This window comes from Ostrea edulis, chromosome 4 (assembly GCF_947568905.1).
Source record: "Ostrea edulis chromosome 4, xbOstEdul1.1, whole genome shotgun sequence".
Taxonomy (NCBI): Eukaryota; Metazoa; Mollusca; class Bivalvia; order Ostreida; family Ostreidae; genus Ostrea; species Ostrea edulis.
In genome coordinates, this window is record NC_079167.1 from 54,067,918 (window position 1) to 54,140,006 (window position 72,089).

Here is a 72,089-nt window from a genome sequence, read left to right on the forward strand (position 1 = left end):
AGGTTAGAATACAGATTGCTAAAAGAAAAAGAGAGAGAGAGAGAAAAAAAAAAAAGAATACCGATTGCTGAACTGTAGGTCACAGGTTCGAGTCCAGCATGGGTTTTTAATTTTTTTTTTCAGATTACCTACTAAAACTGTATTTTTTTGACAAAATAAAGTAAATTTGAAAATTTTTCAACTTCAAAATATTGTTGTTCACATCCTCCACTTTTCATCTACACCAAATTTCCCTGGTGTAGCATACACCTTAACAACAATCCTTTCTATGTTTTAGCAACCATAAAATAAATATAACTCCATCGAAAATCAACGAACTGGAACAGAACTCAGCCTCGATCTGTAACTCATCAATATACATCTGCATACACAAACTCAGTTCAATATCTAAAGGCGTTTAGAAAAAAAGTCCGTGAAACTGGTTGTAACAGTAATTTTTCTACGTTAAAAACATTCCTGCAGCATTGAATATTAATGATATACTTTCATCAACCAGTTACGGAGAACAATTGCGGACATATTTTGGTGCAAGAAAGAAGAAACAAGAGCGGAAGCATAAGAAATGAGCAAAAACAACAAGTCTCCAAACTTCATTTGGGAGGATGATTTCAACAAAAACCATTTTCTTTATATTGATTTAGACCCACGGCGAGTTTTGGCATGTACTTTTTCCAACGTTTGAGTTTTTCTAGTCAGGGTCTCAAAACAAATACTTGTGAAATGTAATAACATTATTTTTTGACTGTATTAAACCATAATTTGCTATCGAACTTAAGGGGGGACCCACCAATATAATTTGGGTGACCGTTTATTAAGGCGTTCACCTCACAATAAATCTTATGTATTCGCGATATACATATATATAATCAATCTTGGTATAATTGTTTAGGAAATTCATTCTACTTTACTCTTGTAAGCGAAATTTTGTATTTCAATTCTGTCTCAAAGTTACATGGACGAAATGGGAGTAACCCCATGTTCCTGGAATTCAAGCGTTACGCGATATCGGAGCGATCCAGGTTTGATGACGTACCGGAAGTTTAACGTGGAGTTCCCGACTAAACAGACACGCTCGTACGGTGTGGTTCTTGCGGCAGTTGTTAAACATCGTGATGGCGCGCAAGACTTTCCCATGAAAAGCTTTAGGTGTTGGGTCTCCAAGTTTTAGAAAAATGTAATCCGAGAATAACCTGAAAGTCGAGTAGTCTGAAAGCAACATAAGGTGATATAAAGTTGAATCAACACTCAGAACGACATTAAAGGCGGACAGAATACTGAATATTGGAAGAATCCAACAGGATGTATATATACCTTTCCGATGGTTGTCTGAATATCAAGATAAACTTCAGATAGGGATTGAAATATTTCATCAGATGAGGAGTTAATACTTTCGGATCCTGAAGACCAAAATTTTGGGGAATCTGTGGCCAACCTGAGAAGTCCCAAAAGTCCATGGGCGTTCCATCACCTGTAAATGTTCATAAGGGTTGTATAATAAGTATGGCACGCTGATTTCACATAAATGAGAGAAACACTTTTACATCTGGTACACGACATTGTAAGTTTTTTTTTAGTGTAAACTAGTTGACGAGGCGTACACTATACTTTTCATATGTAAAATTTCATTTAATGTTGGAAACCGATTAAAGAATAAAAAAAAACCCAGGTCTATCAAATCGTTAAAACATATTTTTTTGCTGGTAATAAGAACATTGATCCTCCAGAATTAGCGCGAGTCCGGTGTTATTCTTGTCGTTAAGAAATGAATTTCAATTTGATAATACACGAGAGTATGAACTGTGACGCTTGACGTTTTGATAATACAGGAGAGTATGAACTGTGACGCTTGACATTTTGATAATACACGAGAGTATGAACTGTGACGCTTGACATTTTGATACTACACGAGAGTATGAACTGTGACGCTTGACATTTTGATACTACATGAGAGTATGAACTGTGACACTTGACATTTTGATAATACACGAGAGTATGAACTGTGACGCTTGATATTTTGATAATACACGAGAGTATGAACTGTGACGCTTGACATTTTGATACTACATGAGAGTATGAACTGTGACGCTTGACATTTTGATAATACACGAGAGTATGAACTGTGACGCTTGATATTTTGATAATACACGAGAGTATGAACTGTGACGCTTGACATTTTGATACTACATGAGAGTATGAACTGTGACGCTTGACATTTTGATAATACACGAGAGTATGAACTGTGACGCTTGATATTTTAATAATACACGAGAGTATGAACTGTGACACTTGACATTTTGATACTACATGAGAGTATGAACTGTGACGCTTGATATTTTGATAATACACGAGAGTATGAACTGTGACACTTGACATTTTGATACTACATGAGAGTATGAACTGTGACGTTTCACGTAGGTATGCTTCGTGTCTTGTTTGTTTTATTATAAACATATTTTATTGATCAAATCAAAAGGATTGGGAACAGTTCTAACAACTTACAAGTCCCTCTCCTAAAAGTATTACAATATGTCATGCGAGATAATAATCAATAGGTAAAATGTACAATAATCAAATGAATCTACTAGTTACATCTATAACTTCGTGAACAGCTCGAAAAATATCTATATTAGTTTGCAAAGGCAGATAGGAAGACCAGTGACAATTCTAGCTGCAGATAATTGTACTTTTTTCAAGTTTGTCAGTATCGTGAACAGAACAGCCATCCCAAACAATTGAAGCATATCCAAGAGTATGTCTAATGAATGCCATGTACAATTTTGACAAATGTTTCCTACCAATTTTCAAAAGTCCATTTTTAAAAATAAGCTTTGTCTACTATGAAATCAATATGCACAGACCAAATGAGGTTGTGTGGCAACAATAAGACTAATTGACGATGGACTGGAACACACTCTAGCCTATCACCTTGACAAACTAGTTTTGGTAGAACAGGGTTGTCTTTCTTTGAAAAGTAAACAACTTTAGTCTTGGATGGATTGAATTTGAGTAACCACTTATTTGACCATGTTTCTAATATATGTAAATCATGATTAAGCTTATATTCAATATCTAGCATATCATATGAAGATTGCTGGAGTGAGTTGTCATTAGCAAATAATCTACACATTGATAGCATATTTACAATAACATCAGAAATCAAAAATAGTAATTAAAGGTCCTAAAACAGAACCTTGGGGTACACTAGCAAATATATCAAGTTTTGACGATAAAAGGTCCTTATATATTACTTTTTGTGATTTGTGACATAAATAGCTTCTAAACCATTGTAAAAGATTGCCAGATATATTATGTTTTTAATTTAAAAATGAGACCATTATGCTTCATGCAAAGTATGCCGGCGTAAAGTGTTGCAGTTCATACCCTCACCTCATATATTTCAAAACTTATGTTTACATTATACTTTTATTTATTTCTGTCTTCCCAGCCGTTGAAATAGACGTACTACATTCATCAAGTTGTTCTGTATGCACATGCGCGTTGTTTACAACTGCAGCGCGTTCATGAGGAAATACCTAGCATTGTAATGTGTAGATATCGTAAAAACATTGAAAATGTAAATATCTAAAATCAAATGTATTTATAATGTTAAAAGGCACAGTGAATTAGACCGTCCCGCGCTGTTTATAACTATAAGTTACGTGTTGAAAATAATGCGCATTTGGTGCATATCTTCTAATAATGTCAACTACAAAGTGTAAAAAACGTAGTTTCTATCAGTTTTGTTCGACATATGAAAAACCTGTTATACTGCTGTAGTCACGTTGGGAGTGTTCTAGCTTGTTGGAGAGGCCATCGAAATATTGTAAGTACCGGAGAAACGTTTCCTTTTGGTGTGTCTCTACTTTAAGTTTGTGACCTTTCAAAAAGTAAAAGAAAATTAATGTATACCATCAGTGCTTTCTAATCGATAAAAAATCGGTATATAATACAGATCATTGCTTACCATACCGTCGCCATGACCACCACATGGTTTCTTTGTTCAGTGTCCCATTGTTGGGGAAGATCTGTGGGTGGCGGACAATACGACTGTATAAATCCGTCGACCCACACTTGTCTACCCCCAACACGTGAAAAAACGGAAGGCAGCGGAGTTTCCTAATGGTGCCGTTCCTAGTTTGATGACAAGCGTCGTAGAAACAAGGGTTCTTGAAAGTTTGTTCGAAGTTTGGTGGCGTCTGGAACGAAGTGTTCACATTAGTAAGCACATTCTCGGATAAATCTGTGGAGTCCATAGTGACGAATCGGCGCTCCCCATTCTCTTACGTCTCCAGAAATTTAAATTGTGCTGTCTAATAGCCTATCATCTACAGACTTTCAACTGACAGATGAAAGAAAATTCCGAGGGAAAAAGAAATTTCCAAGGAAGCTAACAAAATCCTATGGGAAATAATAAAATCCTATCGGAATTTTACGTATTCCTATTAGAAATAATTTACAAATGCGATATTTTTCCATAGGATAGAATTTCCCTTGGATATTAACAAATTTCCCACAAAATTTTACATTATTCTAGAAGATTTAAAAAAAAATCCCAGGGAAGATTTTTTGAAGGCATATTTTATAATTCCTCAAGGGCTTCGTTAGAATCAAAAGGTGTCATCCTCATTCCTCACGTATTAGACGTATCAAGCTAGAGCTACCTACAAAATATTTCTGCAGCTGTTTTCTTCCATGCTACCTTTAATTCCTGGAAAGAAAAGTCATGGTTGGTGCCAATTTGCCACTTGGGACCTGGCAGAACATGTTCAGTATTTTAAAAGTTAACATTAAAACGGGTAAAAAAAAATTACTTTCTTCGATCCTTGAAGTCTTAAAATGACTTTTTGGATGCAGGTATGTATGTTTGAAATAAACTCAAAGATATTCAATATCTATGAGATAGAGAGTTGAGATTTTTAATGTTTTACGTAAATATATAGTTGAAGTTTGACTCTAGGGTCATAAACCGATATGACCTCACATTTGCTCTATAAAAGAAACAATGAAAAAGTGCAGACAGAGATGAAATGTTTTAGTTCTATGATACCAGAGCCGAGATACGTTGTTCTGTAACCCTGGAGCCTAATTACGCTGTTTTTGTCAGCCAGGAGCCTAATGTTACACTGTTTCCTAGTCATGCTGTTTTACAGAGCTTTTCAAAATATAGCTTCAAAATTTAGACTATCAAACTATTGTGAACATCTACCTACAAGAGCGAACAAATCTTCCACTAAGCTACTGTTTGTGTTCTGATGAGACTGGAACACTAATGAGCACCACTCTGGTCTCGTCTCGCGCGGTTTGGGTATCCCCGCCCGTGAAAAAACACCCGAGTAGTCGAACTGCGTCATCTGGAAACCAGTCAAGAGTGCCGTCCAAATAGCCAACACGAGCAGAAGGGTCAGGAAGGTGAAAATACGCTGGTACTGTATCGAGTTCATCCTGTATACCGCGCAGTACATGTATACAGCAGGCACTGAAATTACAATGAACAAGTACAATGGAACAAGTACAAGCTATTTTCACTCTCTCTCTCTCTCTCTCTCTCTCTCTCTCTCTCTCTCTCTTAGATTTAGGGGGAAATATATACTTTGATGAAACGTTGCAAGGAGAGTTTTGTAAAATTTACAAATCAATTAATTTCAAGCAAGGAACATGAATGTAAATATTCACCGAATGTACTTATTCACAAGTATGGATTTACAGGAATCTATCGAACATTATGATTATGTGTTGCAGTTAGTAAATTTTTGTAATTGGTATAATAAGCAATGTGTCATAACTGTCATTAAAGGGAAACACTTTGCGCTTTGTTAATTTTTTTTACAGTCATTTTCTTTACCAGTGCGAACCCTGAGCCACCCGAGTGACCTATTGCAATATGTCTGGAGAAAAAAAATACTGTAAAAATCTTCTCAAGAACAGCTTGGAGAAGGAACAGTCGCTACCTATGCTTAACGTTTTAGGTATGACTAGGCGCCGGAAAGTATATTCTTTTAGCGTAGACTCATGATTGTAGATTTTACTTAGGAATATATAGGATTTTTTCGAAACATCAAACCATTGTCGTAAAGCCAGGATGGGTATACATTAGGGGTTTAAAGTATTAGTCTGTATATGAATGAATAATTAATCGTCAGGTCAGGCTTTGTCTGCTACTGGTATCCTGTAACCCAGTTCTACCTGCCCCAGGGTCGAGCTGTCGGTGAATAAATTGGCAATCCCAACAATACTCTTAAGGGTATTGTGGAGGGTGGCTAGATACCCTGATAGAATAAAACCAAGATCTGTCAAAGGGCGCCGGCGCAGGAGAACCAATGACAGCCATCTTACACCCCGCTGCCTTGTGGTCACCTATTTATAGGAAAGGCTTCAGGAGTAGACCTCGAAGAAAAATCCGGAGCCGGAATCCTTAAGGTGGTTTGCTGCTGAACTTCAGCACACATCCAGCAACTCCTGCGACGCTGCTGCTGCCAAACTGTATTGGCCTCTGTCTTTCCTATGGATCACAGTAACAGCGTGGGGAGGGGGCGGGGCGAGGGGGGGGGCTTCTATACGGGCAACAACCTATCCTCTATGTCACAATTCCCAGGATTACATCCGTGCATGCCATCACCTACACACTCACACCTGCACCTGGAGAGAACACTCTAGCTCCGCCACTGATCTGGTGTCGACAGAACACAGGAAGAAACAGTAACCGGTGAAAAGCCATCACTCAAACAACCAGCCGTCATCAAAAATGATCTCAAAGGGCTAAATGCAAGGTGAAGATAACGAACAGTGATCAATCTCATAATTCCTACAAGCAATACAAAATAGATAGTTGGCCAAACACGGACCCCTGGACACACCAGAGGTGGGATCAGGTGCCTAGGAGGAGTAAGCATCCCCTGTTGACCGGTCACACCCACCGTGAGCCCCATATCCTGATCAGGTAAACGGAGTTATCCGCAGTCAAAATCAGTGTGCCAAGAACGGCTTAACAATCGGTATGAAACACGTCAGACAGCATTTGACCCAATGCGAGGTTGTATTGACGAACTAGATCGTTATAACGACCATAGAATTTGCGAAATGCTGACTTCAATCGAGACTGTTGAAATCCCTGTACCATCAACTTGTTTGTCAGTAGCTTACCTCGATTTAAAAACTGACTATACCCAGAACAAGCTCTTGCATATCGAATCAGTTGAGATATATAAACACCATATGCAGGTGATAATGGAATATTGCTACATAAATGTGGGAAGTTGACGATGGAGAAGCTGAAATCATCCCGTTTGTCATACAGTCGATATTGCCACTCTGCAGGAAACACGGCTCGCCGATGCAAGCACATTGTAGGATGACTACACATTGCTCTGGCAAGGGAAGGGCTCTGATGAGCCCAGAGAACATGGTGTTGGCTTTGCAGTAAAGAACAGCTTGCTGAATATGGTTAAACCAGGCAGCAACCGCTCCGAGCGACTCCTGATTCTTTGCATCCATCATCAGCAACACCGCCAGCACCGAACAACTTGTTCTCCTGGGTGACGTCAATGCTAGAGTGGGACAGACAAAGATTCATGGCCCTCTTGCCTTGGTCCATTTGGAGTGGGAAAATTAAACAATAACGGAAGCGACTGCTCAAGCTATGCGCCTTCCACAACCTGTGCATTGCCAACTCCTTCATCAAGACCAAACCCTCAACACAAGGTCTCCTGGATACATCCATGCTCAAAGCAATGACATCAACTGGATCTGATCCTGGTCAGGCGCGCCGCCATCAAGAATGTTCTCTACACACGCTCTTACCACAGCGCAGACTGCGACACAGACCACTCCCTTGTATGCTGCAAGATCAGGTGCAACCAAAGGTTTTACCATGGAAAGAAACCAGGGGTCCCTCGCATCGACGTCAGCAAGATGAATCAGCCATATCTCGTGGAACAGTTTGCAGAGACCTTTGGGAAAGAATACGATGTATCACAGCCCAGAGACACTACCACACAGAAATGGAAAACTCTGTGAATCACCATTCTACCTTTGGGAAGAAAACGACTGGTTTTAGGCCAAATCGGCCGAGATGACCCCAGTTATTGAAGCCAAGCGCGCCGCACTCCCAGAGTACAAGCGGTCACCCACTGAAAGAAACATGCAGCGTCCCAAGGCTGACAGGAGTAAGGTCCAGCTCAGCGCCAGGTGCTGCACCAATGAGTACTGGACAGAGATCAGCGAGACGACACAGCCAGCTGCTGAAATGGGCAACATCAAAGGGATGTATGATGGCATAAGAAAGGCTCTAGAAGCAACGCAGAGCAAGACAACCCCCTCAAATCCACTCCTGGGGAAGTCGTTACTGACCAAGGCCGGCAGATGGAGAGATGGGTGGAACACTACTCCTACCTCTACTCCAGAGAGAATACAGTGACTCCCGCAGCCCTCGACGCTATTAAATGCATGCCAGTAATGGGAGAGCTCGATTCAGAGCCAACCAAAGGATGCGTTGAGCAAGGTCATTAACAGTTTGGCTCCAGGCAAGGCACCAGGCAATGACAGTATCCCCCAGACCTCATCAAGTGCTGCAAGACTACTCTACCGTACCCTTTGCACGAAGTCATCAGTCAGTGCTGGAGAGAGGGAGATGTGCCGCAAGACATGAGAGATGCCAAGATCGTCACTCTGTACAAGAACAAGGGTGAGAGAAGCGACTGCAACAACTACAGAGGCATATCCCATTTCAGCATATTTGGCCAAGTATATGCTCGGGTCCTCCTGCAGAAGCTGCATGAGCGTGTCTACCTAAAATCAAACTGTGGTTTCCGAGTTAAAAGGTCCACGATAGACATGGTCTTCTCCTTTCGTCAACTCCAAGAGAAGTGCAGAGAGCAGCAGATGCCCCTGTATATTGCATTCATCGACCTCACCAAAGCCTTCGATCTTGTCAGCAGAGATGGCCTCTTTAAGGCCCTCCGAAAGATCGGTTGCCCCATAACTGTACAGCTTAATCGAGTCTTACCATACCAACATGAAGGGGACTGTACAGTTAAACGGCAACCTTTCCTAATCCTTTGATATACGAAGTGAGGTCAAACAAGGCTGCTGCTCGCCCCAACCCTCTTTGGGATTTTCTTCGCACTCCTCCTGAGACACGCCTTTGGCACAGCCCAAGAGGGTATTTACCTGCGAACTAGATAAGATGGCAGGCTCTTCAATCTTGCGCGTCTAAAGGCGAGAACAAAGGTCGACACGTCCCTTATCAGAGAAATGCAGTTTGCTGATGCCACCGCAGTTGCGACTCCCACCCAACGGGATCTGCAGCTGCTGATGGATCACTTCTCCCAGGCCTGCAAAGACTTTGGGCTTACGATTAGTTTGAAGAAGACAAACATTATTGGTCAAGACACACCGACACCACCAGTTATCACTATTGACAACTATGAGCTCAAAGTCGTCCACCAGTTCACCTACCTTGGGTCCACCTTTACCGATAACTCTTCCTTGACGCTGAGATCAACAAAAGGATCGGGATATGCAGTCACAACATTCGCCCGCCTGACATCAAGAGTGTGGACCAATACCAAGTTAACTATGAAAACGAAGATGGCTGTGTACAACGCCTGCGTCCTCAGCACTCTACTGTGTGGTAGCGAGATATGGACCATGTATGACCAGCAGGAAAAAAAGGTTCAACACCTTCCACATCAGAACCGGTTGCGTTAGCTCAGTGGTAGGGCGTTCGCTTCATAACCAGGAGGTCGTGAGTTCGAGCCCCGCTCATGCCATGCCCGCGTCAAACATAAGACGTTAATGTAGGTAGTGATCGCTCCTTCGCCAAACGCTCGGCATTTAGAAGGGTGTGATGGGTCTCTCGTATATTACTTTAAAAACAGAGGCAGGCTTTGGTACGATAAAGAACCCTCACTGCTACGGCCCTGAGCGCCAAGCATAGGTTTAAATTTGTGGTACTTCACCTACAGCTGGTGACGTCTCAAAATGAGTTAAAATTATCGACGAGATGTAAAAACAACAAATCAATCAATAATCCACTTCAGAAGCCTCCGCCGCACACTCAGTATCTCCTTGCAAGACAAGGTGACCAACACTGAAGTCCTGTCTCGCGCTGCCCCTCCCACCATGTATACTCCGCTGAGACGACTTCGGCTGTGCTGACTAGGCCATGTTCGCCGTATGGAGGATGGCCGTATCCCAAAAGACGTCCTCTACGGTAAGTTTGTCGCAGGACAGAGAAGCATCGTCCGCCCGCATCTAAGGTACAGGGACGTGTGCAAGAGATATGAAGGCGCTCGACATCAACACTAAGTACTGAGAGGACCTTGCAAATAACCACACCAGCTGGACAAGCATCCTTAACAAACAGCTGCAGGCTGGTGAAGAGAAGCTGACAGCAGTGGCAGAAGACAAGCGAGTCCGCAGGAAGGAAACGATATTCAACAGATCAGAATCAACATACAGATAAGACCAATGCGACAGAAACTATCACTCTCACATCAGTCTCTACAGCCACAAGAGGCACTGCTTAAGTTTAGCAGACACCCCAAACAGATAGTGGACGGAGGGTCACTATCCATGGTCAGCCATGACCGAGGGAGGTCTGCTGTTACTATATATGAATATTTATGTATGAGTATCTATTTATGGATGTCTGAGTATCTGTGTATGAGTGTCTGATTTGATTTGAACATACCTTATTGTCCGGATATTTCCCGGGTGTATAAGAAAAAGAATGAGCACAAGTTCTTAAAACACAGAGGCTGTCTCCAAACGATGCGTGTCTATGTATGGGTGTGTATGTATCTGTGTATGAGTGTCTGTGTATGTGTATATTGATTGTATATCATTTAACGTCCCTCTCGAGAATCTCTCGTATGGAGACGTCACCATTGCCGGTGAAGGGCTGCAAAATTTAGGCCTATGCTCGGCGCTTACGGCCTTTGGACAGGGAGGGATCTTTATAACTCCATACATGTTGCGACACGGGCCTCGTTTTTTGTGGTCTCATCCGAAAGACCGTTCCATTTAGTCGCCTCTTACGACAAGCAAGGGATACTGTGGACCTTTTTAACCCGGATCCCCACGGGACGTGTATGTATGTGCATAGATCTATGTATGTTTATATATGTGAGTGTTTGAGCATCTTTGTATGAATGTGTATGTATATGTGTCTATGTGTCTGTGTATGAGTAACATGAAAAATCTATATCGAATTATTTTGGGAATTTTTAGAAATATAGACAACTTTTCAAACCTAGAGAGGAATACCGTATTATAAGAATTATTTTCATGAAATGCATTACATGAGTTATAATAGAACGACTTTGTGGTTGTCACACGCGTCCCTATTAATCTGTTTGTGTACGTCTGTGATATTATACGCCACCTTATCATCAATATTCTGTCTGCGAGGATAACTGATATTTACCGTGCCCAAAAGGAGATTTGAAAATAAATATATTTTAATCAGCTGTAGGATAATTTATTTACTATCAAATTATCCCTGAAGGGCGTACTGACCAGAGTCTTTGTTTCTTCAGTGTCTGGACATAGTATGTATTTTATATGTCTTAAACAGGGTCTATTCGGAAAAGCATTATGTGGTTGATAAACTAAACCTCAGCTCTTCCCTACCCATCCGATTAATTTTCGATTTAAAAAAAGCCTAACGATTTAGATTTATATGTGCCGGAACTACTTCTTGCTTGTTAAAAATAATAATAATAAAAAAGACTACCAGATTCTCACCTTCAGAGTAATGTCCTGCGGAGGTGACGCCTCACCAAATCGTTCTGTGTTGATAACAAGCTGTCATGTTCTCTCGCTGCACTTCTGTACTATCAGAACTTTTGATAAGCATAGTTGCAATTACATAACGGCTTGAACTTTTGTAAAAGAGCACTGACGTCATTCCTTTAGGGTGTAGCAAACATCCTGAATGTATACGGTACATCTTTTCATATTATATGCAATTGGTATCATGTGTTATGTAGATGTTATGTATGATAAAACCATTCATATATATATATATATACTATATAAAACTCTGAATACTTTCTTGAAATATTTCGACCGAGATAAACACGATTGAAGAAGACCGGTAACACGTTTTTTTTTTACTTCGATAAAAGAGGATATATATATATATATATATATATATATATATATATATATATATATATATATATATATAATGTAAATTTTGCTAAAATAACAAAATTAGAATATGGACGATGAATTGGTAAAGTATAAAACAGCAGCAAAGTTTAATTGACAATGAAATAAATAAGAGAATAAAGAATAAAGAAATAAATAAGATTTTGAAAAATGATTAAAAACAAAATAAAATGATATATTCGATCCGTATTTAAACGAAATGGACGGAATTTCTTTGAATATATATGCTAAAAAATGTTATATCTTTGAACATTTTGAACTTCATAACAGTTGATGTTATTGAATTATAGCTGTAATGTGTGAAATTCCTAAATTATACAGGTAAAGTACAGAACTTTAATTATACAGGTAAAGTACAGAACTTTCGGTGTGGTGTATTTTTCCGGATCTGAATTCACGTTGGATGATCAAATATCGTGCAAGTCTGGAAGATTGAACATAGTTTACTTAATTAAGGTGCGAATAATGATTCAAAGTATTTTCAAGTAATATACATATAATTTTATCTCTCCTTTTAATCCGTCTTTCTCTTCATCAAAATATTTTTTTAAAATGTGGCCGGGGATATGGGGTTGTGAAGCAGTGCGGGAGTATCAAACGGTACAACAATTCTTATGCAGTAAAGTGCCAAACTTGTCCAGACAATCAAAACCCCATCCGATCATAATAGATTTTCTCAAAGTAACACTAAAAGCATTTAGCATTTTTGTTATAATGGAAATCAGGGGTCATTTTGTAAGTTTCAATGGAAGAACACATTGACAATACATATAATGCTGGTCACTATTTTAAAAATATTTCCATTTGCACCCTCAGCCAGGAAAACAGCTATTGATAATATTTTCTTTGGTGTGTTACTATATTAACGTGGGCGAGAAAGAAAAAGGAAAACACGTTGTAGTGGACACTGTCCGTGTAATTCGCCCAGGGATTTACAATTCGTTTCAGCGATTTCTCTTTCAACTGTGGAAACTAACAACTGGAAAAAACCTACCGAGAAAATGGATGTTTTTTAATGATCAGGACGTAAGAATTTCGCTGTCAGTCTAAGTGCTGGAGTGAAGAAACTTAGTCGCATCAAATTAGGTTAGTACAAATTATAGTCATTAGGAAGCAAAACCAGGGGGAGGGGGTAACGAAAAGTAAGGGGTAGGGCAGAGACGCAATTTCACATTGCATTACACATTGTAACTTTATTTTCTTTTACTTAACAAGTATAATTCTTTTTGGGAAATGAATATGCGACACTACCTTGATTTTTATGTCATCTGAATAACTTATTTAACCTGTTACTGCCAGTACATGTATCTGTGATCGGCCGTCGTCGTCCGTCCTGCGTTATTAAGGAGGTACTCTACATCGTCATAATGGCTGACTTCCTTTTAAAACATGAATGAAAATATAAATATCAGCAATATTTGTTTATTCATTTCAAATATCATTGCCTAGCTGAACAGCTCAGAAGGTTAACATGTCGACTGCTGAATTATAGATCGCGGGATCGAGTCCTGCAAGGGTTGTAAATTTTTTCCAGATTGCTTTCTATTGAAACTGCATTTTTTACTAAATAAAGTAAATTTTAAAGTTGTACATATCCTTCACTTTTCATCCATATCAAAGTTCTCTTTTGTAGCATTCCTCCTTAACTTTTGAACAATTTTTACTTCCATATGAAACAAACCGTGGAACAAATTTGCCTTGGGAAATATTTTTGCTTTTTGGTCTGAATTTCTGGTCCCTGTTTTTAAGGGTCCTAGGGGTAGGACCAAACCCTCTAGGAATTGTACATTTAAACAAATCTTAGAACTCCTAGACAGCTGACATATAAACTGGGTGCCTAGTTATATTTAGTATGGATTTTGTTAAAAATTAAAAGAATGAAAATCGTGGCTCTTGCCGTATTGTGAAAAAATCTTCAATTAAAAATAATTTTTTTTTTTTTTTTTTTTTACTTCTAACCATATCGGAAACAAACTAGATGCACAATTCTACTCAGCGTGAGGCATCTATTAAAATCGTGAAATTCATGGGCTTCTGAGTTAGGGATTTAGACTAAAGAGTGGGGCTTTATGGAGCATACAGTAAAAAAAAACATGAAGGGTATAAAAATTCTCCTCTATTCCTGTCCATCTTACTAACAACCTAAATATGTTAAATTGTAAAATTCGTGATACAGGTGTTAGAGGTTCTGGCTCCAGGACGGTGCCCCCCCCCCCCCCCCCCCCCCCCTGTTACAGGATTTTAAACGTTTCTACTTTATACTACATATATATTGTATATATATTCACTATCCACTGTTGGCTCATGTATTCGTTACTAGCAATGCATGTTCACATTTTGTCATTTTACGTATGTTAAAATGGCGAAATTTTGATTTAAACAACAAAACAATGAATACATTTTTTACCGTATGAAATATTCTCCCAAAACAGTGGGGAAAATTTGTATAGAGAGATATATAGGAAATGGTAATATATTTCTACTTCTGAACATCATAGAAAGTATTCATTTAAGAATCTTATATTTGTATTTATTACAACAAAACTGAGGCCAAAAAAAAAAAATGCATCCAAGTATATCAAGTGTTACGTGAGATCACGTGAGATATCCCGAAAGCTAGATCCATACAATTATGTATTTGTGGCAGATTATTAGATATCAAATCTTGTAGATCGTCCTTCAATTTTAGTATCACTGAGCAACATAAGTCTGAGGGTGATCTTCAACCCGATTTTAATAAGACAGAAATAATTAAAAATAGTATGATCAGAATCAAAGGTGTATGTGCGCCGTATCAAACAGTACTTTGTTCGATGTTAAATACCAGAAGTGGCCCTTTTCACAATCTTACGATTAAAATGAAAATTTTAAAACACTGTCGCAAAAGTAAGTATATGCATTGGTAATGAAACTCTATTTTTACTCGAGGCACAGTTGCTCTCACTTGAGTAAAGGCAGAGATAAAAATTGTATCTTAGTCGTAAGATTTTCTGACCGTGTATTTTGTCAATTTGACAAGATATATACGAGTATGAAAGGAGTACTGGTTTACTCAATTGCATAGAGTGTATTACTTGAAACACATGTTTTTATTCCTATGGTAACGTCCAAAGACTACGACACATATAGCTTTAAGTAATTAATGGGATGTATATTGATTTATCTATGTGAATTGCAATGTATTCCATGTTCCGTATAAAAGAACAATTAATAAACGCAAGTACGTATACTAATATATATCAACTGGGCAGTAATATCAATTAATTGTATCTGGTTTTTTATACGCGCATTTTATTCCTTAATAGAGGTTTAAAAAACCCAGCAACATTTTCTAGCTTTAATTGTATAATCGGAACTTTTAGTGAAGTTTTGATTCGAAACAATACAAGTTAAGGAAATTAACAGCAAACTAACAACTCAACTTTATGACAACAGGGATGACGTCAGCTTCTCTATCGTCAACTTCTCATATTTATGTAGCAATAATCCATTATCACCTGTATATGGTGCGTACGTCTCTCCAATGTTCGATACGAAAGAACATGTTCTGTGTATGATCAACTTTTAAATCGAGGTATGCTACTGATAAATAAGTTGATGTTACAGGGGTTTCAACAGTCTCGTTTAAAGTATGATTGATTGATTGTATCTTGCTTAACATCTCACTCGAGAATTTTTCACTCATATGGAGACGTCACCAAGACCGGTGAAGGGCTTCAAATTTAGGGCTGTGCTCGGCGCTTACGTAAGGGTTAATGTACAAGTATCGCTCCATTCCTTAAAAGTAATGGACCGAGGCCCCGAAGGGGCCGAGGTCCATTGCTTTTAAGGAATGGAGTGATACGAGTACATTGACCCACTTAAAATCCACTGTAAACATTAATAACAACTAAACTTTGTGCATTTTAATCATGTCTTACGTTTATCATTCTTTTGTTGCATGCATTTATATCTACTTGTATAAAGGTTGACCTACTTTCCGAACACTCCATTCCTGAAAAATAATGGAGTGTTCGAACAAAAGAATGACGTCATAGGTGGATTTTAATGCCATTTTGCAGTGATGGTTCTTAAATAGCGTGCCACACCTACTGTGACATCCGTTTCTAAGGTCATCTCCGAGGACCCGTGACATTCACACCTGATGTCGAGCGTTTGGCGATGGAACTGTCACTACCTGTTTTAACGACTCAGGTGTGTAGCGGCCGGGATTCGAACCCCGGACCTTCTGCATGCGGGGCGAACGCTCTAACCTCTCGGACACCGCGGCGGTCTGTCGCTTAAAGTCAGCATTTCGCAAATTGTATGGTTGTTATATCGATCTGATTTACAAATATAACCTGTCATTACGTCGAATACTGTCTGACGTATTCCATACAAATTTTAGGCTATTGTTTACAAATTAATTTTGACTATAGATTACTCCGTTTATCTGGTCAAGAAATAAGGCTCACCGCTGGTGAACCGAACTTCTAGTCACGTGACGCAGAACATGGTAGACGTGCCTTGTCTTGATCCTGTGTTTTTGACAATTATCGCCGTTTTTTCGGGATTTTGAGCATTCTTTGCAAGAATACGCTTTAAGGGATGTTCAATGTGAATGTATGTATGTAATTTCTTTTCCATTTCTATATTTTGGATTTGTATATAAATGTCAACAGGGGATGCTTATTCCTCCTTGACACCTGGTCCCACCTCTGGTGTGTCCAGGGGTCCGTGTTTGCCCTATTCTTAATTTTGTATTCTTTATAGGAATTCAGATTGATCAGATGTCGTTATCTTCACTTTTTTATCCAAACGGATGGGGGCTTAATATGAGACCTACGAATACCAAAAGTGCTCGACTTGCAGAGAAATTGTAAGAATTTTGATATTCAATTTAACACATCACGGAAATTACAGTACAATGTAGCTTTACTTTGAGGATGGAATATTGTCAAAATTTAAAATGATTGGTTGATTGTATATTGTATATGATGTTATAAAGTCTTCTTGAGTTTTTTCTTTCTTGTTTACTCAACCATTCTTCCCGTTACAAAGATTGACATGGGCACTCTCCCAATTTCTCCATATACAATACAATTTTACTTTCATAATATTCTTGCACAATTCTAAATGCAATAATTCAGTAATATTATTATTCTCATAACCCCATACTTCAGAACTATACAATAAAATGGGCAATATCAGAAAACTGCACGAGAATTTATCAATAGGTAGTTTTCTTGATTTACACAGTACATAAAAGATGATTTTTCTAGCTTGCTGAACAAGTCGGTATTTACAGACTTTGAATGAACACTTTCTATAGAAAATATACCGAAAGTCCTCCACTACAGTGAGAGATTCATTATTGTACAGAAATTGAGTATGGTATTTAGAATTCAAATTCTTCATTGGCGCAACACATCAACAGGTAATGGTTATTGCCCATGCGTAAAACAAATAACAATAATGATAGTAATGACATGGCATAGCAATAGTGTTACATACTGATAACAATAGTGATGTTGTATAATACTTGTGTCTGTAAATGACAATTATGATGTGTATATATATATATATAGATATATATATATATATACACACACACACACACACAGTGTACATACACACACACATCCAAGTTACAGTTCTTATTCATAATTAACAGCACTAGAATACACATGCGTATACAAACATAGACAAACTTACATGTACATGTGTACTCAAACTTTGTCATATTTTCAATGATAAACAAGTTTATGAATAGTATAAAAGTACATGTAGTTTTTGGCAGTAAGCATTTTAGCAGATAAGGGATTTTCTAAGGTTTAAATAAGACAATTAAAAATGAATGATGATGACAATTTCAGGATTTTCAATAAATTATTATTAAACAATATTTCAAGTTTAGCATTTATATCAATTAAGCTTATCTTTTTAACACGATATTTCAGTTCTATCAACAAATTAGCTCGTATCTGTGTATATGCAGTGCAATGTAATAAAAAAATTTCTTCATCTTCAGTGAATTTGGTTTTGCAGGCATTACAAAAACGATTGCATCTTGGGATGTTTGAATATCTTCCTCTTTTTCTATAGCAAGATCATGGACACTTATTCTTATTTTGCAGATCATTGACCTATGGAATCTACATGTATTTATTAATTTAGACCCCACGTAATTCTCTAGGATATTTAACAAATATAACAGTGTCATCTTCTATGAGATGTAAGCATACTTCAATATCATCAGTAAATGTGTATTATTGCATATATCAAGTGCAATGCCCACAAGGCCCTGTACTTTAAACTGATGAGGACATTAGCAGGAAACCGACCCAGAGTTGTCGTTCGTACCTCATAGGGGTCGCAGTGTCCTTGAACAAACTTTCGTCAGAGTTCGTATGCACTTCACCGCCGCGGTGGCTGAGAGGTTAGAGCGTTCGCCCCGCATACGGAAGGCCGGGGTTCGAATCACGGCTGCGACAGACCTAAGTCGTTAAAACAGGTAGTGACAGTTCCATCGCCAAACGTTCGGCATCAGGTGTGAATGTCACGGGTCCTCGGAGATGATCTTGAAAACGGATGACCCGTGTCACATGGGTACAAGTCAACTCGGCACCTGGTTAATTCGGCACTTAAAAAAAAGGTTAATTCGGCACTTGGTGAACTCGGCACCTAGTGAATTCGGACTCGGCACCTAGATAATTCGGCACCAAAGTCTGGTCATCTCGGCACCTGTTTTGATTTGTTTTAAAGTTGTTTGTATATGAATACAAGAAAACGAATTATGAGATTTTTGGGATGTATTTGACAATATTGTTTTTCGGTCTACGGGTAATAATTAGAAAAAATAATAATTATGAGACAGGTAATTAAAGATACATCAAATAAGGGATGGCTTAAGCGTAGTACGAAATTCATTTTCGGTAATTCTTTTAGTTTTTACGATTTTAGCAATATGATTGGAGGAGTTTGAGAATTTTTGAAAAGAGAATATAGTCACAGGATAAAAGTCACGGATAAAAAGTCACATTTAAAATTTTTATGGAATTAGGCCAAAATATGGCACAGGGCAGTCTGTATGAAAATATTAATATCTTAAAAGAAATATGTTCATGTCAATATAAAGGTTAAACTACATGTATGTTGTATATATTTTTGAAAAATTTCAAAGGTCTAGCTATAGCAATCTTATGTGGTCAGGTTAATCTAAGAATGCTGTGGTGTACGTTTTGATAACTATTTCCATCAAAGTCCATACATAACTCAGCGATGAAATTGTTAAAACAACAAGGTGGTTGTATAAGGGTTCCTTGTACACAAGGGCGCGTGAGGTGATAATATTACGAGGGGGTAATGAGGAAACCCCTGACCGCGCAGGTTTCAGTGTTACTAGAAGTACGAAGATGGAAGGTATGTTTTGATATTATTATTTTTTTCGCACAACCTACACCAATTTCTTTATATTCAGATTGCTTTAAAAAAAACCACACACACAAATAACTGATTTATATTCCATAATGTAACAATCTTGATTAATATTCATACGATAATTTTGATTATATTTTTGAATACACATGCAATGTTCTTATCGTTTTTGCAACATTTCACAAGAGATCAGAACTCTGGAATTGTCACATACAGATAACCAGATTATATAGTATCAATTAATATTTTCACATGTAATTGTCAATATTCTTGAATGAAAATCAAGATTGGTATACATATATGTACACTTTATACTCTTAACTTGGGAAATGGCCAACATTTGCATCGATTATATTCATCAAACTGGCAGTTATTGTATTGTATTACTTATTACCATGAGCTGTACAGGTCATATGTTAGAATAATAAACATAAAGTATTGAATAGTTTGGACGTATTTTATTGTTTATTACCATAAACCATACAGCTCAGGTTTAATTTTTTTATACAAAGAGTTGATAAACATACGATATACATAACGCATAGGAAATGCAGTTTAGGGGAAAATAAATCTTCCACGCTCAATTTCAATCCGATGTGAGGGTAAACGATATTTACTGATATATTGTACATATATGTACTGTAAGATGCAGTTCTAGTTTGAAACTCTCATTTAAATACAATGCAATGTATGTTAAATAAATGGACACGTACATGTTTATGAAAAAGTATCTGGTATGGAATATATATAGTGAATACAAAATTGAGGATAACCTCAGCATTTCTGTTGTATTCTTGAACATCTATATTTATAAACATTCTCCTAATTTTACCAGAGCGAATTTCACTGGAAGGCTTTGTACTAGCAGACTTCGAAGCTGCACTGTGGCAAGCTATTAAGGAGAGGTTTCCATGCACGCCAATCCAGGGCTGTGCATTCCACTGGATACAAGCCGTGTTCAGGAAAGGTCCAGGAGCATGGACTGCAGGTATAACAAATTACATCAAGGAAATTATCATTGAAACTATCATTTCTGTCAATATATATTGTGCCAAGATGTTTTATTGATAGGTACATCACTTAACTTTTTAAAAAATGTAAATTCTAGTTAACAAAGACATATATTAAAAAGTAAACATATTGTAAATATGTATAATACTTTTGTGTATAATACTTTCATGTATAATACTTTTACAGACAGCTTACAACCAGAACTCCTTGCCTTGCCATTCCTCCCGCCAGAGCACATCGAAGACGCGTTCCACCGTCTGGATGGCCTTGCTCCAGAAGTATTGGCTCCAGTTATGGATTATATCTTCAGAACATGGATTCGTAGCCCCATATTCGAGATCCATCACTGGAGTGTCTTTATGACAGCCATCCGGACCAACAACGACGTGGAGGGGTGGCATAACCGGCTAAACACCAGTGTGGTAGGCAGGGGACCCGTCCCTTTTACCATCTAGTATCCAAACTGTATGTGGAAGCAACGGGCATTAGCCTTCAGATGAAGATATCGCTGCATCTTGCCTTCGGACACCGAAGGCAAGATGCAGCGATACCAACGGAAGAGGACCCGTCAAGTAGAGGGACATGTTTTTGAATTGTGGCACCAGTACTACGACAGGGATATCACGGCAACCAGCTACTGCAGGGATGTGTCAGCTACTGCAGGGATGTGCCAGCTACTGCAGGGATGTGCCAGCTACTGCAGGGATGTGCCAGCTACTGCAGGGATGTGCCAGCTACTGCAGGGATGTGCCAGCTACTGCAGGGATGTGCCAGCTACTGCAGGGATGTGCCAGCTACTGCAGGGATGTGCCAGCTACTGCAGGGATGTGCCAGCTACTGCAGGGATGTGCCAGCTACTGCAGGGATGTGCCAGCTACTGCAGGGATGTGCCAGCTACTGCAGGGATGTGCCAGCTACTGCAGGGATGTGCCAGCTACTGCAGGGATGTGCCAGCTACTGCAGGGATGTGCCAGCTACTGCAGGGATGTGCCAGCTACTGCAGGGATGTGCCAGCTACTGCAGGGATGTGCCAGCTACTGCAGGGATGTGCCAGCTACTGCAGGGATGTGCCAACATCTACTCGTTATACAGTATCTATGTGGTTTATGTGGGATTCATGTGTTATAAATGTGTGATTAATAAATGTCCATGTGGAATACATGTTGCATGTTGTATCAATGTGTTATTTATTGCATGTTGGGTTAAACTATTATTTATATGGACTGTATATGGTGTATATATCTTATCTATTATCAATTGTGGAATACATGATGGATGCACATGAAATTAAGCAGAAACTTACTATAGTGTTATGATTTTATTTCATGAATTAATCCTTCAAGAGTTGTGTCATTGGAATCTGAAAATGTATCAATAACCTTAATTGATATATACAGTGTACAGAGAAGATATGATTAAGACATTAAAAACGAATGCAAGTATTGTGCGCACATGCAATACAACCCAGAAGTTGAACTATCTGATGAATAACTTTTACTAATGTAAATATTTTATTGGGCAAAATCCTTTTTGATGCAATTTAGATTAATGAAAATGTTGGTGTTTGAATATATAATAATAATAATAATAAAGCCGTTATTTATCCAGGATTACATATTTAGCAATAACGCTAGTTTTCAATATGGTCCTGCATATAACATACATACAGACAGATATTAGTAAAATAAACACAGATTAAAAGAAGTAGAATACATAATAGGTAAACTTTCTAGAAGTTTCTCAAGAGATAAGTCAACACTAAAGCCAGTTGAAATTATAATTGAATAACCATGAGGCTTCTCCCCCCCCCCCTCCTAAGTCACAAGAGTTGGGAAGTGTATGAAATTAAATGCCCGCTTACAAATGTAAGTTAATCAAATATATATAAGATACAAATTATATAGGCATAATGCGTCATAAAATACTTAATCATGACATCAATATCATTATAACAAGAGAAAAAAAAGTTAAACATTGTATTGTCATAATTAGATACAAGGATGATATTATTATTCCACCAGTTGTTGTTTGTGATTTCAAAATATGACAATTTTGTACGGCATTATATGATTTATCAAATGTAGCCAAATCGAATTTGCAAAGAATTCGTAACCAGACGACAGAGACCAGCCAGTCTAAGGACTGAATATCTTGACGTATTAAAACTATACTATAGAACCCTTGAAATAAGATTAATTTTTAGAAATATGACAATGAATTTCACAATTACCCTAACATTTGTCATATTCATATAACGCAGGAATATATCTTTATAAACGTTTCCACGAGAATGGGAGAACTCCGAGGAAACACGAGATCTTCCTCCAATTCATTTGCATACGGTGTATTTTCGAAATTATAACTATTTACATGCCCAAGAGAAAGTTATTTGTATTACATATTGTCAACTCTCTACATGGGCAGGATTTAAGTGTAGAAGGGACGTGGGGGAAAATTACAGGCAGCTAGGGGGTCTGGGGCCGCCTTTAAACCTCAGTGGGTCCAGAGTAAGATCCTAGTGAGGGCCTAGGGTGAAGCCCCCGGGAACTCCTGTATTTTGATTACGGAATCTGGTGTAAACATTTTTCATTTACATACACTGTAAGTACTGTACAAGTATTACGCTTGCTTTTTTTTTTTTTGATAAATGATTTATAATCGAGTACTGCTTTTACTTTCAGAACCGAATTTCGTTAAAATGGTTGTTTAAAATTGTTTAAGGGAGAGAGAAATTTTATAGCATTTTCATTAAGCTATTGATTCTTTGCAAGGGTTACGTTGTTTCACGAAATAAATTTTAAAAACCTTCAATTCCGTAAAACCAACAGTGGAAATGCGTTTGATCTATTGTAACGTGTCAAGGGGGTTCGTACCCCGTTGATTCCAGGATCTGGGGTTTTAAATTAATTCAACAAATAATTTTCCTCTGTAAAAATGATTGAACAAAATGATACAGTTTTCCTCTCTAAAGTGATTTAAATATATAACTACTGGTCTGCAAATATATACAAATAAGACCCTTCCCTTACTTAGGGGAAAATCACACTTGGTCGGCCTATATTACTACTTTATGAGTTTATACACCTCTAGATAGAGATATGCCTTATTCAGGCAGTAACAACTATCTAAGAGGTAAGCCCTAGCCGAATAAAGGTGGTCCAACTCCAGAAGCAGCAGTTACTGTGTTAATGCCTTATGCAGGACGGACAGTGAACTGCTAACCTCTGAAGCCCTACACCTTCCCTAACCGAGGAAGAATGACAAATAAATAGGCGAACCTCCAGGAGGTCAACCTCTAAAATGCTAGCCACGACTGTGGTCAGACTCCAAACAAATGGTCCTATATAACAAAGAAGTGTGGCAAGCCTCCAATATTTATATAAGGCAATCCACCTGTGGCAAGCCTCCAATATTAGGCAATCCACCTGACCAAACTAACCGTTATAATGCTTCTCCTTCCTCCGCTTGGCTTTAAAAAAAACTTCACTGACTGGCTGCAGCTGTATATATACCCTCTGTGGGTCACATGATCAGCAACAGTTTCTAGATCACCCGCTGCTAGCTAATTGTGTATCAGCCATAGTTAAGTTTCTAGATCACCGTTTCTGTAGACCTCTTGCAACATTGAAAAACATGAAATCATTACACTATAAAAGAATATACCCCCCCCCCTTTCAAAAATAACTTCCAGAATTATTTATGAATAAACTGGGCCGTAAATTAACCTTCAATTTGGAGGAGGCAGGAAATTAGGCGGGGGTCTGGGGGCCGCCCAGACGCTGAGCACATTTTGTGCACACTGAACACGTTTCGTGCAAAATCCTTGATTCTAGGGCCTTCTAAGATGTTACTTGACTAACTCATTCTAAAAGAAAGATTTGGAATGCTTTTTAAGGGAGGTATCATGTTCTTAGCTATTGGAAACAACATAAATTCTAATGAACTTTAAATTTTAATTTTTTTTGGCTCAAAAGTTGGAGGAGGCAGCTGCCTCCTCCGCCTCCATGTAATTTACGGCCCTGATAAATTGCTTTAAACAATAACGGCAGTTTTGCTTCATTCAATTTCTGTTTTGGAAATAGTATTCCTTGAACTTCTGCAGTCGATGACACTGTGTCGTGATCTAATTTGGGATTAAATAATGTACTTGTAAACTTCATCTAATCATGTTTGATGCTGCTGCTGGTGGCTTCCTGTGTCTAGCATCTTTTTTTCATAGGATTGATTGATTGTATCTTGCTTAACGTCTCGCTCGAGAATTTTTCACTCATATGGAGACGTCACCAAGACCGATGAAGGAAGGGCTTCAAATTTAGGCCTATGCTCGGCGCTTACGGCCATTGAGCAGTGAGGGTTCTTTAGCGTGCCACACCTACTGTGACACGGGTCATCCATTTTTAAGGTCATCTTCGAGGACCCGTGACAGTCACACCTGATGCTGAGCGTTTGGCGATGGAACTGTCACTACCTGTTTTTTATCGACTTAGGTCTGTCGCGGCGGTTTTTAGCTCACCTGAACCGAAGGTTCAAGTGAGCTTTTCTGATCACATTTTGTCCGGCGTCCGTCTGTCTGTCTGTAAACTTTTCACATTTTCATCTTCTTCTCATGAACCACTGGGCCAATTTCAACCAAACACGGCCAAAAGCATTCTTGGGTGAAGGGCTTTCAAGTTTGTTCAAATGAAGGGTCATGTCCCTTTCAAACGGGAGATAATCACAAAAATGCAAAAATAGGGTGGGGTCATTTAAAAATCTTCTCAAGAACAACTGGGCCAGAAGAGCTGAGATTTACATGAAAGCTTCCTGACATATTGCAGATTTAAGTTTGTTCAAATCATGGCCCCCGGTGGTAGGATGGGGCCACAAGGGGGGATCAAAGTTTTACATACAAATATATAGGGAAAAACTTTAAAAATCTTCTTCTCAAGAACCACTAAGCCAGAAAAGCTGAGATTTACATGAAAGCTTCCTGACATAATGCAGATTCAAGTTTGTTCAAATCATGGGCCCCTGGGGTTGGATGGGGCCACAATAGGGGATCAAAGTTTTACATACAAATATATAGGAAAAATCTTCTTCTCAAGAACCACTGAGCCAGAAAAGCTGATTTTTACATGAAAACTTTCTGACATAGTGCAGATTCAAGTTTGTTCAAATCATGGCCCCCGGGGGTAGGATGGGGCCACAAGGGGGATCAAAGTTTTACATACAAATATATAGTTAAAATCTTTTTCTCAATAACCACTGAGTCAGAAAAGCTGATATTTACAAGAAAACTTTCTGACATAGTGCAAATTCAAGTTTGTTCAAATCATGGCCCCCGGGGGGTAGGATGGGGCCACAAGTGGGGGGGGGGTCAAAGTTTTACATACAAATATAGGAAAAAGCTTTAAAAATCTTCTTCTCAAGAACCATTGGGCCAAAGAAGTTGACATTTACATGAAATCTTTCTGACATAGTGTAGATTCAAGTTTGCAAAGGGTAGTTTGGGCCATAGTAGGGACTAAGGTTTTATATGCAAATATATATGGAAAGTCTTCAGATATGGGCCAAGGTGACTCAGGTGAGCGATGTGGCCCATGGGTCTCTTGTTGTTTGTACCGATAGGTTGGTTGTATTTAATGACCCTCTTGAGAATATTTCACTCATATGGATACGTCACCATTGCCGGTGAAGGGCTGCAAAATTTAGGCCTATATTCGATGCTTACGGCCTTTGAGCTGGGAGGGATCTTTATAGTGCCATACCTGCTGTGACACGGGACCTCGGTTTTTGCGGTCCGCCCCATTTAGTCGCCTCTTACGACAAGCAAGGAGTACTGAGGACCTATTCTAACCCGGATCCCCACGGAACTGATAGAAACAATAGCTAATTTGACACCACTTAAGTGTTAATCAGGCATGGATATATATTTTGGTGATCATATTCATAAATTTATTCAGTTATCAATTCATGCACCCAGATTTAATTTCTTCATGAATAAATAAATTCATATGAAAACTTTCCTGAGACATTAGTCACACTGGCTAGTTTATTTTACTAGGCCAATGCAGCAGCATGGACGGATCCAAGATTTCAGTATAGAGGGCGCGGGAAAATCTGAGAGGCAGGGGTCTGGGGGCCATATTTAGACCCCCAGTTGGTCCAGTGTATATCCTGGGGAGGGGGTGGAGGGGGTAAGCACCAGGTAGCTCCCGTAATTGTTTTATACTGTTGGTGATGAAATCTGGTAGTGTTTTAGTACATATAAGTGAAAATTGTGTTTTAAACTTATCAAATGTAATACCATATTAGTGTTATGTTTACTTCTTAATGCATTAGAATTCGTGATGAAGTACTATTCTTAGTGTTATAATAGAAAAGTTATTTAAAAATTCTTTAAAAAAGACTGTTTCTGCAGAAATTTGCTTAAAATGGAGGGTTATTCTTTGAGCTATTAATTTATTAAGGGCTGCATCACCAAAAGAATTTTTAAAAACCGTAAAACTAACAAAATGAGATGGAAATATGCAAGATCTCTCTCGATCTCGATCTCTCTTTAGAACTTCAATTTCCAGGATTATTTATGTACACATTGCTTTAAACTATAACGTTATTTTTGCTTTATTCAATTTCTGTTTCGGAAATGGCATGTCTTAAAACTTTTACAGTCGATATCACTGCTGCAATCTAATTTAGGATTAAACAATGTATTTTTAAACTTCACTCAGTCATGTTTCATGAGGCTGCTGGCTTCCTGTGTCTAGCATCTTTTTTCACAGAAAGACCATGGTGACGTCAATATTCAGATATATAGGAAAAATAAATGATTTATACAATTCAACGTGACATCGAATAAAGTGTTAATCTGGCATGGATGCAGATTTTGGAGATCATTTTCATTAATTTATTTAATCAATTTGTGTACCCAGATTCAATTTCTTCATGAAAAAAATAAACTGATATGTAATGTACACCAGTCTTCAAGAAAACTTATCCGAGACACTAGCCGTAATGATTGAGAAATACTAATCAGCCTCAAATACCAAACATTCTTGCGTTTAAAATCCAAGCAATTTATTCAACCAAGATTTTTCACTACCTATAGTTATGAGACATTTTCTACAAGCTAGTAGCCCCTAGGAGACGGCCTATAGTGGGTTTTAATAAAGACTGCAACATGGTACATGTTTACCTAATTCCCTCGATGTACATGTTTTACTTCTTTTTAAAGATTTTTGATTGATTGATAGTATATTGTTTTATAATGCTCCTCTCTAGGATCTTTCACTCTCACCACTGCCGGTGAAGGACTGCAAAATTTAGGCCTATGCTCAGCGCTTACCACCTTTGAGCGGAGAGGGAGCTTTATCGTGACACACCTGCTGTGAAACGGGACCTCAGTTTTGCGGTCTCATCCGAAGGACCGCTCCCTTTAGTAGCCTCTTACGACAAGCAAGGGGTACTGACGACCTAATCTAACCCTGATCCTCAAGATCTTTCGAGCTCACTTGCTGCTTTTGAAATAATGTTGTGGTCTGCCTTTTTTAAATATGTCCAATTGAAACATAAACAGGCATATAAACTTGGAAGATTGAAAATTCCGATTTGATTGAATGATTGTTTAACGTACTGACGAGATTTTTTCACTCATATTGAGACGTCACCAGATGTAAATGAAGTACCACTTATGCTTAGCGCTCAAGGTCGTAGCAGTGAGGTTTCTTTATCGCCGCGACACAGGACCACCGTTGTAAGGTTATCTATGAAAGACGTTTGGAAAACAAGCCCAAAAAAATCCTATTTGAAGAAATAACATGATTTAGATAATATTCCTTTAAAAAAAAACACGTGTAGTTTACTGACTTAATCTTTTGTATACATGCACTCCATAAAAATTGTAAATTAATTAAACGTAATTATCTATTTATTTATCTACCCTTCTGTGTTTGATATACCAGATGTGATAAAATAATTAGAAAGGTTACACGAGGAATATGTTTTCGTTCCAGTTGACAAAGCTTGTAACAACATTGTCTTTGTTTGTAAGACTCATCATTACAACTGTATTTTAAACGAACTTGACATTAATTTTACATTTAGTAATCTTACTAATACTCCAATTGCCTTTCAAAAGATGGAATTCTTCAAAACCATGCTTCAGTTACCGCACTTACACTGGATTCCTAAACTTCACAAAAAACCTTACAAAGAAAGATGCATTGCTGGATCCAGTAAATGTTCTACCAAGCCTCTATTTTTGCTCCTCAAGAAAATATTAACAGCTGTGAAAAAAAACCTGCAAACGTACTGTGCCACAGCGTATAGCATAAGTGGTAAATCAAATGTGGATTCTAAAAAATTCTAAAGAACTTTTAGTAAATTTGAAATCGCAATGCTTTTCTCAAATCAACAGCATTACAACGTATGGCATTTCAACACTTTACATGACCATTCCTCACGATGAATTAAAGACTAGACTTTTTGACATCATAGACAGTTGCTTCTTCAACATAAATGGAAGAAGGAAATATTTGTATCTAGTGATCAGTCATCCAAAAAATTATTTTGTTGAACACCACTGATTCCACGCACAAGTACTCTGAAGTTGAAATAAAAATATGCTGAAGTTTCTCATTGACAATATCTTTGTAGTCTTCCGTGATCAGGTCTCCAACAGTCTGTTTGGGATTTCCATGGGCACGAACTGTGCTCCTTTGTTAGCTGACCTGTTTTTATATTCTCAGTGTTTATTCAAAAGCTTCTACTTGAGAAGAAAAAATATCTTGCCTTGGCCTTCAACTGGTCATTTAGATATATATCGACGATGTTTTATCTATTGAAAATAATAATTTCCACTCATATGTCGATTCGATATATCCCTGTGAACTCGAGATAAAAGACACCACAGAGTCCTCCAAATCTGCTTTGTACTTAAATAGTTTATTGAAAATGAATATCAAAGGCAAACTAACAACTCCATCTTATGACAAACGGGATGGTTTCAGCTTCTCTGTTGTCAACTTCCCATATTTATGTAGCAATATTCCATTATCTTCTGCATATGGTGTCTATATCTTTCAACTGATTCGATACGCAAGAGCTTGTTCTGCGTATGGTCAGTTTTTAAATCGAGGCAAGCTACTGACAAACAAGTTGATGTTACAAGGGTTTCAAAATTCTCCTCTAAAGTCAGCATTTCGCAAATTCTATGGTCTTTATAATGATCTTTTTTGCCAATACAACCTATCTTTGGGTCAAATGCTGTCTGACGTGCTTCATACCGATTGTTAGGCCGTTCTTAGCACATTGAATTTGACTGTGGATTACTTCGTTTACGTGATCAAGACATAGGGCTCACGGTGGGTGTGACCGGTGGACAAGGGGTGCTTACTCCTCCTAGGCACCTGATCCCACCTCTGGTAAATCCAGGGGTCCATGTTTGCCCAACTCATTGTTTTGTATTCCATATAGGAGTTATGAGAGTGATCACTATTGGTTATCTTTATCTTTCATTTTGATAAAGGACACACTATTGTTTTAGACTTTGAAAAGTTTAGAAGGGGGTCTCCTTCTAAATCCGATGGTGCAATGCCGTTAAAAAGTACTTGACTGTAAATAAATCGTACACATTGGAGGCATACGTCATCAGGATGAATTCTATGGTAAGAAAATAAGCTGCAACACTGTGAAAACGTTTTTTTTAAAAGTAACTACATATGCATACTCACACTATTATGGATTCAAAGTAGAAAAACTGTTTTGATGTCCACTTAATGTACTTTGATTTAATGGATAATTAAAGGAAATGCATATGTTGCCACCTTTTCAAGATATCAGATACGCATAAACAGAAGTTATATATCAACATAAGAGAATCGCACATTGATAATAAATACATGTATACATAAAAATACTAGTTACGCTGTAACTTGATAAATATACAAAAATAAATGAGGATATCAAGGAAATCATTGTATAATAGACATACAATAGATAAAATATCAGCATTGGAGTTATTGCCCTTGACATTTAAAAAAATATAAATAATTGATTATTTATGGAAAAAACAAATTTTTAAGTATCAAATGGTTTACCAGATTTTTTTTACGTACCTACTGATATAATATTCATAAAAACAAATATATTTCTATCATGAACAGAGTTTGATTAAAGTTGCTTTACGTAACAATCAGAAGGTCGAGCCCGACCAGTAAAGGGCGACATACTATATGAAAGGTGAAGATAACGAACAATGATCAATCGCATAATACAAAATAGAGAGTTTGGCAAACAAGAACCCCTGGATATACCAGAGGTGGGATCAGGTGCATAGGAGGAGTAAGCATCCCCTGTCTACCGGTCACACCCGCTGTGAGCCCCTATATCTTGATCAGGTAAACGGAGTAATCCGCAGTCAAAATCATTGTGCCAAGAACGGCATAACAATCGGTATGAAGAACGTCAGACAGCATTTGACCCAAAGATAGGTTGAATTGGCAAACAAGATCATTATAATGACCATAGAATTTGCGAAATGCTGACTTTAAACGAGACTGTTGAAACCCCCGTAACATCAACTTGTTTGTCAGTAGCCTGCCTCGATTAAACAACTGACAGAATTACATTGAACATACTGACGTATAGTAGAGATGCTTTAGAACTTATTAAAAGTATTGCAATTACTGAAACACAAATCAGAATCAAAGGCCGAAAAGTATTTTGTAGATTTTTGAAATCCAAGCAATTTATTCATCCAAGATTTTTCACTAAGCCCGATAGGCTGATGATGAGACATTTTCTACAAACGAGTAGCCTCAGACCAGCTAGAGACTGCCACATTGCACATTTTTCGTCAGGATAAGACCGCAAAAAACGAGGTCCCGTGTCACAGCAGGTGTAGCTATATAATGTAGCCCTCCGACTTTTTTTTTTGGGGGGGAGGGGAGTGCTACAACTCCTTTGTATCTCCGTAATGGTGCAGATGCGGTAGTGATTCACTCCCACAACATTTTGGATCATTCTAAACATTTTCTGACTTTCTTTACATAGATAAAATGCTTACGTTTCTTAGTCAATATCTATACAACCTGCAACTTGCGATTTATGAGACTCTATTCCACCATTTTTTTTCCAATTTTGATATATTCAAATTCTCGATTCATATTTTTGTACCATGTTTGACTGTCAAGTTATTTGCATATGTCCATATAAGGTAGTGTTTACATCAATTGACGAGTACGGAGAAAGCGATTTTTCTGGTATTGAAAAGGTTTAAATTTGATATCAAGTTAAAGAAACGAAAAGCAGAGTGTGATTTTTTCTGCTACCATATGGTTTTCCTTTCTTTGTTGGAATGACGCGAGTAACTACATTTTTGCGTTGATTGTCAATGTTTAGGTTTTTCAGTAGATACACCAACGAGATCTCGCGATAACAAGCATGGCGGGGCAGACGAAGAAGTTTGCATGTTGTACATGATATTTAATGAAAAACACCTTAGATATGCTCAAGCCCAAAGTTGGTGCTCTTTTTAGTGTAAACAACAAATACACGGGGCTTATTACAGGTTATTCATAAAAATATGTTGCACCATTACAAAGATCCTGTGGAATTTCAGCCCTCCCCCGAAAACGTCAGAATAAAAAAATCAGAGCGGGCTACGTTATTGCAGTTACAGCAGATGTGGCCCGATAAAAATCTCTTCCTGCTCAACGACCGTAAGCGCCGAGCACAGACCTAAACTTTGCAGTCCTTCACCGGCAATGGTGACGTCTCCATATGAGTAAAAAATTCTCGGGCGGGACGTAAAACAATACACATTAAATCAATCAATCTTCACTCCCTCGATATATACAAGTCATCTAACTGCGTTGTTGCGCTGAGCATCATTCAGACACGACATTTCACAAAAAAAGCGATAACATTTGAAGACAACGAAATCAAAAATCGAGGACGCCTACTTTTGATAGACTACTGGTCCCCGAATCACATGAGTTAGAACAAACCAAAATTGAAGTGCTATAAAGATCAATTTTGATATGCCAGAACCTAATCCTTGACAGTTAACGGTTAATATTTTGATTTCATTCATTGTAAACAAAGTCTATACCTAGCAAATGCATATTACATGTAACAAAGGGTTGTAAAGTAAGCCAGAGTAAGATAGCACAGAACACAAAGCAAATTTCAAAAAACCTTAAAATCATTCTGTTTGAAACATGAATCCTGTGGTGGTTTCTTATATATCTAAAAAAAAAATTGTCGTACTTACCGACAACGAGTTTATGATTTCATGCTTTCTTGTTTACATAAATTTTGTTATCCCGATCCCGATCGAAAATAGCATGAAATAAACACTCACTGTCGGTTTACCAGCAAGAAAATTGTCATCAGCTATAAATCAAAAATTATATACATATATATAAACATACACATATACATCTTAGTAAATCAGTATCCCAAGATGAGTATAGCATCAACAAACCAGTTGCTGGCTAGATTTTTTATGAACGAAGGGTATTTAAACACCATGAAACTGTTATACGTATGTCAGTGCATTTTTAAATGGAGCCTTAGGTGTCAAAGTTCCACACTTTTTATAACTATCATTATATTTTTGAAATTGTGTGATTTTTCAAAAATGTTTGCATATTTTTGTTTGAAACCAACGAGATTAACGCCCTTCTCTGAGTTTTTGTTTGATATTGTCACCAACATCGAATTTCACCTGAATGCCATCCTTGGATCTCCCTTATACTTTGGTATTATAATACCAGGCCGATTCAATGTCATCGTTTTCTCGCAGCGATTTCATTAGATCAAGGTTTTTCTGTGTGATATCTTCCACAATACGAATGTCACCGGAGAGATTTTTCTTTTCTCTCATTAGTTTTTTCTTCACTTCTGACGATGCCAAGCGCACGATGACTGGCTTATCTTTGGAGTGTTGATTGGCTGTGGGAATACGGTGAATTTCAGTCACATCTCGTGGATCTAGCTGTAGCCCCAAATCTTTGCTTAGAATCTCCATGAAATCTTTCCTCAGTTCTAGTTTTTGTTTTGTGGGAAGATTGAACACTTTTATATTATTTTTTCGAGAGTATTGTTCATTAAAGTTTGCTGATCTTATTGTGTCCCTTATACTCCCTTTGGTTGTATTTATCTCCGTTTTCAATTTTAAGTTCGATTCTTTCAAAGCTTTAATCTCTCTCCCTAAGTTTTCATTTTCAATTGTCATTGCATTGAGTTTTTCCTTGTATTCTTCTTTAAGATTTGTTGTTGCTTCTGAGAGTTCATTTTGCATTTTTTCTTCAAACACATTAATAAGATTCTTTATAATGTCTACTACCAGAGATTTCAGTTCATTCTTTCCCACTATGGACTTTTTAAGTGCCTCAAAATCTTTTCTGGTTGGAAGATCACTCAATTGTTGTTTTATTTCATCTAGCTCTCCTGTTAGCTTACCCGAAACAAAACTACTGTCACTAGTGGTGGAAGCATTCAACAATCCTTGAACGGGAGATTTTTCTCCAGTGCGTGCGTTCTTTGAATTCTGAGTTGTTCTCGGAGCACTTGTTACGGGTGTTACGGATGACTGTTTTTGTTTGATAGTATTTTTACCGGACACCTCCCTTGAAATACTCTTTTCTACAAAAGATTTCTCACCCAGGTTTTGAATATATCACAAAATAGTCCTTTAAATCCTTATGCAAAACTTTTTCTGAATGTACATTACCGTTGTACCCTTCTCTACCACCAAAAACCCGAGCACCTTCACACACCTGTTACCTGCTCGGCGGCCATATTTCTTCCCTTAAAATCAATTACCCTGAAGTTGAAATAAAAAATATGCTAGAGTTCCTCATTGACAATATCTTTGAACAATTCATTCTGCGAAAAATTCCTACTACGCGTTTCTTTTTCTCTGTTATTTGATCAGTACACGGAAGCAGATTTGCCTGTCTATAGTTAATTAAGTTGCGCCAAGCACGATATCTCGTGGAGCAGATATCAACATATGCTTCAACAATTGATCGTCAAAGATTAGACAGATTACGCGTGACGTCAGCAGATTCCACTACGTCATCTTCGTCCATGTATTATAATAGCGTCATCTACAGCATCTGCTATCTCAGAAATACACAGAACTGTTCACAGTGGATTACGTGATTTTGGGATTAAAGCGTGAAGACCTGTTTGTGGTATTGTTTTAACGTTACAACATCACCGAAACAGACTTCAATGGTCCCAGACTCAAAGAGTATGGCCACAGCAATGTTGGCGAACAGTTTGGTTTAGCAATGAGCATCCAAAAGGTTGAAGATTTGGTTGATGGTAGAATAATCATATGTGCAGCGATATCCGATGCAGACAGGGCCGCTTTGGTTCATATACAAGGGATTTTGACGGTTTATTGACGAAGTCATGCATACAGCCACACGTGTTTTTAATAACATAGCCATATTTCAACATGACAATGCAAGACCACATACCGTTTGTCCGATACGTGATATCTTGCAAAGACAAAATATCACGGTTCTCCTTTGGCCATCCAAAACGCCAGATTTCATTTCTATTGAACATTGGATAGGGGCATATAAAGAGAACCGTATAACGGCTGGTTCAAGCGGAACAACGTTCTTAGACAATTTTAGAGACTTAATTGCATCCATGGGATGACGTTGTCATGTTGTCATTGGTGCTCGTGGGGGTACGCACTAGATATTGGATATTTGGTGACCTTCAACTGTTCATGATTGTAAAATTCAGTAGTGGTCGTGGCATTTTAATTTTTAATGTCTCCAACATTTGTTTTGTTATCAATAAATCAAACTTTTAAAAAAGTGCTCTTCATGTCATAATGTGTTTCTATTTCACTGTGCGTTTCTTCTTTGTTTTATAATCAGTCTACATGTTCTAGAACTTTAAGATCCTGCTACTTTTAAAGTATATTCAATGTTCTACTTCGATTTTAACCGGACACATTCAATAAATTCTAACCCGTCATATAATGGTGAGGTTAAAAGTTCCGATATTGGAAGAAATATCGTTTTTGGTGGTATGATATGCTTTTGGGGAAAAAAAACCCCGCCGTGATATCTTATATAAGATTTACATTTCACATGTTATTCATTTACATATACGCCATAAAAATTGTGAATTAAATTGTATTCTTCCAAAATTAAACTATGCATTAAACTATGAAAATTTTAGGGGGGCGTGGCGTGAAAAAATTGCCATCTTGAACTGACCTGGACAAAAAAATCAGAAACAATCGCCATTATTTGGTAGAGAAAATGTTTATATCACAACTCAACGCCTCTTTACTGAAATAGATAAAAACTACATATCATTTAAGATAAGCGAAGTAGTCTGGATTTACAAAATGTCTTCGTAAATCCAGACTACTTCTGAAAGCACAGCGGGGACTCCTGGGAGTACCGCCCGATTGACACGGTTACGAGTGTAATTAAAATTCTTCAATTAGACTTGCTTTCGACGTTGTGATTGACCTATATTTTCGGAAAAGTGACATCAGATTTCTTTAAAAAATATAATAATACCTGAGAGTTTCATAGATATATATTCATCTTTTTCCTTTCTTTAAATTTCCTATATCTACACGGTAAAAAACTGCAGCAACAGATCAATTTCAAAAAGAGTATTATTGTCCTAAGCTGTGAGACCATTTGTACCCCCCTCCCCTCTCTGGTTATCAATTCCCATTGGTATGAATACATCTCTCCTAAGACAATACGAAATTCCACGAAAAAAAAAAGAAGACTTGGAATAATCTGTTTCTTATCAAAAACTTTATTTCTCCCCTCTTTCTCTCCTCCCTCTCTCTCTTCATAAAACTTTGCAAGATAGTCATCTTCGCCATACTGATTGATGGATTCGTTGCTATAGCAATATACTTATCTATTTTCGCCGTACGTCGAATCATCTTTTGAGTTCTTTCACTGATAAAATTTTCCCTGGATCTGTTTCACACGTACAAGTTATACTCAGCCCGGTGCACGGGCAAATATTGGGAAAGCTCCGATGGAAATTATTTGGCTTCAACGTCCCCATGAGAGTATCCCCTGGGGATTTCGTCTGCAAGGGGGACGGGAATTTGGTCAGCCCCTTGCCGTGCAAAGGGTATGTACGCTTTTTCTAATCTATAATGGGCTGTTGGCAACTATCCCTCATTTAAGAAAATCATTTAATCAAGTGCATGCACATCTCATTACACCCAATTCTAATTAATTAACAAAATAATAATGCTGAAAATCGGAAGGGTTTGATAACATTTTAGTGTGAATAAAGTTCTATGGTATATAATATTTTATGGTGAAGACCAGGATTTTTTGGCATTCATACGCGAAGATTTTGTTTCGAAAGATGATGCATGCTAAAATATTAACCCCCTCCATATCTATCAAATTTATTGTGTTCTACGTGTATATACAATGCGTATGTGTAACTAACTCCAGCTAATTCACAAAGGAAAATAAAAAAATCCGAAAATAGCAGTGTGCATATGATTCACAGCGAAAACATTTCTGTATCGTCTGAGATTAAACAAAAATTGTGCGGAGGTTGATCCTGCCATGTTTTCCTTCTGATTGGAAGTCTGCTCCATGTGGCGTTTGTGTTTCCTTATCTCGTCTGTCTGTATGACGTAACTTTCCAAGAGTACCACATAAACTAAACGTCTGCAACACATGCGTTTCATGATTTAAGGAGAATGTAGCACAGGTTTAGATGTGGTACTGAATTACAAGCACTTTTGATTAATTTTTATTCACAGATATTATGTAAATCATTTAATAAAAAAAAAAAAACAAAAAAAAAAAAAAAACCCTATACATTGCAATTGCAGCTTGTAGCTAAACGTATTTTATTTGGTGACTCTGCAGAAAAAAAATCACAGAAAACGTAGCCACAATATTTATCAAATTTTCTTAAAATGTGGTTTTCGTTAAATCCCATTTTTTCCGGCGGATTATTTTGTCATGATTCATATTATTTTCAATTTTCTCATTTGTATTCTAGCACAAATGAGCCAGGCATGATTCATATCAAATTGATACTAAAATCAAACATTTCGCGCTTGCGCAAGTTGCACCACTGTAATCGTTAAAGGACGTAACATTTATCATGTTTTAGATAAACCCTAAACTCACACGACTTCCGTTGAAATATTGACCAAAAAAATAAATAAATGAAAGTACACGATTCCAAATTATATGCCCCACCCCAACCCCGAGATCGAATTGGGATATTGTTTTGGGTTGATCGTCTGTTTGCCTTTCCACATCTATACCACATAATTGGTCAATTGAAGACAAATCGAACCTTTTGGATAAATGTCATATGTCAAAGCTAGCAGGCAAACACAAATATTTACATTCCCAATGGTTCTGCCTTTGGTATATTTACAAATCGTGATGATGGTTATTTCCTCATGAATGCTCTTCAGTTGTAAACAATGTACGTATGAATCTTGATAAATATAGTACGTCTATTCTAAAGGATTGGATGTTGTCGGAATTCCCGGTCGTTAAAATAGACATATGATACTTATCAAGATTCATATTTCTTACACCTACAGCGCGTTCATGAGGAAATGTCTTTCGTTACAATTTGTAAAAATGTCAATGACAAATGCATTGGAAATGTGATTATATCATCATAATTGATATACAAGCAACTGAGGATTTTTTGTACGTCTCATTCGAAATTTTTTCACTCATATAGAGATATTAGAGGTGTAGCTAGAATGGATTTATATGCATGTCGAAGGAGGTCTGGGAGTCCACGGAAGGAGGTATGGGAGCCCCCGGAAGGAGGTCTGGGAGTCCCCGGAAGCTCCTAAGTGATCACGTTTTCTGTGGACAAAATCTACTCCTATATTGAGTGAACAAATCCCCGTTTCAAACCAGTGTAGCAGGACCCTTACTAGGCAGTCTGCACTTTATAACTTCACCATCGTCATTTGTTTCAAACCATCGTTACCGTCTGAAATCAAACAAAGAAACTTAAAGATGTCGAAAATCACACTTCCTTCCAATCTTTATACATAAAATACCCATCCATTTATTGTTACAGTTATCATGCTATCTTTATTTTCCGGAGTTTTAAATAGATATATATATATACTTCAGAGAAACTTAGTTTCACAGGCCGTTTTGATCGACGTCAGTATATTTTCAGTTCAGCATCGGAAATTCAATATTTAGAATCTCAATAAACAGTATTAATTAATCTGCAAAGTTTCAATGTTTTTTTATATTATGAATTTGAATAAACTTGTACATTACTCTAGTACTGTTTAGCAATATCAATCAATCTATTGTAAATCAAATCACAAACTGCTTAATTTATGACTACATGTACTTCACATCATTTTAAAAAAATATATTTTTAACTCACCTGAGTTGAAAGCTCGAGTGAGCTTTACAGGTCACGTTTTGTCCGGCGTCCGTCTGTAAACTTTTTACATTTTTGACTTCTTCTCCAGAACAGCAAGGCCAATTTCAACCAAACTTGGCAAAACGCATCCTTGTGTGAAGGGAATTCAAGTTTCTATTTTCTTCTAAAGAACCATTGGGCCTGAAAAGTTTAAATTTACACAAAGGTTTTCTGACGTAATGAAAATTCAAGTTTGTTAAAATCATGCCCCCCCAAGGGTGGGGTGGGGGGGGGGGGGTGGGTGGGATGGGGTCACAATAGGGGATCAAAGTTTTAAGGTAAAGTGTCATAAATTTTAACCTATATATTACGTACGGCCGTAGATTTTTTTATGCTCTTGTAATTGGAAATTCGAGGTATATAGTTTTTGATCTGTCGTCTGTATGTTGGCCTGTTTATCCGCAAAAACTTCAACCTTGACTATACTTTTGAATAAATGGTGATAGGGCTTTCATATTTCACATGTGAGTTTCTTGTGACAATACTGTTTTTGGCACCAAATTATTTGACGTCGTGACTTTCACCTTGGAGTTTGATCTACTTTTGAGAAACTTTAACCTTGGCATGCATGACTTTTGAATGATTAACGATAGGGTTTCATATTTCACATATGTATTCCTATGTGTGACAAAACTTTTCTTTGGATACCATAATTACTTTGCTGCCAATGTTTCACATACACATTTCGCTATCGTTCAAACGCCTACCATGGCACGGTACCATTGCTTTAAAGGATCCATAACTTTCACTTTTAACGCTGAGCGCTTTGGAAAGTCCCTACCAATATTAGAAGTAGCACCGAGATCAAACCCTGACCTCAAGGTTGCGGAACGAGCTCCCTGACCACTTGGATACAGCGACTTGTAGCAATCGAAGATGTAGAACTGAAACTCATGATTCTATAACATTTACCTTTATGATGTCCAATCTCATTGAAATGTTTAAAAATATAAGAAGAATACATTTATGATAAATTGACATTACGTCAAAGTTGTTTTGTTTTGATTTTGTTCATTGTATGAATCTACAATTCTACAGGTGGTACCCGGAAGTGTAGCAGACGGTTCCCTGTCATCCGGGGACTTAATTTTGAAAATCGGGAACCATAATGTGACAAATGCCTATCACTCCGAGGGCCAGGATCACATCAAAAACGCCGGAAACACCCTTCAGCTTACGATTAAGAAGTAAGTTCTTTGCATTTTTTTTAACTCTTTACAATTTAAAAGAATTATGCAATGCATTCAGTAAAATTTCATTACCAGCACACACAATTACTAGTACTTAAATGACAGGAAAAGAAACCCAAGTTCCAGTACAGTAATACACTAAATTACAAAGTCAGACATTCTGTGCAATATATTCTTTCGCTCGACCACTTATGTCAATTAAGACCAAATGTTGTTAATGTATGGCACATGTCTACATATATTTGTCTGCCGAAAATCGCACTGTGCACTCTTCTGCAGCGATCTATGTTTACACATTCAAAAAGTAAAGGAAAAATGATCAATTTCAAATAGCTCAAAGACATATTTTTGAGTACATATATACAACACGTTATGATATTTGATTCCATGCTGATTACCTTGCATAATCTCATATTTCCAGTCGATGATAAGAGATAAATAATATACGGTAGATCTATATGGCAAGGCATGATTGTACTACAATGTACATTACAATGCATTGGTGATATGGTTGATAAAAATTAAGTGAATTAAAACACTTGCTGTCTAATCTGATATTGTCCATTCATAAAATGCATAGTACAGAAGACGTATGATTGAAAACACATGTACCTTCCAAACGTAGGTGCAATACCTCTCAGATAACACTTGCAGAATTACTAATTAACACTACCGACCGAGCGCTGTTGTCCAGTTGCGCCATGGATATTGCGACGAACAGTCGACCTCGGCCATTTTACCGCAGCTCATCCGTAAGTAAACAATTTCCTTTTTGTTATAATTTCAGAGTTCCGAGGGTCGCTGCCAGCTGTCCGGTGAGTCCTACATCCTCTCAGAGTTTCAGTTTCCCAAACCCGATCAAACCATCCGCCTACCGTGCCTTCTCACCAGACAATGACAGGCTGTCATTTCAACGTCCACTCCGAAGTCAGTATTCGGCAGACGATGATCATTTACGTCATTTTCAGTCTTTACCACGACACAGAGTAACAGCTGGCGGAATGCACTCAAGTGGCATGGATAACAATGATCCGTACTCATCCAGAAAACATGACAGCGATGGTTCTTTTGATCGTGGGTGTTTCACTATGCCAAAGCATTCGCCATACCGACCAAGTAATGTTCAAGCACCATCATCACATTTTCGAAGCGGCAGTAGTGACAGCAGTGGGTATCATACATCCTACAGCCCAGCAACAGTAGAATCACCTATTGGGAACCAGCAGCATAATCTGTCGTCTGCTTCTACGCCACCAAAGAGTTTTTACGGTCCAGGGCCTGGTATTTCTCCTCCGTCTTACGAGAGAAGTCTCTCCGAGAGAAACCGACCGTTTTCTCCATTGTACAACCGCCAGAATTCTTTTGAACGGAGTAACGAGGACCAGTTCGGTCTCAGAATTAATGACGAATCTACACATCTACCCAGAGAATACTCCGAGAATCTAAACGGTACAAGAACGCCACATCAGCTTGTGAGACAAACTTCAAGGGAGCAACCTATTTACAAGGGATACCAGTCTGACTTTTCTAGTGGAAGATCGAATGTGATATCACCCTCTAGTGAGTATAGTAGATCACCTAATGAAATACGACGGCAATTGTCATTTGGATCTAATATTCAAAGCCCTACTCTTGGTCGTGCCGAATCCTCCAAATATATAGGAGGAAATTCACAACCACGAGGATTTCAAAGGAGCCAGATATATAATGAGAATAGAGCAGAAGAGAAACCTGTAATACAATATCAGAGACAGACATCATCAGGAACATTACCCAAGTACGAGTCAACAATCTCATCACCACCTCCTGGCCACCATCCAAAACAAGATGGCGAAAAACCAGAGCCGCCTGTTAGGTCGCACAGCTTTGAGCATCGTGTGAGAAAACCGAGTTACAGCAGTTCTACAGGAATTAGTTCTATAGAGGATATTTTGTCTCCGTTTGAGAAATTTCAAACCTCCAACTATTTCAACGAATTCTACAACAAGGAACAGCCAAAGTCACCCCCAACCAGCTATAAGTCGAATAGTTTCGATACTCCAAGCTACAGCTCCCCACCGACGGATGTTTCTCCAAACTTGCGTCAACGGGAGGACAACAATAAAACGTATAGGGATCGAAGCTTTCCAAACACTATCCACAACTCTGGAAATCAGGTAGAAGAATCAGTTTTACAAGACTCTAACAAGGAAGCAGGAGACAGACAGGAAATGACGTCATATAATCGGTTTGCACCACCTCCTCCAATGGCACCCCCACCGCCTCCTCCTCCTCCACCACCACCACCACCACCTCCCCCTGCCCCTGGATTCCCAGGATCCGGACGACAGCCCTTCAGAAAACCAATACAGGTAGGCCCTATACATGTATGCACACTAATATTCTCCCAAGTTGATCAAAATTCATTATTAGTGAATGTGCATCTGTTATTTTACATTTTACCAAAGATTTATTAAGATAGTTTAAATGCAGTGATGGTTACATTTAAATAGCGGAAAACGATGAGTAAAGGGTAGATAATTCATGTAAGCCACACATAATTGGTACAGTATTAATTTTAGTATTACATGGAAGACAAAAAGTACAACTACCTATATGAATATCACATTAACAAGTATGATTACTTGTACAAATACGTGTACATGTATGGAATATTGAGCATCACAGACGTCTTCTAACTACATTTAAATCTTTATTTGTAGCAGCCAATCAGCAATGAACAAAGAACGCCAGGGGATGGGAGTCCCGTCACCCAAGGACAATTCTCGGATAAAATCCCTGACGCAGTGTTAAACACCATGCTGAAAAACCAAGGGAGTGGGACTCCAAAGCCATTTGCATACATCACAGGGGGCATAGACCTAAAAGAATTCAAACAAAAGAGAAAGTATGTCATTTATATTGTACAAAAATGTTAGACAAATGTATACAGTATATAAATATACAAATCAGAGTGCGTGTACTTATAGCTGGTACTAGTAATCGTGTAATAGAAAATAAAAGTATATGCTTGGCCAAAATAGAAATTGGAAGAATTTGTAGAATGTTTGGTGATTGATCAGCTAAACATGCATTTCTCTCGGCTGAAAACACCTCTCAGAAAACAAACAACAATTCCGCGAGTCATCAGCCGATTCGCTTGCCGCTCTTCAGAAAACTGCTGTCTGTGTAAAAGATGGCAGCTCACCAACTCCACGTACGTGTGTAACTAAGCATTCCTGATAACAAAATAATACACTTATTGTAAATATATGTGATATTTCTGATGCATTTTGATGGGAGGAATTTAGGTTGAATACTTTCATTGCATAATGGGTTACATTGTAATCTTAATGGCAGTTGCTGTTCACGTGCTAACCTCGACTAGAGGAGGCGGGCTGCATTGATTTTCAATTTTTTTTTAGATAGGCCTATTTGTACTGTTTTGAAAACATTTGAAAAGACTTTCACAGAGTATAACAAGTTTTGTGTGAAGTGGTATGAATATAGCTCTCAAAGCAAACATCGTTTCGACATGTGTTAGAACTTTCATACGAAGTAATGAGACATTTTTCATTTTATGCCCATTGAGTTTTGTATTCATGTCAATTTCCTTTGCTCTAGACATGTTTATGTCTACTCTCCGACATGATTTCCCATGAAAATTAAATTCAGGAGCCCCTTTTTGCAAAAGTCTTACTACTAAGACCAATATTCTTAAAATATTTCAATTTGCACTAGCATATAAAATGAACGTATGGTTAAGTGTACTTTCTTTGGCACGGAAGCACCATCAGGGTGGGCGTTACGATTTTGATTTTGCTCTGAAAGTGCAAATAGCGATACAGAATTTCATGAGTATATTTAGCACTTTCTCATCCAGTGGGAAGTATCGATTAGTACTTCGAAAGGCTAAAGATGATCTTCTGGAGACTCCTCCACGTCACATGAATGATAAAAAACGACGTTTCCTTGAAGAAATTAAAAACTGCACACCTTTCCTATGGATAATGACAAGTTTCAATTTTTAAAAAATATCATGGGAATTCCGACATACTAATGCAACAAAACTGTAATTAACATTTTTAAAAGAACTTTTCAAAATGCATACTCAGTACATGGAACACAGAATTGTACAAAACCGAATTCAGTGAGTTGCCATCACCTAGATTAGAGCATATTCTCTTTCAAGAGACTTAAAATGTTCTCAGATTGATACATGGAACAGGGTGTACTTTTGCATCGAGTATTTTACATCACTCTAAAACAAGCCTCTGGGACACACAATTCTCCAATGTATATATTAAATGATATGAAAGAAGAGATAAAAAATGCTACAAGCAAATCACTCGTATTCAAATGTGATATTTAAGCTCACAAACTTGTAATGAAATGTATCCTTTGATCGTTGGAGTTTCAATTTGTAGTTCGTCATAATATGTAAACAAACTTGAATTCTTAAACTGAAAAAGCCGTTATAGAGTCCATATGAAAATTTTGGAGTACAATTTTACGTTAAGCTTGTATAGTTCATTAGATGGCAGTGTCGCGGATTCTGTAATCAGATTCAGAAATCCATGTACAATCGATATTCAAAATACAGATTCATTGCTAAATATGTACATTTCCAATGATTTTGCCTTCGATATCTTTACAAATTGTTATAATGGACATTTCCTCATGAAAGCACTGCAGTTGTTAAGAATGCAGAAACTACTTGATAAATATAGCACGTCTATTTAAAAAGTAGGCCAGCGTGAAGCGTTGCAGTTCATACCCTCATGTATATTCAAAAATATACCAAATGTATAATCTTTCTTTGAAAGCCGACCTCCACCTCCTGTGATGCCAAAGTCTTACCGCGGTCCAGAATTAAGCATGCCTGAACCGTCTGCAGATTATGGTCAACCGTCGCCACCAGCTAGATCACAGCAATTCCAGCCTCAACAAGTGTATCAGCAGACGTCACCGCAATACTACTCAAATAACCCAGCGAGCTATCAACAGCAACCACAGAGATCACCTGGTGCCTATAGACATGCACAGTACAATTCACCGATACAAATGTACTCGCAAAATAACGCAGAAGATGCACTGCGCTTGCAGAGTGGCGGTGCAGTGACGGGGATTTCTGGGTAAGTCACGTGTTTGCTGAAAATACTTTTCAACGCTTTATTTTCATTGATTTCATTCATACTTTTGAAATATACAGGTATGATGTTTATCCCAAAATTCCATCGACAAACATTTGTTTCTAGAAAACCAATGTCACAAAATAGTGAAACAAATCACATACATAGGGCATATAAACTCCCCTGAAAATCACACTGAAACATTGAATAATACGAAAGATTTACTGAATTCGAAGTAAATATTCTAATTTTCAAAGTAGAGAGGTGACACAGTGCTAAAATGCAATCATAAAAAAAAAAATCAGAACACGAGTATATAATCCTTATAAATATCAGTCAGTTACTAACTTCACGCTAGTTAAATATGATATTTATTTGCATTGGTTAGAAACTTTCATTCATTTGAAAAGTTGCGACATCAGCATCATGTCTGGCACATCAGGCAGTGAGGAATTTAGTTTAAAATCGGCTGATTCCTAGAGATTGTCCGAAACACACACACAAAGGAATAAAGCCAAGAAAGAAAGGATGCGGAAAGAAATAATGAGAAAACCATTGCCATCATATCAAAAACCATTGAAAGTGTAAATAACCGTCATTCGAAAAGGCTGACGTTAAAATGTGATATTTACGTTTACGAATCATGTTTTTCCTTACGTAATGTTACTAATACATTCCAACGTGTTTGTCTTTTAAAAATCCTCAAAACCTTAATGATGTTATAGAACAATAACATCAGTGTCACAATGCCAAAACGCCAATCACGTGATCATAACCAAATACGTTCAAGAAAGCAGCACAGGCTATTCCATGTCCGTTTCATCTCATTGACTCGCGAGCAAGTGCAGTTGTAGGAAATCTAAAGTAAGAAGTCTTTTAATATATCACTCGCAAATATATTAAAGTTCAATATAAACATTGACTCATTTTTTTAAATTAAACATATTCTGTGCATGCTATACCACTGAACGCGAGTGAAGGCAAATATTCATAACGCAATGTTGCGCAATTTAGTTGTGACGGCATGATAAGGTGACACGATTTAACGGCATTTTCCAGATCATGCAGTATGATATCGCTACACATTAACCTTGATGTGAATTTGAGTATCAAGATATCAAATCTCACTGAAATCTGTAACTTCACTGAGATGCTAAATGCAGTTGATATGTCATCAAAATGAATTTGATCACATAATCAGATGCTGTTTCAAGGGACATACCCGGTAATATAGTAAAAATTTAATTTAATTTTGTTCACAAACTAACCAACAATATATAGGCTATAGTAAGTACAGGTTCTCTTGATAAGTTTAGTCTATGGAATTTTGGGATAGACTGCATATATGCATTTGGGCGAAATATGCGCAAGTCGTCTGTGGAATTGCAGAGTACTATATAGATGTTCTATATAGATGTACTACAGCCAGTGTATGTAATCATTTATGTGTGGTACGTAATCATTTCTGTGTGGTACGTAATGGTTTCAGTGCTCGGTCCCGCCAGAGACGGTGTTCAGAGCCGGCGGCTTCACTGTCGCGATCTAACTTCTCATTGCCAAACAAGACGATTCGGTGAGACGGTTGCATCCAGATCCATAGAATTTACAAAAATAGTTTTCTAATCTGTATACAGTTTACATTAAATTGCGCACTTAGAATGTCAGATTTCGTTAGAATGAAGACATCACGGCAAAAAAAGTAGCACATTTGAAAAAAAGTGGCATGTCTGCTTTTCCCATACAGTATATATATGTACGCGTTTTAAGGATGCATATTATCGCATGAATAGCGTAAATCATGATATAGTGTAAGATAAACAAGGTATTTCATTTATGTAAAATATAAACGATATTGTGCTTATTATTTGTATAATTATCGTTATTGAGGACACTAGTAATTCAGGAGGATTATAAGAGATGTTTAGTTCCTATATTGATCGTCTGTGCATGGCATAGTCACCGCAGTTAGTAACGTACTATAAATCTGTACGTCACCACTTCATCTGAATCTCGTGTACAAACTTGAGTGATTTTGAAGAGGGCAAATGCATGTACACAAATTCATATAGCATACCAATTACAGCATTGTTTTTATTTGAAAAAAAAATCCAACAGCACAGTAGTTAGGTCATGGTAAATTGTGAAAATTATATTTATTTACGACAAAATGATTAGTATTGATATTTGTTCAACTTTGAAACAGCTACGTGTATATGCTGCGTTTTGGTCTAATCGGTGGAATTCTCCAACATAGAAACACTATTAGCTTTAGCTACCAGCATGGAAGAGATGATTTTAATATATCTTTATTTTTATGCATTTATACATTTACGCTGTAGTATTTTATTTTTCGTTATTTGCTTATATATCGCAATATATATCATTTCCCAATTGTGTTACTTTTCTATCAAAGTGACATAAGGATTTACCTGCTTTTGCAATACAGCTACGGTCGCCAACAGTGTAACCAGAATAAAAAAAATTTGGAAAGTGTTGACTGTGCTGTCATGGACAATTTTGATCAATAAATATGAAAAATAATATGTAACATGCATTTAACAAAATCAATACCTGCAGCTATATGGGGGTGTTTTTTGGCGTCATGGCGCACGCGACCCCTCATCAGTATAAATCTCGCTGTATCAGCAACATGACCACAGAAGCCAAGTGGTTAAAGCGATCGATTTGCAACCGGGAAGTTTCCTGGTTCGATCCTCAGCGCGGCTGCGTCAAACTTAGGACGATTGAAATAGGAAGTGACTGTTCCTTCGCCAAGCGCTCGGCTTTAGATGTGGAAGTCACATGATGAGACCTTTAAAAGTGAGGTCCCGTGTCGCGATTGGTATTGGTACTGCTACAGCCCTGGGCGCCACATATAGGTGTCAGATGTCCTAATGGGCAAGAGACATAAAACAACAAACTCAGCTATATGACGTCATAACTGAGTCTGGAATGAAGTGAGAGGCGGATCGAAGAGTGTATGCTATTAATTTTTTTTTAGCAGATAGTGTATTGGAGATAACAATATAACGTATGCCATATCCCTTTAATATGAAATGTAATATTTTGGATTTTTAATATGTATATTATCCACACTATCATTTTATTCACGTGTACCTCATATTTGTTTGAGCAGAAAATTGCGCTATTACATACACTCATCCGATAAAAGCGAGTTTTTCTGGGTAACCAAAGAGTGCTATCGACTAGTCGAAATTAACAATATAGCAATTAATCGGCTTAAACACATTACTTTTGTCGTGAAAAGTAAGATAATGCAAAATATTTACATGCAACTTGTTTTAGACGGAGGATATACTTTGAAGCTATTGACACTTTTAATTTTGTGTGTTACACAGAGATATCCTTTCATTACAACGGACACTGTCATGTGATATGGTGGTCATAAGATCATCGTACAAATGTGATATTATGTGAAAGCATGGTATAGTATTAAAGGAGCAAAATTTAGATATGTTTAGTGACCATCTTAACTATTGCATGTTCATTTATCGGAATTAGCATTATGAAGACAGCAGCTGATTGATAACGCATCTGATTTATTGTAGAGAGGAGCTAGTATGTATCTATTTTTTTGAAGAAAAAAATCATTGGTTTTTAAAAACAAGAATACAGTATACATTAATCTATGCCAACATCCCATTTAAATGTGAGTCATTTTATCAGATTAACCAGCATTTACAACAATTACGTATACATGCTTAAGGTGTGAAGATAACGGACAATTATGAATGACAGCGATACATCTTATAATTCCTAGAACTTAGAACAAGTTACTGACAGGAATTATTTCATACTTCAGAGTATCAACATTTTTAAAATTACAATTGGATTTCCACTGGATAGGTTGTAAGTGTGTATTCTTAACTTTTGACAGTTATCCAGAGAAACCCCAGCAGGACATTCAACAATCTGCAGTTTACAAAATGGTTCAGGAAGCGGACGGCAAAGGTAAGACGGGTATTCAACAGCCTTCGCATATCTATACCGGTCCACAATATAGTCCGGAAATTACGTCACCGGAAGCTGATGATGACAAGCCAAGGTTTCTTAAAGCAAGAAAAACAGGCTTGTCCTTTCGTGTATTACAATGGATGACTGACACAGACGACTTGGATGATGAAACTGTCGAAGACGACGTAGATAGTAGGGACACTGTTTCTTTTTATATGCCAGCATACCCGCCGTCTTACCCTTTGCTCCGATATTAATGAGATGCCCAGGTTTATCCTGCTTACAGTACCTCTGTACCTCCGTGGCTCTGATATCCGTTCTGAATGCCTGTACATCTGATTCACTATCCAATATTCTAATCATTCAGAGGCATCAATTTTCATCTCTGATATTACTTATTGTGATTGGTGTGTAATTGATCTTCTTCCTGTCTTTAATTTTACCCGGATCTCTGTCAGTAATCATAGCATTCATTTCGTAATATATACTGGTGGATACTATATACTTTTGTTGACTGTACACCGGCTCAGCGACCTCTGAAATACCGGTGTACCAATTCATAAACGCCAGTAAACGTTTTACAGTATCCGTCATCTCCTCTTTCTGCTTCATCCATTTGAGTACCTTGTTTATTTGCGATCATATGTCTCCTCACAAACTGCAGCATAACATGAGTACATGAGACCTAGAGTATGACTGTCTGGTACACTTGTACTGTTACGCGCACTGGTATCCTTTGGCACTCTGTATTGTTAGAAAATACTCCAACAATCATGTACTCACAGACTGGTGGAGGTTGTGAGGTGAAAATGGTGTGATTTGTGCATGTTTCACGAGATTTAAGGTAGTGTGTACTTCAGGTCATTCTTTGACTTTTGAAAATAATTCTGCTGTATTGAGGGAGATAACATTCTTCAATAGGCGCACTAGTAATTGCGATTTCTCGAAAGAGTTATCCTTAAGAGCATTTTAAAATGTTTTATTCAAACCATTAATAACCTGAAGGACATTTCGCCTAGATCTTCTCAACTTTCACTACAAAAGGTTATAGCATCCGCCCGACATGTTTTTTTTTCTCTCTACAAAATCTTATTCCAACTCCAATGAAAACATATGGAAAAAAACACACAAAAAAACCCAACTCATTTGTGTTGAATGCATTATATTTACGATTAGTAACAATGTGTTGTATTTTTCGTCAATGGAGTCTCGAATAGAAACGAGAGAATTTAGAGAATGCGTATATCATTCGAATGATATTAGTTTAGAAGTACTAGTACTGAAGACTAATTTGCATATTATCAGGTAGAAAACCAAGGCAACCGAGGGACCCACTATTACGTCACAATTCAATTGATGACGAGATGAGATTTTCAGGATTAAACAAGAAAACAGATATACCGTCGAAAGCTTTTATGAAATTGAACCAACTGTCTGTCAACGATACACAAGACTCCTCTGTTCAATCACAGTGTAATGATCAAGGAGAAAACAAACAAGGTAATGGTAGCCGTCATAGTCTACAAATAGCTAGCTTATATTTCATTTTCGCGTTTCTTTCGCCAATATCAGATAAGAAAATTGGAGGGAATGCCCTTAATTCAATCTATCTTGCGGAGTGCACGCACAAGTACTGTATCGCGGCTTTGTCTTTGTGTGTGTGTGCAACAAAGTATGGTGTTTTGTGTGATTCTCGCTACAATCATGGAAAACCTTGTCATTTTCAAACCTTGCTTCTCTGCTTTGCTTAGATTCCCATTATGATTAAATATCCAAAATGTTGCAACGCATAGAATACTTATTTTGTAGCGATATCGGGTGGTGCGATATTAATTTATGTTGATATTGGGTGGTGCGATATTATGTTGATACCGGGTGGTGCGATATTATGCTGATATGATGAAATGATGACTTGTCGATATTCTATGAACGATTATTGAATCCATATATAATGTTTCAAACACAACTAAAATATGTAGTATAGGTTAGAAAAAATTTATATAACCAACGGAACACACAATGACTATTTATACATGCATATTCAAAAATATCATATAACTCTAAACCCAAGACAAAAATAAAAAAAAAACCAACTTATCTGATGTTCCCTACTCTAATTAAGTACCCGTGACAGGCATTGTAACTAAGTGAAGCCCGGGGGGGGGGGGGGGGGGGCAGGCAATGTAAATAACATAGTGACGCCCAGGGGAGCCCGGCAGCCAATGTACATTTAACTTAGTGAAGCCCGGAGGAGCTAATGTTATGATACTTTATTTTGGAGCAGTTTAACCTACTCTACTGAGATGATACAAATACATGAAAATTTATTATCGCCCACCAGGAGGCGGTCGATTATATGTTATGGTTTCAGAAAAACGACTGTGATTTACTGCGGGCCTGCACTATGAAATAATAAATTTAAAAATATATATCCAAAGCGATCATTATCATTGATTATTTTATTGAATTGAATTACAGTTTTTACTTATACCTAATGACGATTTTTAAAGGAAAAATAATAATAATTTTCGGTGTCTGGGATCTGTTAAGTCGTACTATTTATTTTCGCATTGAACGCGACAATTAGCTTTATGGTTAATCAAAGTTTGTAGTACTTTCTTTCTCTTTGTTGTGCGGTTTATTTTGTTCATTTTTTCTATATTCATAACATAAAATTGAAATAGCTAATTTTTTTTTAAAAAGTTAAATACATTCTATACAGATGACTATTTTGAAAGATAATTGATACAGTGGTATATTATCTAAAGTGTGTACAATACCCTTAGCTTGCCAGAATGAACTATAGTTAAGGACTAATGCAGAAAAAATAAGCATCGCTTATGAAAACATGAAGGTTATCAAATGATTTGCTTAGTTATAGTGAGCAGGGGACGCTCACTCCTGGGCACCTGATCCCACTTCTGATAATTCCAGGTATTCGTGTTTGCCCTACTCTCAATTTCCTATTCATTGCGGTATTTATGAGATTGATCACAGTTCCTTTTTCTGATAGTTACCAAGTAGTTGCGGCCGAATTTGACGTTTTCTTGTTCAATTTGTGCAGACTCTAGATAGTTTTCATATTTAGGTCATCCGAGTTATTTGACCTATCCGTCGTCTGGGTAAACATTTTGACTTCTCAAAAACTACACAACCAATATCCACCAAAATTACTGACTATCGTCTCTTTGGGAAGCTACCAATAATTGTGAATAATTTTGTGATCCCTGTCCTTTTGGACCGCTAGTTTTAAGTCTAAAAATAGTACAATTAAATTATTTTTTTCTCTTGCACCCTGGACATCTAGTATAGATCTAAAGATCGCCTCAATCAAAATTGTAAAATGCCTGACCCTTGGGAATCAGGCCTAAGGGTGGGGCTATGTGGATCATATCTAGTAAAATTCACTAACTGTTGAAAAAAATCATTTTCTCTAAATATCAAGCACAGAAACTGGTCCGTAATTGACAGAGGCCGCCACCTAAACTGTGAAAGTCTTGGTCGCTGGCCGGGCTTACGGGCGATGCTATATGGATCATTTTGTGAAAATGAAAATCTTCTTCTACATGAATATTAAAGTTCGCTATAGGTTTTGAAAGTCCCAATCCAAAACTGAATTTCGCGGCCGCTACAAACATTATGATGAAGGTTTATGGATCATTTTGAGAAGAAAATGCATAATTTTTTTGAATTTCTCTTCCTTTTACTTACATCCGATGAACATTGAGATCTCTATCAAAATATCGAAATTCATGACTTGTAATAATTTTGTTGTGATGTTATATTAATCAATATATGAAATTTTCTTTACTTTACAAGATCTAGCACATAAAATGATTGCATACCTAAATATGCTTGGATGTCCTGCCAGATTTTGAGACACGTAAATCTAGGATTTGGGCATCCAGTCCTAGGATATGGCTGTTGGGCATATAAACTGAAAATGCATCACATTTAGATGTCCAGGAGAAAAAAAAACCCTTTTATACATTTTACTCTCAAACGTCCAGCTCATACTCATATAATATGTATAACGGTTGCTTATGGTCAGACATTGTTTTATTACCCTGAACGAAGGTCATTTGGATAAGTCAAGGTGACCAATATATTGGAAGCAATACATTTGTAATTTAGACCTTAGAGGACCATACTTAGAGACTTTCAAGGCCACAACTTTGTAATGGAGATATGTTGAAGCTGATACATGACACAAACGGTGTGTCCTGGCCCTGAACTAAGACTTAGGTCAAAATCACTTTATAGAGTTCCTGAATCAAGTTCATTTGGCCAGCATTACAAACACTGATCTTAGAAAGTAATGGTATGACATTAGAGGCCCACATACTGACTCAAAGATTGTTTATAACCAGGCTGTGTGCTGTGACCCAGATTCATGGTCATTTATCTAGATCTAGACCCCCTCCCCCTTAACAACAGTTAGGCCATATGTTCTTTGTGTGATACTTTGGAAAATTTCCAATAGCCCTAATTAAATGATCATGAATCATTGCATTACTTATATCATCAGCTGAAAAATTACCGTGGTGAAGATGAACTATTGACCCTGTCCCCATCCATTTTCCATCTGGAATCGATATACTTAAGAAATAAATTTCATTTTTAAAATGAACTGCGACGTTGTACGCCTAAATACTTGATTAAAGGACACAGTGTATGTTTCTAAACTTTGTTAACGCGTTAACGCTTCATGAAAAGTAGGCCGACATGAAGCGTTGCTGTTCATACCCTCCATGTAATTTATTTCTTATATTTTGCATTCTATTTTCATATCTATTGGATAATTCCCAGTCGTTAGAATAGTCATACTATATTTATCAAGAGTCATACGCACATGGTTCACATTCATGAGAAAATGACTTCCATTTCAATTGGTAAAAATATCGAAGGCAAAAACATTGGAAATGTAACTATTAAGCTATGTCAATTTCTTTTGAAAAACATCCGTGATCTCCACCGAGATGGTCCTATTGATTCTATTTATTTCGTAGAGAAAAGGGTTGTATTTCGCAGGTAGGGGCAAATATACCTGTGTGTTAATGTGAATAGTTTTTTATTGTTTCTGTCAATGTATGTTATGTACTTAAAAGTTTTAAAAGTGACTTTAGACGGCAATACAAAAACAAGAAATTGTAATGATACAATCTCTGTTTCTTTTCTGTTGGATTGACAGAACACAGAATCACGCCACGTGCTCTATAAATAAATCCGATGCTGCCTGTTATTTATTGCAGACACTATGGACAATGAACAAGTGGGGAACTACGAACAGACGTCTATCCGTTACACCGGAAAACATATACCCTCACCTTCATTCAGAGTTTTACAGCGATTCGCAGACGAAGCGGAGACATACGGTAATGATGGCGAAATATTGTAGCAATCATAAAAAACTATAGATTCTCGTAAATACTAAACATATTATTTAAAGATACATTAATGTTGCCAATGCAGACTAGATAACTATTTAAGAATCCTTTTTAAAATAGATTAAATATTGTGTAGATATTATTTATCCCTGTTTATTCATACGTTCACTTAGCACTGTTTTAATCTGTTTGTATTGTAGCATGTGATGTTAGAATTATGTCATTTCAATCTAACAAATGAAACAATAATTAAGGCGAAATGATAGGTTAGACCAAAATAATGTCAGGCACAGTTTTCACATATACCTGTACGTATCTTAATGTTCTTCCCGCATCTTGGATTCAGGAGTCTCTCCTCCTTGTTTGTTAACCCCACCTTACTCACCTTCCATGATTCACTAAATAACAGATCCCCCCGTAACTAAAAGAGGCCCCCAGTTAGAGAGCGACGACTTGGAGGATACAGACGATGGACTACCCGACACACTCAGCGGGGAGGAATTAACCGACAAACGATACACCGGAAGTGCTATCCCATCACGCTCCTTTCGCATGTTGCAGATGTCAGTTGGAAATGGCGACTCGTCTGAAACTGGTATCGCATTACATCTAACAAATCTAGCATGGTGCCACTCTTGTTTCATTCTATGGAAAGAGATGCTAAAATCAGTATCGTGCTTCTCATATAGCTGTTTCCAAGGACAAAAATATCCAATCACATTTCACTTTGTTTTAAAATCTCACAATTTCTCATGTACATGTGTAATGTTTTAACCGATTGTGAACTATGTCTTGTTTTGTGTCTTGTTATTGACAAAATCATTGGAAAATTTCCTTTTTATACATTTACTTTGAACTTCACCGTGTTTGATCATCCACCCTGGAGATAGTTAAGATGACTGCATGCGTGCATTGCTCCGCGATTTCAGCTTATGAATTGGATTTAAAGAATGAATCCTTTTAATTTTGAGATCTATATATTTTTGTCGGTTACACGCTGAAGCAACAATGAATAAATTTATGATTAGATTTTAACATAACCACTTTATGAACGTTTTAAGGATTTCATTTGTTTGTAATCACATGCATCAATAGCGGTTTCGTAGTATCAATAATACACTTACATATTATCATGAACTTAATCATTGTATCTGTTGTGAAATGCCATATAGTTCTGCCTAATAATGAATATGTCAGGCGCGGTAAAGAACCATCATTTTACAATTTATTCTAGAATGAAATATGAACACAGACTTTAAACATATTTTCCTTTTATCACAAAGTTGATACTACGATTGTATGTTTTAAAGTGTTGTTGAAAAAACGCGTTATGTCTGCGTTGATATTTTTATGATATCGTAGCTTAGGGTTTATAGAAAAGTGATAGATATGTAAATACATAGGCAATAGACATACATTTACAAACAGCTCAAGGTATCCATGTTTACATTTCTACAACATTTTGTCGCCTTGTAAGTATTTTATCGAGATGTAAGTTACATGTACTTACTCATGCATATCATACCTCCATTTATTGTTCCTCAACCTTGTTATAAGCCGTTTGGAAATAGAACAGGACACCATTATTTAAGAAAAGCAGATCCGCACTAAATGGGAGTCAAAGAATTTAATTGGTTGTGTTCAAGTAGACATGATAGGTACGGAAAATCCCGACGTTTCACATGTAAAGTATGGTTCAATGAGAAATATGACAAGAAGAATTTCTGATACTATCAATCTAATTAGATTGTGATGCTGTATATATTATTTTGATTAGGAGCGTTGTCGTCGTTTTAAGGCCAGTCAAAGTAATTTACTATATTCATTACGAATATGGTTTACGCGTGACCTGTTGTGATTTGTGGTTGGTTATCGTCATGCGTTAAATTTTTAACATCATCTACTTCTCTTAAAACACATGGCTATTTTTCATCAAATTTGATATAATTTCATAGTCACTGTATCCCTTAGGGCCTGAGGGGTGGGGTCAAAACCTTTAAAATTTATATAATCTTTGAAAATCTTCCATATTCGGGGACATCTAACAGACAAACTGTGTAGAGACATCATGAGTAATGAGTAATGACGCCTCAACCAAAATTTTGAAATTCATTTTCTTGGTCAGGGATTCTGGTTCTAGGTTGGTTCATATGGTCAAAATACATTCTGTCTTTTTCACTTCTGGACATCAAACTATGAAATTGAGTACTTAGTAGTAATAAAAAGAGACACTATTACCAAAATTGTGATGGCCCAAGATTCAGAAATTCTGATGTTAGGGCCGGGCTTAATGGCTCATATAATGAAAATATGTTATTTCTTTAAAAATCTTCTTGACTGCTGGACATCAAACAGACAGAGTACATTGTACAGTAATAATGGTGAGAGAAGATTCCACCAATATCATGAAATTAATACGGTCAAGGGATCTGGTTTTAGGATGGGTGTCAAAACCTTAAAAATGTACATATATGTATTTTTAAAACTAATTCTTTACTCAGTGGATAGCTAGCAAACAATCTGTGTAAAGTTATAATGAGCAAAGATACCTCTGCCAAAATTGTGAAGTTTTGGTGCTAAGGCGGGACTTTATGACTCATATAGTGAAAATGTTTTCTTTGAAAATCCCTTCTTGACTCCCGAACAGCAAACACGCAAACTGCATACATTAATGAAGAAAGAAGGTTCTACTATAATTATGAAATTGATGACCCCTTAGGTTAGGAGATCTGCTGCTAATATGCAATCTTCAATACTCAGGGACATCTCACAGACAAACTGTATATGCATAGTTTTGATGAGCAAGGGTGCCTCTACAAAAGTTGTGAATTTCATGGTCCTATGGCCAGGAATTTTGGTTCTAGGGTGGGGCCCAAATCATTTAATATTCAAATATCTTCTTTTTTACTTATGTGTATTGTGAAGTAATACTGTATGCATGGTTATAAAAAGCACGTAGCTGTCTACCAGAATTGTAAAATTCCCTTCTCCTGTGCCTGGGTTGCAGGATGGGGCCAACATGTATATAAAATGAAAATGCATTTAATCTTTAAAAATCGTTTCCCTTACTTCTGTGCACTGTGAATAAGTACTGTTATGCATGGTTACGAAGAGCATGTAGCTGTCTACCCTAATTCTGAAAATCCCTATCCGTTCGTCAGAGGTTCAGGCCCTGAGACAGAGATGAATATGTAAAAGAGTGAAGACACATTTTATCTAGTAAAATTACCCTGCTTTCGTTGGTGTACTTTGACAAAATACTATATGTAAGGTTATGTAGTGTGTGAAGACTTCTACCAAAGTTGTAGAATTCATGGCTCCAGGATGTGTTGTTAAGGCTTCACGGAGCGGTAATCCTGTAATGAAAATACAGCACAGATTTTTAAAAATGTTCTTTAATTTTTGGACATTAAAAACCCCCACTAAAATCTGGAAAGCAAAGGTAAAAATAAATACCTTTATGTGACTGAGCTGTCCAATTAATAAAAGTTGTTGCATGCTATCGGGTGACTGTGGGTTTGGTTATATTTTTATTGTCGATAAAATGCAGTTTGGGAATGGACACAACCTCTTAAAAGTTGGATAGTCCTCTCATTGTTTAATTTCCATGGGTCTCTGCTCTGACTCGGTATTGCAGATCATAGTCTGTTTGCAGACGGCTTATAGCGAGATCACCGTACAATAATCTGCACGTGTACGACGCTGAAGTGCCATAGTAATACAACCACAAATGTAAAGCAACTCGCTGATACGACATTTATCAATTCTTCTTTGTCATGGATAAGAAATATACGCTGTTTAAAATATCATAAATCTTTCTATTTTTATTTTAAATTTTTGTAGCTCCACCCAAGAGCTCACCACCATCTGCTAATCAACAACAGAGCCACGCCCAACCGAAGATTACCATAATCACGCGAAGTCACGCGGTGCCTTCCCCAATGCAGCCCCCAGAGGACGTGCCCAGTACAGATTTCTAAACACGTGACTCTGAATAAAAAAATATTTATGAATTAGAAACGAACGTTTAAATGATGTAATGATAAACACATTTCTTCGTTCGTTATCAAAGTTCTGTCTTGTCCGGTAGCGAATTGTTATACCACCTCTTTCACTTGTATCCGTACCATTTTAATTATATTTATTGTTAACTTGCATATTGAACATGACAAGACAAGAGAAGGGAGCACAGCCCCTGCTACCTGGAGAGAAGACTTGCTGGAACTAGCTGAGTAAAAGGGGTGTTAAGATTAGAATTCTTATTTATACATGCATGTTATGTAACATACCTTTTATTGTATAATAATATTGCTTTTTACTGAGTTTAGTTATATTGCAAGTTTGTATGGATGTTGAGTATTTATGTCGCGATTGATGAGAGATTGTACATATGGTAAAGTGTACAATGTAGACTACAGAAGGACTATATTGTAAACCATATAATAGCAGCTTTGTTCTTTTTAACTCTATATTATTGATAGAAGATGGACACAGCTGTAGGCATTGAAAGTAATAGATATCCATCTAAATGATTCTCATTAATACATAATCAATGGCAAAGTTTTCCGAATTTCACTGTACAGATAACATTACCTAGATTTATAAAACATGTATGTGGAATGTTTACAGGAAAACTAACAGTAGCAATAAATACTTCAGAAAAAATATTACCTCCGATGTTTTCCGACATTTCTAACTGAGTGTGGGCTATAATTTTAGTCAAAGAAGCATGATAGAGAGTTATTCTCTTTGGAGAAGTCGAGAGGCATAGCCTTCATCGATGAAAGCTTTGCCTGTCGACTTCTCTAAAGAGAATAGATAGAGAGTATACTCTTGCACACATGTATGGATTGACTCATGAAAAGTATACATGTAGAAACATGTATTGATGATCGATTGGTCATGCTTGTTATATATATATATATATATATATATATATATATATATATACACTTATGGACGATGTAAAATTACGGATACAGCACCTGAATCGCACGCAGAAAAAGATGCGCTGTAAATGAAAGGAATATTATCACGCCTCAGACAAAATTGTTGAAATCTGATTGGTCAGATCTTGGTCACATGACGCCGTGAAAAAAACCGTATCATGCGAGTAAAATCCGTATTGGGCGAGTAATTTTATTTATCGTCGGGTTCGACTTGCAGGCATTTCAAAAGGAAAGACATTTGACTAAGTTGTATGATATAGACTCCCACATATACAGTTAGAGGTCTTCGACGTGTAACTGCTGATATGTAGCTCGTGCGTTCGAGTTTAGCAGAGGGTTTTAATTTTTTTCCAGATTACTTCAAACTGCATTTATTTTTTTTACCTAAAGAAGGTAGATTTGAAACTTTTAAATTTGGAAATATCATGGTACATATCCTCCACTTTCCATCCATAGCAGATTTCTATGGTGTGTTATTCCTTTTTAAGAATGGGACTATAGATCTCTGGTATATCTCAATTTTTCCTCAGAGAGGTACATGTACAAGTGCAGCTAATCACAAATTCCACAAGGAGTGAAATATTCTTGAAGGGACTAAAACTCCAACAACCAATACATGTACGTAAATGTCCAAATCGACCAATACATATATTGGTTAACTGGTGAAGAACCACAAAGATGCATCTTTATAAGCCCTCATGATTTGGCTATGATACAGATAACAAGTTTTACATAAGAGTAGGTGAGGAGAGTCTATCTAAAGAACTACAACTCAAGGGTGCAATTTGTAAAATTAATATGCATGCAGTAGTGTAGATTTAAGTTGTTGACCTCGTGAACTCTGGGTCCAGGGCGGGGGTTTCAATGGGGTTCAACGTTTTACACAACAGAAAGAAATTCTTTGAAATATTCTCAAGAACTACAGGGGAATAGTTTGTCTAATTAGTATTCATCCTTTTTAACCCATTCTTACTATGATATCGAGATGTATTAATAAAAAGTATTTAACCCATTCTTACTATATCAAGATGTATTAATAAAAAGTATTTAACCCATTCTTACTATGATATCAAGATGCATTAATAAAAAGTATTTAACCCATTCTTACTATATCAAGATGTATTAATAAAAAGTATTTAACCCATTCTTACTATATCAAGATGTATTAATAAAAAGTATTTAAAAATCTTCTCAAGAAGCACACGAGTGTCAGTACGTGGAATTAATATGCGTCTTTATAAAATGTCTGCGTTCAAGGTTCAAAGACAGGGTGTAGAGTAATTTGAATTAAGTATCTTGCATGGGAAAAACAGTAGCTCCGGTGAGCAATATGGCCTATGGGTGTGTTGTTTTAAAAATAGAACAATTTTTCACTACGACTTCACGTTCGCTAAATCAAACCTGAGGTGAATATAACAGCCTAGCGATTGGACACTGTGTAAAAACGGATTAAGACAAGAAAACGTGGAAATATAGTAATCTAGATTTTTTTAAAAATCGAACATTTTAAAGTAATAAAAACACGACTTTTAATTTTGAAACACAGTAAAGAATTTTAGAACGGATTCAGGCGTGTTTGATGATCAGAGATGGTAAAGATTTTTCACTTTACGTTTAAAGAGGGGTAATCTGAACATTTTGATAGGAAAATGATAGGGCAAGGGACAGTTTCGATTCAAGTACACTTCAAAAGTCACAGACGACACGTGGAAAAGACCCCGAGACTAAAAGTACACACACATGCAACTATGTTATGCTACTGTGTTATTATAATCTGTATAACAGATAACTGACATGTTGTTCTATGATGTGCACATCATTTTGGTTGCCTACAATTAGGAACTAGGTTGGGGAGGAATGAAATGATAAAATAAACGGCGAAAATTGTCTTCTGAAGATGTGGACACCATTTACATAATTTTCTTGTTTCAATTTTTTGAGGAACTTTAAAGGGTTCACTAAGGGGGAAAAAACCCAGAGAACTTCGGTAAATCGAATTTCAAACTGACACACTTCTCTGACAAAATAACTTGAAAAAAAAAAAAACACAACAACAAACACTTGCCCCTTGCCATCTACGGTAAGCTTCCAGCGGATTATTAACAAATTCATCAGGGGGAAACCCCGCAAAAAGACTAGCGTTTTAGTCATTCTTTTATATTTGAGTTACTTAAACACAGTTTTGAAAGGTTAAGAAAAATAATCGGTAATGAATCAGCAGTGAATTTATTTTTCACACTGTCTGTTTTTAAGCTTAAGATTTTTCTTCCAGAAAATGTAAGGGCACGGATCAATAGGAGTGGAACAACAAACTACAAGCTCCGAAACAAATGCTTTTCACCACGGGTCGGTTTTCCAATTTTTCTTTAAAGAGACACTACCACAGGTGCTTGTGGACAGGACTTCCGGTACCCCCCTTCTCTTATTTTTAAATGTTCAATTCCTTGGGTATTTCGGACGTATTTTTGATCAAATATGTAACTTCAGAGTTTATCTATTTCAATGGAATACACAAATCTCGCATAGAAACCGTTTTTAAAAATGTCATATCACCGATCATAATATATGAACAAGGTGTGCAACTCAGCCAGCGACATGTTGAAAAAATTTACACCTCGCTGAGAAATCCTATCGAAAAAACACCAATAATGCATATACCAACTGAAAAGAACGGTCATTCTAAATCTACTGATGATTCGTCGATTAAATGCATCGCTATTTGGTGCGCAATAACTACTTCACACCGCTCAATTTCATCGTTTTAACCTCGCCACTTCTCATTTCTGACTATAACGAACGGAAGTTGTAATGCTGGAATATTTCTGTCGCAGTCAACTATTTTTAGAACGAGAAAACCCGAGACGAGGTTTTCCGAATACCATTAGCTACACGAAAAGGAAAGAGAATACCGATCAAAATATTTCAAATCGGTTGTGGAAAGACTTTAAAGACATGCACACTTACACATTATTGGAACCATACCACTTTTAATATATCCAAATATACTATCATTGTAAACTCTTAACCCTATACGATATGATTTGTCCAGATCATAATGGTGTTGACACAATGCCCCCCCCCCCCCCCCCCCCCCCCCCCCCCGAATAACCTACATGAGTTGACAGGGCCGTAAATTACATGGAGGCGGAGGAGGCAGCTGCCTCCTCCAACTTTTGAGCCAAAAAAAATTAAAATTTAAAGTTCATTAGAATTTATGTTGTTTCCAATAACTAAGAACATGATACCTCCCTTAAAAAGCATTCCAAATCTTTCTTTTAGAATGAGTTAGTCAAGTAACATCTTAGAAGGCCCTAGAATCAAGGATTTTGCACGAAACGTGTTCAGTGTGCACAAAATGTGCTCAGCGTCTGGGGGCCTGGGCGGCCCCCAGACCCGCGCCTAATTTCCTGCCTCCTCCAAATTGAAGGTTAATTTACGGCCCTGGTTGACTTTATTGTGTTTGCAAGACATTGCTGATAAGCAGTAGAGAGTTTCAACCAAAAAGTCGAATCATGTATGTTCTTCGGAGAAGGGTGGGGGTCTGAACCCCTGTGATTAGGTCATACTGAACAGATCGATGTTTGATTATAATTATCTAAAATGATATTGGGAGTGGGGTAGGGGTAGAAGCGGGTAGTTTTTTTTTATCATGATGTGAACTATACACAAAATATGTGTGCGATGCATGCATAAGTGCTGGTTGTTGATATTTGTTTAATCTTATATTTAAGTTATAACATAAAGTTTTGACATTCCTTTATCAATTAATTTGTTACCCCCCCCCCCCCCAACTTTTTATATTTTTAATCGAATTTGGATCTGATCATATGTAAGGGGCTTGGTAAACTATTTTGTTTCGTTTTAAAAAACGAATGTTAGCCAATGATATATAGTTGGCCTTATAACTGAAATGTGGAACATTGTCAATATATTGTGCTTTCATGGTTCTTTCTGATTTCCATGATAAATTACCTATACCCAACACTATGAGGTTTTTAATTATATTTGTGGATGTGCTAGTCTTTCCACAACCGACTTGACCAGTTAAATGAAATTACATGTATGACCCTCTTTGGCTAGACTTGATTACTATGATCGGTATTCTCTTCCCTTTTCGTGTAGCTAATGGTATTCGGAAGACCTCGTCTCGGGTTTTCTCGTTCTAAAAATAGTTGGCTGCGACAGAAATATTCCAGCATTACAACTTCCGTTCGTTATAGTCAGAAATGAGAAGTGGCGAGGTTAAAACGATGAAATTGAGCGGTGTGAAGTAGTTATTGCGCACCAAATAGCGATGCATTTAATCGACGAATCATCAGTAGATTTAGAATGACCGTTCTTTTCAGTTGGTATATGCATTATTGGTGTTTTTTCGATAGGATTTCTCAGCGAGGTGTAGATTTTTTCAACATGTCGCTGGCTGAGTTGCACACCTTGTTCATATATTATGATCGGTGATATGACATTTTTAAAAACGGTTTCTATGCGAGATTTGTGTATTCCATTGAAATAGATAAACTCTGAAGTTACATATTTGATCAAAAATACGTCCGAAATACCCAAGGAATAGAACATTTAAAAATAAAAGAAGGGGGGTACCGGAAGTCCTGTCCACAAGCACCTGTGGACACTACAGCTCATTTTCCACATTTTAATAAAGTGTTTTTGAAAACACGTATTGATAAAATGATAAATATAATATCGATACTGACAATTTTGAACAATTGGAATGCATCAATTTACTCTCAAATGCGCTTTGAAGATCGTGCGGAATTCAAAGGTTTCTTCATGCTGACTCGGACTTTTGAATGCTTATTTACATCACGTGGTTTTGAATGACAGCAAAGGTGTTGTGTAGGAAATTATTTGTGAATTCCCCTTCAAAGGGGTCTACACCTTTCAAGTATAAGATTATTCCCTGCTCCTTATAATAAGTAATTATATAAATCATTGTTTCAACAGAAACCCTTCCATGTTCCAATTGACCGATGTTTTTACAACTAACACGTGTCGTGTTCAGATAAAAATAGCACTTACTTTTAAAACAGTGTCTTCGCGGCTAGTCCCAATGGCAGAGTTAGGGGGGGGGGGCAGGATCCCCCTCCCTCTCGCAACAAATTGTGAGTGAAAATCCAAATTTTGCACCCAGAAAGCCGATTACTTTGGCTAATATTTGATTTTCACATCCCCTTTCGGAAATCCTAGACCCACCACTGAATTACAATCGTTTCTCCTAGCCCTTTGTTTTCCAACAGTCATACTGATCGCAAGGTCAATTTTATTTCACATATGAGTTTTATCTCATTTTATGTTAACTTCTTTCTCACAAAATCTGTCAAAATTCTGTATCTACCCACTACACTTTCTCTCATGGACGACATGCTGCACTGTTTACTGTCTATGCGCATGCGTCTGAAGACCGAAAGGAGGAGACTCGATATTTTTTTGTATAGGCCATCAAAAAGTATTAAATTTTACGTTAAAATGAGAATTTTTTTACTTTAAATAAGTGTTATTTTCGCAAAGTTCATAATTCAACAATGCAACAAAAATTGAAAAAGCGCTGGGAAAATTGTGATTTCATGATTTTTACGCAAAATGAGCTGTAGTGTCTCTTTAAAATTTTGAAAATCAGTGCATTGTTCTTTAAGATTTTCGTGTTTTCTTGCTTTCTCGGTGCATAGATTGGTTAACAGCGAATGCGATGTGCTAAATTACACCACGGAACATTATTAAAAACATTCATTCTAAACTTTATCTATCACTCTAGATCTATTCCTTAAGATATTGTTAACTCTCATGGGTATCATACTGTGTGAATTCATGATACAAAAGACATGTGTACGATCGGCTGGAAGTGCCACTGAAATCTTTGTGAAAAAGTGTAATTTGTACTCTCGTAGAACTAGTCTCCTTATTCATCATCATACATGAAAGCATGGGGGGGGGGGGGGGGGGGCGTGTGGCACGTATACACGTTAGTCTCTTTAGAGAAGTGCACAGACATAGCCTACATCCACTTCTCTTCGCAAACCTTCGTGTTTTGGAAAACGTGTAAATGCCGGTGTTGTAGCATAGAATTTCCCCCGCATAGACCCCCCCCCCCCCGGAAAAACGGACCCGGGATAGACATTCCCCCCGGAAAGATGGGCCTGGCATAGAATTTCCCCCTAGGAAGAATTAACCCGGGCCGAATTCCCCACCCCCCTAGGAAAAACCGCCCCAGTATAGAATTTCTCCCTAAATGACTACCCCCCCCCCTTCTTACATTTTAGCTATGTATCCGTTTCCAGTTCTATTACTAGAATTCTCTTGCTTAGACCCAGGAATTCTTTTTTTTTTTTTTTTTTTTAATTTTAAGCAGGGTCTTGTGTATCACAATCATCATCTTATGTTTTTTTTTTTTTAAAAAAAAGAGCAAATTATTCAAATCGTGTAATGGTATATCAAAATTCATTCATACATCTCAAGTCTTAGTTTAAACAATATTTATTCGTAAATAATTCGATAATATTTACAAACAATGTCTTATACATAAAATAGATTGAGAAACGAGCCAAAAGGCTTATATTAATCTCGCTCTAAAAGTCTTTGCTGTTATTTGTTGTTATCTACCAGTATCTAACATCTGAAATAGTGAAGTTGGGAAGAAGTTAATTAATGTCTTTTTAATTTAAAATTTCGAATTTAAATAAACGGTTACTTTTATTTATACAGTGCATCTAATTTAGGTACTTTTTAGATATTGTAATTGTATATCTTTTAGTCGACTTTTAACGAAAATCCCTAATGATATTGACCATCGTTAAAGTCTTTTGGGAAGCATATTGTATTTACTATATGCAATTCAAAGTTTTCAGCGTGTAAACCCAACTTAAACATCTCCAAAAAATTCCTTTAATTTATGAATGTCGTAATATTAATGAGCGCATATCTATTTCATTAAACTATAACAATTTAACAGCACATATATTTGTTTCTTTTTGTAACTTTTTTTTTTGGATAACATGTACCTCTTTATAGCAATAATAACAAATTTCATTGATTATTATCTTCAATTGCATGGGTTTGCTTCATTCTATATTTATTCAAAAGCTTCTACATGAGAAGAAAAAAGATTCCGGCCGATGAATTAATCCGGAAACAGGAGGGAGGGAAATTCTTTACTGACTTTGTACATAATAGGGGGAAACTATATGCTGGGGCGCTTTTTCCCCCTATGCGGGAAGATCTATCCTGGGCCCGTTTTCCGGGGGGTGGGTGGGGTGGGGGAGTCTATGCGGGGGTGGGGGTGGGTCTAAGCTACAACACCGGAACCAGTGACGTCAAAGTCACCATCAATAATACCATATCAGGTTGGTCACACACCCCTCGGGGAAATATCTTGGACTATTGCCTGATAATGTGTATAGTAATTGTGTAATATATTACAAATGAATTTTAACGACACATCCGTATTACTCTACGCACATACACGTGTTCATACCCCTGTAGCTATTTTGCTATTCTCACTTCAGAATGGTCTCATGATAAGATTCACCGAGATAATTTTTCTATCACTGTCATTTAATCAATTAAACATTTTTCAGATATTAAAAGCAATTTCCTTCAGGAACTTTAAAAATCTTACAAGAAAAATATACGCTTAGGAAATTCAAATTTCCTAAAGTAGAAAAAGTTCTCATCGAATGTTTCTTCAAAGGTCAGACAGCTCTGAAGTCTATTGATGATCCTCTATCAATATGAAATATTTGGTTTTCTTGAGTTCGAATAATTATCCAAGAATGTTTTACAAATATATTTGTCTGATCGATCTAAAAACATCGCGTGCATTTGTGACAAAGAAACTCAGAATTTCTTCCAGTAAAAAAATCCAAATAAAGTTCAAACTTTAATCAATTAAAAAAAAATGTATTTCGGGTGTTTTTGTTAAGTGAAGGGGGTAGCGTTCCTCAGAATTCTTAAGTTTTCGCTCTACTGAATTTGATAGAGAATTATTATCAATCGTTAGTAATTTTACAGGCTTTGGAATTGCCTCGATATGAGATCAGGCATCTGTGACTGGGCGAGCTTCATTGTGGTGGGATCTTTAATCGAATCAGAAGATCTAATTAGCTAACACTCACAGTCCGTCCAGCTGCAGCAACCAAAACATCCGATCAATAATGGAGGTACCCGAACTAATTAAAATACTTTTTCTTCAGATATTGTATTTACCATGTAAACAATGATATTAATTAAATACCTTGCTTAAAAGTGAAGGCGGTATTGATTATCTAAATAGGTTGTATTAACAGGGATCTCACAGACCTATAAATAACAACGAGTCGTCATTCAAGCTTATGATATAATTAATTATAAGAACTCTGCAACCCTTTTAGCGTCCTGGACTGTTGCCTGTGTCTTTGAAGATGTTTAAACAATTCCCCTAGAACTCTTAAATCGGAATTCATCATCGCTCCATCTAATCACGCAGCGCGAAAAATGGCGACCCTCTTGGTTGAGAGAAGCAGAAATTCATATAAATCTTTCAAATATGAACGTTCCTGATAAAGGCTATCTGTCGTTCATATTAGCTGGAGGACATTAAGTTAAGTTCTCAACAGGCTCCTTGGAACACCGGCATTATAAGGAAATTCAAAAGGCTTGGATTCACTGGTCGTCTTATATTCAGTAGTCTTGTTTATGCCAGTTATAATATCAGCTGTAACCCCCAGCGTATTTTGAAAATCTAGAACTAAATCCCGTCTATCCAAATAAGTATATTCAAGCCACGCTCTAATGTATATGTTGTTGTATATTCAAGCCACACTCTAATGTATATGTTGTTGTATATTCAAGCCACACTCCAATGTATATGTTGTTGGCGGCCAGTGCACGTCCACACTCATTACCGTAGCTAGTTACGATGGCAGAGTGTTGAATCACTGTCATATTCAACAAGAGACAAAGATTGCAATTGCATGTTACGGAGAGCGTTAAGTACCTTCTTGCATGATCACTTTCTTTCAGTTGACACCATGCGACAGGGAACAGAATGGGATCATATCTAAATAGGAGGTCAATTATTAAGAATGAAACTACATATCCCAATTGTTATTGTGTTGATGTCTAGAATTTTGGTGCAAAAACCGAGTTGCTTCGCATATTCCCTTATATAGTTCTAATTTCAATGTCAGTACCATGCTTTAATTTGTGTATACATACCAAGTCATAACGCAGAAATTACTAAATGACCAGTTTACTAGATGAATATTTATCTAAATACCATCATTCAGTTATGAACAAACTGAGAAACAAATTAGATGAGGTGTCATTTTGAGGAAATCTGGAAGCAGCATCTTTGATACCACAACTTTTCCCAATGTATTCTATTATGATAAATAATAATGATTTCTTGAGCTGCACTGGTACAGACGCTACTCCATGACTCCACGGGACCAAAATGAAAATTAAAAGTTTTGGTCAGAAAGGTCGACACGGGAACTACACAATATCGATAATCATCTATTCTGTCTGATCGAACTCATAGTATTATTTCAATTTTAGCATATTTCTTTCTATTTTACTTTATCTCAGGTGTTTGAGACGAATCTGGAAAAATCCACTTAAGATGATATTATTTTGAACCCAAATAGTTTGCAGCCCTCAAAATGACACAAAATAACCATTTTTACGAACAGTTTTTTCAATCAAGGTGGGAGGTGCAACCGCCCCCTTTCTAGATCCGCCACTAGCATGTTTATATAATTCAAAGAATCAAGAGTAATTTCAGCTGTTTATTCATAAACAAATTTCGTACTATGTGTGAGCTGAACTTAATATTTTTGTTTGTGTTTGAGTTGTGAGATGAAAATATGATAAGTGGGTCATGACGTTTGTGACTTTCTTAAATATTCGTTAGACAATCGCGTATGCAGAGCCACCCCACCCCCAAGAATACTTTTACTCTCCCGAGCCTTCAATAGTTCAGTTTTGTTTACAGTTCTTGTCATGTGCATGCACCACAGGTGCCTGTGAAAATGATCATATGCCCCCAAGCACCAACCCACCCCACCCCTAGTTTACAAAAATATATTTATAAAATAAAATATAACCATTTTCATTAAATTACTCGTTTTACGTATATACCAATAATCGTAAAAAGTTGCCATTAATTAATTTATTTTGTCCCTTTGATAAATCCATACTAAACACCAATCGGATCACTTCGCCTCTTTTCCGTTGGTTTTATGGTGCGTAGTTTGAAGACAAACAAATATCGAAAGTTTTGAGTGAGTAAATACCATCTGATTATTCTCGTCGTTATTAGTGCTGTATCGAGTTTTTCGGGGGGGGGGGGGGTATCTACTTACATTGTTGCAATTGTCGACCTTGCTTTATTTAGTGTGAAGTCAATTTGGAGGATATATCAAAGGTGCAAAGGTGGGAAAGTTCAAAACTTCATTAGACATATTTTTTGCATGAAAATTATCAAGACGTTTATCAGACAAACAATACCGAATACAGCTTCAGAGTAACATTTTCACTCTGGTTCTAGCTGTGAAGCACGCAAGTGCAGCAGTTATATATACCCTCCCAGCGGTCAGTGGGTCTTGGGTGGCATTTCCCAACTATCACATTACGGTCACTAATTACTTAATGACATTTCGGTGACAGGCCATTAGGGGATTCTGTCTTAACACTCTATTTTAACCAGAATCGACTGACTATTTGCTCAAGCTTCAGAGAAACGGTAGGATCTTTTAATCAAAAAGAAATTGACAGTGTGACAAAAATTTGATGATGTACAAGTTCGAAAAAATAGCGACAAGAATTTGGGGTTAAGGACAGTGCAGACATAAAGGTTAGTATACGGTAAAGCATTCTCTATGTGTGTACTTAAATATTGAGTCTGACTGATTATCTCCTACAACGGGGCTACTTTCATAATATTTCGATCAGAAAGATAATATGTATCTCCCCCGTTGACGGCTATATTTGTTTGATTTGTGCTATTCTAACAAGGGGGGGGGGGGGGGGATTAACGTTAGTACGATTAATTGTGTCTTGTTTAACGCTCCTCTCGAGATTTTTTCACTCATATGGAAACGTCACCAATTCCGTTGAAGGGCTTCAAAAGACCTGTGCTCGGCGCTTTACGGCCATTGAGCAGTGGGGGTTCTTTAGCGTGCCACACCTACTGTGACACGGGGCATCCGTTTTTAAGGTAATCTCCGAGGACCCGTAACATTCACCCTTTGGCGGTGGAACTGTCACTACCTGTTTTAACGACTTAGGTTAACGTTAGTATTTTGTTTGTCATTCAAATGTAATTTACAGATCATATCCAATTAGTAAGAAAAGCGTTGTTATGAGAAAATCTACCTGTATTTTGAAGTATTAAAATACGGTAATTGATCAGAATGAATCTCTCGAGTACGAGGTACATGCCTATCACGAATACATGATAAAAAATTCTGAACCATGAGCCCACAGTCTGACTGATACTGAACCATGAACCCACAGTGTGACTGATAGTGAACCATGAGCCCACAGTGTGACTGATACTGAACCATGAGCCCAGTGTGACTGATACTGAACCATGAGCTTACAGTGTGACTGATACTGAACCATGAGCCCACAGTCTGACTGATACTGAACCATGAGCCCACAGTCTGACTGATACTTTTTAAAGTACATACAGTATGTACTAATAACCAAGATTTTTTCCCTTTCCAAACTAACATATTTAATGTATCTATAATGACGATATATAATGACTTGTGCAACGTAAACCATGACTAATTTAACTCTCGGACATCTTCGCTTGGCCTTATTTGTATAATGTATGAATCGCGCTCGCTTTCTTTCCACGTTGTCGGAAGGAAACAAGGGCGTCCGTAAGTTTTGAAATCGAGTTCATCAACTGTAGGAATGAGAACCTATTGGACTAAATACATTATGCTAGATCATGTATAAAACACTAAAGGGAAGCTAGATAAGAACTGCTAGAAAAATAGCACGTGATATGTTGTTAGGACAGTCACGTGGTCAGCGCTCGGCTCCTTTCGGAAAAGAAGTGTTTAAAAAGACAGGCTGTATTTTGAACATCTCTACAAGTTGAGTTTTTGTATGTATATTTAAAAGAGGTTTTTGTTAGTTATATTCATAGAATATCATAGTATTGACATCTCACCTAGAATCTAACATACGAATTGAAGCATATACTAAAATGATCGCCGAAGTAGTGAGCTCTTGCACAATCATATGAGTCGAATGTTTCCGCAATTCATTCGACATAACGCTCAAACCGAATAAAAATAAAAGGCAGCATAAGAACACCCTTCTTCAAAAATCAAGGGTTATTGATTCGTTACCTCGCACTAACCCTTGACATCAGTGACTATCAAAAAGTTGGGCTCGTCACAAAAGAATGGGAACCAATGAGAATGT

The 72,089-nt window shown here is 37.1% G+C and overlaps 3 protein-coding genes across 21 annotated transcripts in view; 2 read left to right on the forward strand and 1 right to left on the reverse strand.

Annotated features, from left to right (window-relative positions):
- Positions 1 to 11,837, reverse strand: part of LOC125671689 (carbohydrate sulfotransferase 15-like) — a 16,594-nt gene extending 4,757 nt beyond the window's left edge. Inside the window, exons 1-6 of the mRNA XM_048907544.2 lie at positions 11,746 to 11,837; positions 5,211 to 5,476; positions 3,965 to 4,196; positions 3,761 to 3,877; positions 1,312 to 1,468; positions 1,034 to 1,190 (exon numbers count right to left, since the gene is read on the reverse strand). Of these exons, the coding sequence (XP_048763501.1) occupies positions 1,034 to 1,190; positions 1,312 to 1,468; positions 3,761 to 3,877; positions 3,965 to 4,196; positions 5,211 to 5,462 (915 nt within the window). The 5' untranslated portion in view covers positions 5,463 to 5,476; positions 11,746 to 11,837. The remainder of the gene's footprint in view (positions 1 to 1,033; positions 1,191 to 1,311; positions 1,469 to 3,760; positions 3,878 to 3,964; positions 4,197 to 5,210; positions 5,477 to 11,745) is intronic.
- Positions 8,641 to 9,705, forward strand: LOC125669044 (uncharacterized). Its single transcript, XM_048903488.2, has 2 exons — positions 8,641 to 9,022; positions 9,275 to 9,705. Exons 1-2 carry the CDS (start codon positions 8,641 to 8,643, stop codon positions 9,703 to 9,705), a joined length of 813 nt encoding a protein of 270 aa, XP_048759445.2.
- Positions 11,838 to 36,405: 24,568 nt separating the features above from the next.
- On the forward strand, positions 36,406 to 59,375 carry LOC125669412 (serine/arginine repetitive matrix protein 1-like). Of its 19 annotated transcripts, none has more exons than XM_048903883.2 (11): positions 36,411 to 36,726; positions 40,081 to 40,229; positions 41,020 to 42,583; positions 42,935 to 43,119; positions 45,038 to 45,346; positions 46,833 to 46,916; positions 49,242 to 49,510; positions 50,624 to 50,818; positions 54,571 to 54,693; positions 55,115 to 55,300; positions 58,549 to 59,375. In XM_048903883.2, the coding sequence occupies exons 1-11, from the start codon at positions 36,628 to 36,630 to the stop codon at positions 58,683 to 58,685; spliced, it is 3,300 nt and encodes a 1,099-aa protein (XP_048759840.1). In that variant the 5' UTR covers positions 36,411 to 36,627; the 3' UTR covers positions 58,686 to 59,375. The 19 variants fall into 19 exon arrangements, with proteins under 19 accessions (XP_048759846.1, XP_048759840.1, XP_048759843.1 ...); XM_048903886.2 differs by having other exon boundaries at positions 36,545 to 36,726; positions 49,242 to 49,315; XM_048903889.2 differs by lacking the exon at positions 46,833 to 46,916 and having other exon boundaries at positions 36,406 to 36,726; positions 49,242 to 49,315.
- The last annotated feature ends 12,714 nt before the right edge of the window (positions 59,376 to 72,089 follow it).

What these genes read in the sequence shown, in the direction of transcription:
- LOC125669044 (XM_048903488.2), top strand. Translation starts at nt 8,641, where the DNA reads ATGAGAGATGCCAAGATCGTCACTCTGTACAAGAACAAGGGTGAGAGA. An exon ending in ATACCAACATGAAGGGGACT is followed by an intron (nt 9,023 to 9,274) that starts GTACAGTTAAAC and finishes ATGCCACCGCAG; the next exon opens with TTGCGACTCCCACCCAACGG.
- LOC125669412 (XM_048903883.2), top strand. Translation starts at nt 36,628, where the DNA reads ATGGAAATTATTTGGCTTCAACGTCCCCATGAGAGTATCCCCTGGGGA. An exon ending in CTTCAGCTTACGATTAAGAA is followed by an intron (nt 40,230 to 41,019) that starts GTAAGTTCTTTG and finishes TTATAATTTCAG; the next exon opens with AGTTCCGAGGGTCGCTGCCA. An exon ending in TGGCGACTCGTCTGAAACTG is followed by an intron (nt 55,301 to 58,548) that starts GTATCGCATTAC and finishes AAATTTTTGTAG; the next exon opens with CTCCACCCAAGAGCTCACCA.